This window comes from Myxine glutinosa, chromosome 2 (genome assembly GCF_964187855.1).
Source record: "Myxine glutinosa chromosome 2, kmMyxGlut1.1, whole genome shotgun sequence".
In the NCBI taxonomy this organism is placed as follows: Eukaryota; Metazoa; Chordata; class Myxini; order Myxiniformes; family Myxinidae; genus Myxine; species Myxine glutinosa.
In genome coordinates this window covers 186,993,015-187,065,103 of record NC_136262.1, presented here as the reverse complement: position 1 = coordinate 187,065,103, position 72,089 = coordinate 186,993,015, and positions in this window count along the sequence as shown.

Below are 72,089 nucleotides of genomic sequence, written 5' to 3'. Positions count from 1 at the left end.
TGGAAGGCTGATGGAGATTTTTTTTTTCTGAGAAGATGAATCGAAGGTCCCAGAGATGCTGCAGGTCAGGAACTAGAACATAAAGTACCATTACCAACACTAGTCAATGTGATTTCAACCCAAACTAACCAACACGAGTCAATGTGATATAAACCCAACTTAACCAACACTCGGCAATGTGATTTCAACACAAACTAACCAATACTTGTTAAAGTGATTTCAACCCAAACTGACCAATACTCGTCAAAGTGATTTCAACCCAAACTAACTAATACTCTTCAAAATGATTTCATACCAAACAAAACACTACTCATCAAAGTGATTTCAACACAAACTAACCAATACTCGTCAAAGTGATTTCAACCCAAACCAACCAATACTTGTTAAAGTGATTTCAACCCAAACTGACCAATACTCGTCAAAGTGATTTCAACCCAAACTAACTAATACTCTTCAAAATGATTTCAGACCAAACAAAACACTACTCATCAAAGTGATTTCAACACAAACTAACCAATACTCATCAAAGTGATTTCTACCTAAACCAACCAACACTCATCAAAGTGATTTCAACCCAAACTAATCAATACTTGTGAAAGTGATTTCAACCCAAACTGACCAATACTCGTCAAAGTGATTTTAACACAAACTAGCCAATACTCGTCAAAGTGTTTTTTTTTTTGTTCGTTTGTATTTATTGTGTACTGAATCGAAGCTCGTGAAAGAGCTAACATTTATTTCACAAACAAATCAACCAGACAAACAAAATATATAAAAAGAGGGAGCGGAAGACAAGATGGGGAGAGAAGGGGAAGCACACAAACATAACATTTGAGAGCAGGGAGATGTGTGGGAAGGAGAGGGCTTGAGGGGGGGGGCGTGGGAAGGGGGGGGGGGTGGGAGAAGTATAAAACACAAGGACACCAAGGACTTCCAGGACAGAAGTTGGTATTTCAAAAAAGTGGATTTGGGGTGAAATTCGTAGGGGTAGAAAAGATCAAGGTTTTGGATGGGGGAAGATAAGAGATGGTGGTGAACAGCTGTTTTAAAGACCTGGAGGGTGGAGTGGGATTGAAGAGAGTGAGGGAGTTTGTTCCAGAGGTGGGAGAAAAGAGGAATGAAGGAGTGAAGGTGAGCAGAGAGTCTTGATTTTGGCAGTTTAACCATAAGAGGGTTGCAGGCAGATCTTGTGCGACCTGCAGGAATATTTGCGGGACAGAGCCCAAACTAACCAATACTCGTCAAAGTGATTTCAACCCAAACGAACTAATACTCTTCAAAATGATTTCATACCAAACTAACCAATACTCGCAAAAGTGATTTCAACACAAACGAACCAAAACTTGTTGAAGTGATTTTAACACAAACTAACCAATACTTGTCAAGGTGATTTCAACCCAAACTAACCAATACTCATCAAAGTGATGGTTACACATGTGGTTGTCCTCATCTGATGAAAACTGTGGACACACTTAGTTGGAGGTCCATGTCTGTGCTCGTATCATTTATATCATCTGGGATTAAAGTGCGCGTGTTTCTGGAGTGATGTGTATGCGATCATACCTTCAGAATGGAGGTCGGAAGGAAGTTGGAAATTTCCTTCCAGAAAGACTTGAAAAAGCCAGGGTTCTTCTGAGGAACAGGTTCCTGTGTTATGGGCACATGAAAATAAGATTTGAGAATTAATCAAAGATATTGTACTGAAATAGTGATCAATGTTGAGGGTGAGGGGACACTCAGGCGAGCATTTTGTCCATATTCATTTGTTTTGAGATCAGTGGTGATCTGCGTAGGAATGTACAAGGGGAATTCCATTCTATAGGAATTAACCACACAGGAGGAGTCATGATGTTTCAACCACACCAGGAAAGGCAAACTCATAGTCCCTTCTTTGATGGTATGTACCGGATTTTACTGACAGGTGTGAGAGAGGAAAGGTTTGCTGACAATCCCACATCAGGGATTTGAATCTGGGATCGCAGCATCTTGACCACAGGTTCCCATAGGAACATCTAACATCCCAACCCAGAACAGATTTCTCCTCACTATCAGGAAAATATGTTTATGAAGGAATTAATGTTGCCATGCGGGAATAAAACCGAGAAGGTTTTTTTTTTTTTTTTGTATACAATATCGAGGCTCGTGAAAGAGCGAACATTAATCACATGAACACACAGAAAGACAAACCGACACATAAAACATATAACATAGGGAGCGGTAGACAAGATGGGGAGAGAGGGGGAAGGACACAAACACAACATTTGAGAGCAGGGACCGAGAGACATGGAGACATCGAGAGATCTGAGAGAGGGCGAGGGCTTTGGGGGGGGGGGGCGTGGGAAGGGGGCAGTGGGAGAGGTATAAAACATATGGACACTGCCAGGACTTCCAGGAAAGAAGTTGGAATTTCAAACAAGGTGGATCTGGGGTGAATTAGCGGGGGTAGAAAAGATCAAGGTTTTGGATGGGGGAAGATAAGAGATGGTGGTGAACAGCTGTTTTAAAGACCTGGAGGGAGGAGTGGGATTGAAGGGAGTGAGGGAGTTTTGATTGGAACTCCCTCAGGTTGGTTGGAAGGCTGATGGAGATTTTTTTTTCTGAGAAGATGAATAGAAGGTCCCATAGATGCTGCAGGCAAAGAACTAGAACATAAAGTACCATTACCAACACTAGTCAATGTGATTTCAACCCAAACTAACCAACACGAGTCAATGTGATATAAACCCAACTTAACCAACACTCGGCAATGTGATTTCAACACAAACTAACCAATACTTGTTAAAGTGATTTCAACCCAAACTGACCAATACTCGTCAAAGTGATTTCATACCAACCAAAACACTACTCATCAAAGTGATTTCAACACAAACTAACCAATACTCATCAAAGTGATTTCTACCTAAACTAACCAATACTCGTCAAAGTGATTTCAACCCAAACTAACCAATACTTGTTAAAGTGATTTCAACCCAAACTAACCAATACTCGTCAAAGTGATTTCAACCCAAACTAACCAATACTTGTTGAAGTGATTTCAACACAAACTGACCAATACTCATCAAAGTGATTTCAACCCAAACTAACTAATACTCTTCAAAATGATTTCATACCAAACAAAACACTACTCATCAAAGTGATTTCAACACAAACTAACCAATACTCATCAAAGTGATTTCTACCTAAACCAACCAACACTCGTCAAAGTGATTTCAACCCAATCTAACCAATACTTGTTAAAGTGATTTCAACCCAAACTGACCAATACTCGTCAAAGTGATTTTAACACAAACTAGCCAATACTTGTTGAAGTGATTTCAACCCAAACTAACCAATACTCGCCAAAGTGGTTTTTTTTTTTGTTCGTTTGTTTTTTTTGTCTACTGAATCGAGGCTCGTGAAAGAGCTAACATTTATTTCACAAACAAATCAACCAGACAAACAAAATATATAAAAAGAGGGAGCGGAAGACAAGATGGGGAGAGAAGGGGAAGCACACAAACATAACATTTGAGAGCAGGGAGATGTGTGGGAGGGAGAGGGCTTGGGGGGGGGGGGGGAGGCATGGGAAAGGGGGGGGGGTGGGAGAAGTATAAAACACAAGGACACCAAGGACTTCCAGGACAGAAGTTAGTATTTCAAAAAAGTGGAATTGGGGTGAAATTAGCGGGGGTAGAAAAGATCAAGGTTTTGGATGTGGGAAGATAAGAGATGGTGGTGAACAGCTGTTTTAAAGACCTGGAGGGTGGAGTGGGATTGAAGAGAGTGAGGGAGTTTGTTCCAGAGGCGGGAGAAAAGAGGAATGAAGGAGTGAAGGTGAGCAGAGAGTTTTGATTTTGGCAGTTTAACCATAAGAGGGTTGCAGGCAGATCTTGTGCGACCTGTAGGAATATTTGCGGGACAGAGCCCAGAGAGAGCTGGGGGGGCATGGCCAGAGAGGAGTCGGTAGAAGACGGTAGATTTAATCTTCAACATTGGACGGAGAACTCGGTGGATAAATATCGGGGGAATTACATAAATACACTGTCCGTTTAAAACTCACCTCTTTGAAGATGTCACCCCGTACATGGTGGTAAATGGGGTGAAAGATGGTAATTGATAAAAGTACAAGCAAAAAGAGCGTGATGAGACGAGATACAACCTCCATGTTTCACTTCTCACGAACAATGGAAGGAACAGCGATTGTGGGTTCAATTAAATAACACTGAGAACAATTGTAACCATAGAGAAAGAGAGGACAACGGATAACTCGATCGAACAGTTTAATTACAAATAACTATAAACGTTAAAACAAGATAACTCGCAATTAAAACATTTAAAATTTACTTGATGAACACTTTGATTTATAAACAGTAATTTTAATTTCAATATTTTAATTTTCAGACATATCCTTCAATTGAACGAATGAGGCAAAAAATTTCATTCCTATTTATGTTTCATTCTGTCATCCCTTCATCCCCATGGCAACAGATGTTAATTGATCAGGTTTGCTTTACTGATGTTTTTTCAACATGAAACTCCCTGGGCCTGGCATGTCTTCAAATAGTGCAGCGGCATAGCAAACCAATTGTGCATTTTGTGATGGAAGCACCAAATTTGGCAGAATGATAGAATATTATATGGAGAACATTTTCAGATATGGAACCACTTTGGAATTCACCCCAATGTGGCCGCCATATTGGATTTCAAAATGGCGGCTTAAAAATCTTTAATTACAAATATTTCTGGTTCTATACCAGCTACAGCCTTGATTTTAGTGTCTGGATGTACAAACTTGAGGTCAAGGAATTGAATGGTTCTACTTAGAAGTTGATTTACTGACGCCATATTGGATTCCAAGATGGCGGCTTCCGAAAATCTGCTGACCGATATCTCTGGTTCTATGCCAGCTAGATACTTGATTCTAGTGTCTAGATGTACATTTCTGAGGTCAATGAATTGAATGGTTGTATTGAAATATGTTTTAATGCACATAAGCAACTGATAATCCCATATTACGTACATTGTATACACACGTTCAGCAAGAGAACTAGCGAGCGTATTGCATCAAGCCATGCCAAGTGTCACAGTTCCAACTCAATGTGAGCAGTCACCATCACAGGCACACAGTGCTGTGCATTTCAGAGCCGCTTTCTTGCACTTGCATCTCCCACTGCAACCGTTTTCGCACCCACAACAGATGAGTTCATAGCAGGATTTGGCAGCTTCTGGTAGTGTTGTCCACAGAGGATCGAACTGTCCGTCATTGTCCACCCACCCCCAGTCGCATGGTGATGGGAGATAGCAGTGTGGGACAAGAGACTGTCCCCAACAATGTCCACCCTGGTAAGTTGCTCTCTTCACGTGTTGTACTAGGGCGGCCTGTGTTGGAGGTATTGCTTCAATGGATCGAGATTTCTTTGCAAAGAGTTTCTTTCTTGCCAGATTCACCTCAGAACATGTGCATGTGCGGTCGTACAGAAGCACTACGTATCTCTCCAGGGTTGCCAGTGTATCCTCAGAGATCTCACTTGGTGCAGATGCCAGGTCCAGGAATGCATTGGTCACTTCTGGAAAAGTTTCCCATACTGCCCATGCTGTTTTCTTGCCACGACCTGCAAAGCTCGAGACGGTATCACACCCTGTGATTGCATGGAAGATTGGCAGTGCCTTGGCTTTGTCTGGTCCCAGGGTAGCAGACAGCTCGTGTGCTGCTATGTAGCGGAAGTTCTTTCCGGTTCCAAGCGCTAACCAGAGTTCGTCCACTACCTCATTAAGCTCCTGGGCCATCCACACAGCGAGAACCACCACATCTGTGTCCACGGTGCGGATGAGTACTCTGCGGTGTCCAGATTTCATAGCAGCTGCTGCGTGGAGCATCATGCGCGTGTCTGCTTCCTCGTGATTGCACGGGGCCAAAGCGGCTGTGTCTGCACATGGTGGTACAGCAATGACCTGTTGGTGTAAGCATGAACAATACCGTGATGTAAATTAAATGTGAATTCCTTTGGTGTAGGTGGTCACGAATAAAACCTGACATGAATCTGCATAACATTTATTAATTTATTTCAGTACATTATTTCAAGTACATAAATACAGGGCAATTATTATTATTATTATTATTATTATTATTGTTATTTACTTGGCATCAAACACATGAAATCATACAATATGACATTGCACATATAACAGTAGCCTGTTCATGTACACTCCCCCAAGATGCCAGGAAAGAAAAAAGCAATTCAAGAACACTATGGCCAATAGGCCTTTCTTAACAATTTGAGGGAGTGTACCGTGGACAGCTAAAGATTATATATACAATACAAAATATTATTCCGAATAGATAATACAAATCGGGATTATATAATCAAAATTAAATTATATGAAAAGAATACACATATGTGGGTAAGAATTTACTCTACAACAGCATAAATCAATAATACATTGTATAATATGTACTGAAACCACAGAAGATTGTACACACACTCTATTGAGTTTGAGCTATTGTCACAGACGCCGATGCCGATGACTGACATGCCTGATCTTTGATGCCTGCGCCCTCTAAAATCATGGAGACCATTGTCAGCAGCAGTTGTGGCACAGACTCTTCTTGACATTTGTTTGAGAAGGACCCATTGAAAGGCTGAGATGACTGGAACATATCCTTCCTTATAATCCCTGCAGCTCGTGCCAGGTGCACAACATCACTGTCAATATCATGTTGACATGCCTTGGCTAATGCACTGCCAATGTCTTCCTGAAACACCAGCAGGACATCTCTTCCCTGCCTGTGCTCCTGCAGATCAGGGAAGTGTGCCAGGATACGCTCCTTGAGTCTGGTTGTATGGACTCGTGTTTCCAGCACAACTCCGAACTGTTCCATTCTCATTGGGTAGAGCTTGGTGAGGTCTGCCATCTTGAATACAGGAGCAGTAGTCTTCTTCTTTAGCAGTTTCCTCTATGTACGTTACCAGTTCAGCAAGGACTATTGCTGAAATGACATCTACCGTGCTCTGGCTTTGCTCAGCAAGCTTTTTTGCTGCCCTCACGCGGTTGTATAGGGATGTCAAACATTTCTTATGGTACTTGTCCTCTCTTGCGACCATGTCCCCAGCACTCAGTTGGGCTAACAAAGTGGTATCCTGAAGAAACTCTGCAGCCTTGCGAACGTGTTTATCTAGTTCCAATGTCGCTGCTTGATGAAACTCCAAACCAAGCTCTTGCTGGCAGAAGAAGCACAAATTGTCGCATATGCTATCAACACAAGCTGCCTGAGACCTAGTAAGCTTGTACTTATCTGTGATTGTACTGGGGATAGGGCTTCCCTCTGGATGACTTCTCTTCTGTACCCGCTGTAGCTTGGTAGTGTTATATTTCACCCTGCATGACTTGTGCCACTTGGCTTGGTGGGCAGCTAGAGTGGCAGCTATCCCATGGCCTTCATCCAGTCGTTGCAAGTCCACGTCTTGTGGCAGCTTGCCTAGTTTATTGAATGCTGATAGATTGTCTTCAAGTGTCTTGTATCCAGCACCTGCATCAGTTCTTTTCGTGACAGCAGGACACTGTAGGGACTCTCCTATATCAACTTGACACAGAACACAGAGTTCCCAGTCCAGTGGCGTCTTTGGCGTTGAAGTTACATGCTTGGTAACATGAACTAACTTGAACTGCTTCGACATGATTGAAACCTGGATGGAGCAAACAAACAAAAAAGTCGTTTAATTAGGGGTTAATCAACGGACCAGCATGTTTTATCTACAGGACAATACACGACCCCCCCTGAAATTTGACACCAAATGACCTCTTTTAGGGGTATTTTTGGCCGAAATTTTCAAATTTTTCACTCCCCAGACCCCTAGATGTTCCCTTGAGCTCAGAATCGCCGCTGTAATGTGTCTACTGATGTTAGAAAAGATATAGGGTGAATGGGGCAATAATTGTGCCTGTAGGATTTGTTTCCGCCACCCCCCCTAAGGGTTACAGATTTTTAAAGCCGCCATTTTGAAATCCAATATGGCGGCGACCTTGGGTGAATTTCAAAGTGGTTCCATATCTGAAAATGTTCTAAATATAACATTCTATCATTGTGCCAAATTTGGTGCTTCCATCACAAAATGCACAATTCTTCTTAAATTTTTGCTATGCCGCTGTACTAAAATCAACATGTAACTCCCTGGGCCTGGCTTGGCTTCAAATCAACGTCACTCTCTGGGCCTGGCTTGGCTTCAAATCAACATGAAACTCCATGGGCCTGGCTTGGCTTCAAATCAACATGTAACTCCCTGGGCCTGGCTTGGCTGCAAATCAACATGTAACTCTCTGGGCCTGGCTTCGCTTCAAATCAACATGAAACTCCATGGGCCTGGCTTGGCTTCAAATCAACATGAAACTCCCTGGGCCTGGCTTGGCTTCAAAGCAACATGTCACTCTCTGGGCCTGGCTTGGTTTCAAATCAACATGTCACTCCCTGGGCCTGGCTTGGCTTCAAATCAATATATCACTCTCTGGGCCTGGCTTGGCTTCAAATCAACATCTCACTCTCTGGGCCTGGCGTGGCTTCAAATCAACACGCAACTCTGGGCCTGGCTTGGGCGTGGCTTCAAGTTAAACCGGCCTCGCCTGGTCAGTGCTAATTTGGTGCCTGACGAGACTCGTGCGTCCAACATCCTCGGGAGAGAGAGAAAAAAACATCCAAGTTCTTACCAACCAAATTGTGCAATATCTCTACCTGCTCCGATGTTGGGCCCTCTTCAGAGCGTGTCATCATGTCCCACACTCCCTCTGGCCAATCACATTTCCCCAAAATTTCCCCTCTTTCTGGCTGTACTGGCAAACATGTGAATCCACTTCCTCCGGTGACCTCTACTACACGACTGCATTTGGCTACGATGGCTCCGCCCCTTACAGTGCGAGGGCTGTCGGACAAGTTGAGCAGCCTAACTGCCAACATAGGCCCACGGGTGTCTACGAGGGTGCAACCCACCATCAATCCCTCGGTCCCCTGCGAGGACCACGACTCCACAAGCCCCAGCTGGCCAATGGGTTGAGTACCTGCTGCTAACTCTGCCATCACCACTGTCTCGGACCTGGGAGGCACGGTCACAGTGCGTGGCACCTCTAGCCACGTCCCCTGCACCTCCTCGTCATCCCCCATTCCCACCAACTGCAGTCTCTCAGTGCCCAACTACATATGACCATGCCCAAAGTCTAGTTGGCAGTCGTGTTCCACCAGGAAACTCAATCCCAGCCGAGCATGGCCCCGTATGCTCAGCTCATTCTAGTTTCCCGCACACTCTATTGCGACAGGCCCAGGCATAGGTGATGGTCCTCTTTCTGGCACCTGTGGACCCACTGGGGGCCCCCTCCTTTCTGGACTGTGAAGCCTGTTAGGAGGAGGTGGCCCAGGTGGTTGCCGACAATCCCTCTGCCGGTGCCCCCTTCTCCCACATCTAAAACAAGTCCCCATGAACGGACCGCTCTGGTACCCAGGCGGAGCACCCCTTACTCCCGGACCATCCTGATGAAAATCAGGCCGCCCTGATGGCAAACCTGGACCAAACTGCCGTGACTCACCCCCTGCAAATTTACCCCCTGTCAAACCTGACAGCTGGCGGCTGATCCCCCTTAACATTCGGCCTATGACCATATCCTCCGGCTTCTCTTCCTGGTCCCGCACCTCCGCCTGCCGTACCGTCACAGGTGCCCTCTCTGATGCGCGGTTCAACCTCCTCAAAAAGTCAGTCTCGCCGCGCATTCCACTGCTCGGTGCACCGTGGCCGGGTCCTGCAACTCCACCAGAATCCGGACCTCGGGGTCAGGAAGAGCCGCCATAAATTTCTCTATCGCCAGCTTATCCCACGCTTGTGCGGGTAGGTCCCGGTATGCAATCCTCACAGATTGGTAAATATCCTGGGCCATCTCCTGCAACGTCTCGTTTGGTTTCTGCCTACGATGCAGCAGCTGTGCCCTGACCAGGTCGCACCTCGCACTTGTCCCATACCTGTGGTTCAAGGCATCACAGTTGCCCTTACTGGTCAATATTCCCTCTGGGACTACGATTAGCACGTCTGCGGCTGACCCCCTCAGTGTTGCCACCAGATTCCCCATGCGCTCCCGCTCTCCCCAACCATTGAGCTGAGACACACATTCAAACTGTGTCAGGAAAGCCTCCAAACTCCCCGACCCATCAAAATGCACAAGGGGGATTGCCTTTCCAGAGACTCTACTCCCCGATTCCCCTCTGTCCAAATCCAGCCCGAGGCCAAAACACCCCCCAACTGGGTAATCGGTTTCGGAGTCTCTGGTGCCCAAATGTGGTTTGTGGGGAGGGTCCCTTGGGTCACCTTAATCTCGTCCTGGAGATCCTTAACGGACCGACTCACCTCTTCCCCTCAGACTGTTTGACCCGAGCAACCTCTCCTTTGATGGTATTGTCCCAGGCCTCCAGTCGCTCCTTCATCAAATCACTCAGCCTGTCATCAGTCAATTGCGGCCCCCACGGGCCTTTATCAACAAACACCCACTCCTGCTCCGTTACACGGGCTTCCAACCCTTTTACCTCCTCGGCCAATTCGACCCCTTGTTGTTTGAGGAGTCCCCATTCCTCTACCTGTTGCCGCATTCTGGCATCCACCCGGCCCCGATGGCCTTCCAGATCTCCATTTACTTTATCAATTCTGGTATTTGTGGCCCCAATTCTATCCTCCAATTTCCCCCCCATTCGGACAGCCTGGGTCATGCCCTCTTCTATTTTCGATGTTAATTCTTCCCTCTTTAGCTCGAACTCTATCCCCATGGACTTTTCCATTTCACCGAATTTAGTTTCTACTTTGCCCTCAAATTCACCCAGCCTGTCTGTAATTTGATTTTGCATTTTCCCCTCAATGTTATCAATTCGTTCCCCCAGTTGTTGTTATTTCCTCTATTTTATCAAATTTGTTTTCCATCCTATCCATCTGTTCCTTTAATTCCCCCCTCAATCCATCAATTGTATCACTCTGGGCATTCAATTCCCCCTTCAACCCATCAATTTTATTTCCCATTCCTTCACTGTGTCCTTCCAATCGATCACTCATTCCCTTCATTCCTTCCCTATATTCATTCCCCTGGGACTCCATTTTATTGGTCATCTCTCACATAAAATCCTTATTTCATTCCATCCATTTTGTTATTTAATCGCTCATTCTGAGCATTCATTCCCTCAAATTTATCGTTCATTTCCCTCATTTCATTCCTTTGGGAATACATTTTTTCACTCATTCCCTTAATCTCCCTAAATAATCGATCCCAAATCTGGTCGGGTATCGCGGCCGCTCCAATTGTTCCCGGCTCCCCGGGAGGGGAGGAGGATGGGTTGGTGCTCAGGATGGGGGAGGTTCCAAGACTAACCTCCAATTCCCCTACCTCCAGTTCACCTTCTGAGCTGACAGAAGCCTCGCTACGCACCTCCATTTCACCGACCTCCGACATCCGCTTTGAGGAAGGTCGTTTCCCGCGCGCGTATTTATTTTTACCTCACAAATAAAATTTACATTTTCCGAAGACGCGATTATCGCGCTTCGTGTGCCTAATCGACGATGCAAATTTCTCCGCCTCGACACGATGAACAAATTTCGGTTCCAAATGCTGGGCGGGATTTTTCACCTAGCCGGCGTCGACTCGCTACCTCCGGACAAAAAAATTGTCCGCGAGGTTCGAATCCCAACTGCCTGACAAACATTTGTCCTGCGGCCGCCTCTGATGAAAATCAGGCGGTCACGGAATCCGATCGCGAAGGCCTTAGCTCTCGAGGCGAAAACTCAATGGCGGACTCGAAGATAGAAAGCTATACACAATTGTGCAGGGTGGAGGGGCGGCGCAAGACCCCTGCAGTCCAACCTGTTCTCAGGGCGTCTCCAATGCAGCTGCATATTAAATAAATCATACGGAAAACTGCGTTCAAGTATAATTATACAGAAAATACAATGATTTATTAACGGTTCCGAGAACAAAGAAATGCCGCGCTATGCTTTGATGCTCTAAACCCCCTATATGGCGTACTCCCACTCGACAGACTTATTAAACAAACAAAACGAAATGAACAAAGAGGGTGCGTGTGTTTGTGGTGCGTTCTTAGCTTTGCTCGCTCGGGAGCATGGCGTGGAGATGGTGCAGGCGTAGAACAGCTAGGCCCCGACATGTGGACGGGAAGGGGGTCTCCCCGACGCGCCTCGCTCGCCGGCCCCGGTCCTCTCGCACCGCGACTCTCAAACGCTCGCCCCGTCCGAAGGACCACGGTTCCAGCCGCTGTCGTCTCTGCTCGACGCTTTGGAGATCGTGGGTGGTCGGCGATGGTACGCGCGAGGCCACGAACGCGGCAACCAACGGGCGAACGTCGGCACAACAGCCGTCCACGCAAGCACACGATCTCATAGTGGCATGACGCCATGACGTCGACACGTCCCAAATGCGGACACCGAAGACCTCCCGGAAACGCGCAACGACCATCGCACAAAGTGGACATTTTTGTGAGAGTTTGGTTTTAATGGAAAAGGAAAAAGAACGAGTCGAACGACGGAACCCTCTCGGTACTTGAACACATGAAGGACAAGAGAGGAACTTTTACACAGGAGAAGGTCATTTGTCCCATCAAGTCTATGTCATGTCAACACCACATCAATTTAATATTCAACATTGGACGGAGAACTCGGTGGATAAATATCGGGAAAATTACATGAAGAAACTGTCCCTTTAAAACTCACCTCTTTGAAGATGTCACCCCGTACATGGTGGTAAATGGGGTGAAAGATGGTAATTGATAAGAGGACGAGCAAAAACAGCGCGATGAGACGAGACACAACCTTCATGTTTCACTTCTCACGAACAATGGAAGGAACAGCGATTGTGGGTTCAATTATGACACTGAGAACAATTGTAACCATAGAGACAGAGAGGACAACGGATAACTCGATCGGAACAGTTTAATTACAAATAACTAGAAACATTAAAATAAGATAACTCGCAATTAAAACAATTAACATTTATGAGATGAACACTTTTATTTTTAAACAGTAATTTTAATTTCAGTGTTTTAATTTTCAGAAATATCCTTCAATTGAACGAATGAGGCAAAATTTTCATTCCGATTTGTTTCATTCTGTCATCCCTTCATCCCCATGGCAACAGATGTCAATTGATCAGGTTTGCATTGCTGATGTTTTTTCAACATGTAACTCATGTATCAACATGTAACTCCCTGGGCCTGGCTTGGCTTCAGATCAACATGTAACTCCCTGGGTCTGGCTTGGCTTCAAATCAACATGTACCTCCCTGGGTCTGGCCTGGCTGGACCAGACGGCATCAGCCCACAGGTCCTAAAATTCTGCTCTTACGCTCTGTCTCACCCTCTCTCTGTTCTTTTCACCCCCTCTTTTGCTCAAGGTCATCTGCCAGCATCTTGGAAATCAGCAAACATTACCGCTTTCCACAAAAAAGTTGCAAAATCAGATCCTTGCATCTCCAGACCAATCAGCCTGCTCCCAATTATCAGCAAAGTCATGGAATCCATCATTGCTTCAGACTAGGGCATGCCCGTACTATATCTATATCTAAAATTATATCCCCCCCTCTATTTACATGAAATGGTTTGGTGCATGAAATGTTTTGGTCCATTCGCAACGCCAAAGCGAACGGCGAACGCTTTACATGAAATGGTTTGGTGCATGAAATGTTTTGGTACATTCGCAACGCCAAAGCGAACGGCGAACGGCTTGCGAGTACAGTGACAATCCCCCCGGGGTTTTTTTTAGTTTTAAAACATAGTTTAACGCCAACATAGCGCCAACATAGTTTGCAAACGTGAAATAAATGAATACGCTCTCAAATGTGCCATCCGAGGCAGAGTGTGTCCGCCACGTTCGGCACACGCGATAGCTCGCTGCTCTCTGATTGGTTGAATCGTTTTTTGGACATAGCTCGGTAAGTAATTGTCCGATTAATATGAAACCTTGAAAAGGCACATCCTCGGGTCCCCAGCAATATACCTGGCAAGTTTAAAGTATATCGGACCCGTGGTTGTCGAGAAACAGCGGTCACAGACAAACAAACGTACAAACGTACAAATGTACAAACAAACACACAGAGATTACTGGAATTATAGATAGATATCAAATCCTTCCTCTTCTACAATGGCTTGATCTCCGATCATCAATTTGGATTCAGACCAGGTCATTCTACTCTGGACATGTTGCATCTGCTGTCTCAACAATGGATGGAGGTCCTCAATGCCAAACAGGAAATCAGAGCTGTCTCCCTTGACATATCACGTGCCTTCGATACGGTCTGGCACCCAGCTCTGCTCACCAAACTCCCCTCCTATGGTATCCATGGAAATCTCCTCGCATGGCTTGTGGACTTCCTCTCTGGTCGTAGTCAACGTGTGGCCCTGAATGGATTTCTTTCATCTCCCCTTCCTGTTCTGGCTGGAGTTCCCCAAGGTAGTGTTCTGGGCCCTGTGCTATTTCTGTTCTTCATCAATGATCTCTCCGACTCTCTGGAAAATCCTCTCTATCTCTTTGCTGATGACTCCACTCTCTGCCACTCCATACCTCATCCCTCAGATCGGCAGTCTGCAGCCTCCTCACTCTCTGCAGACCTGGACAAAATCACAGTCTGGTCAAACAAGTGGAACATGTCTTTCAATCCTGACAAATCTCACAGTCTTACTATGTCTCTCCGAAAAGTCCGACTGGAAAACCCTCCCATCCACTTCCTCAACAATCCTCTCCAAGAGGTTCTGTCGCTCAAGCTTTTGGGTCTCACTTTCTGCCATGATCTTTCTTGGGAAAACCACATTTCCAAGCTGGCCTCCAAAGCCAGTCGCCGACTGGGCATCCTCCGTCGTGCGAAGTCTTTCCTTGGCACACCCGAGCTCCTCACCACAAACAAGGCTTTCATCCGCAGCTCAATGGAATACTGTTCCCCCCTCTGGGCCGGTGCTCCTGCCTCACACCTGGCTCGGCTTCACGCTGTTGAAACCAAAGCTTTCAGAATCATTGGAATCTCCCGAATACCAGGCGAACTATCTCCGGAATCATGGCCAAATTGCAAATTCGTGCCTCGAGTTTGGATTCCTGCACGAAGCAGGAATTGAAAATCAAATCGGAGAAGTGAAAATCCACCTGATGAGCAAGCAGATAAGCCGCGAAAATCCACCTGAAGATAAGCCGCGGTTGAAGCCGGATGATTGATACCTGGTAATCAGGGAGCCATTGTTAAGTACGTGAAGCGATTGTGCATGGACGTGCAATGGCGACGGTGAATGAATGCGATGAGCAGGGATATTGGGCTTGAGATAACGACTTTGCTAAATTACCGCACAATTACAACTTTCCATTCGAGTCTGCGGAGGTTTAAAGTTGGAGAGGATATTTAAGAGCAGGGCGTAACGAATACGCAATTAACGTGACCAATGGGGTAAATTAACGATCTCACTTAAAGAAGTAACAAGCAAAGTGCAATTGACTGATGTGCAAGATCGGGCTTGGGGGATTAGGTCGTCAAGTTTGAATACGTTCTGGCATGACGCCATGACGTCGACACGTCCCAAATGCGGACACCGAACACCTCCCGGAAACGCGCAACGACCATCGCACAAAGTGGACATTTTGGTGAGAGTTTGGTTTTAATGGAAAAGGAAAAAGAACGAGTCGAACGACGGAACCCTCTCGGTACTTGAACACATGAAGGACAAGAGAGGAACTTTTACACAGGAGAAGGTCATTTGTCCCATCAAGTCTATGTCATGTCAACACCACATCAATTTAATATTCAACATTGGACGGAGAACTCGGTGGATAAATATCTGGAAAATTACATGAAGAAACTGTCCCTTTAAAACTCACCTCTTTGAAGATGTCACCCCGTACATGGTGGTAAATGGGGTGAAAGATGGTAATTGATAAGAGGACGAGCAAAAACAGCGCGATGAGACGAGACACAACCTTCATGTTTCACTTCTCACGAACAATGGAAGGAACAGCGATTGTGGGTTCAATTATGACACTGAGAACAATTGTAACCATAGAGACAGAGAGGACAACGGATAACTCGATCGGAAGTTTAATTACAAATAACTAGAAACATTAAAATAAGATAACTCGCAATTAAAACAATTAACATTTATGAGATGAACACTTTTATTTTTAAACAGTAATTTTAATTTCAGTGTTTTAATTTTCAGAAATATCCTTCAATTGAACGAATGAGGCAAAATTTTCATTCCGATTTGTTTCATTCTGTCATCCCTTCATCCCCATGGCAACAGATGTCAATTGATCAGGTTTGCATTGCTGATGTTTTTTCAACATGTAACTCATGTATCAACATGTAACTCCCTGGGCCTGGCTTGGCTTCAAATCAACATGTAACTCCCTGGGTCTGGCTTGGCTTCAAATCAACATGTACCTCCCTGGGTCTGGCCTGGCTGGACCAGACGGCATCAGCCCACAGGTCCTAAAATTCTGCTCTTACGCTCTGTCTCACCCTCTCTCTGTTCTTTTCACCCCCTCTTTTGCTCAAGGTCATCTGCCAGCATCTTGGAAATCAGCAAACATTACCGCTTTCCACAAAAAAGGTGCAAAATCAGATCCTTGCATCTCCAGACCAATCAGCCTGCTCCCAATTATCAGCAAAGTCATGGAATCCATCATTGCTTCAGACTAGGGCATGCCCGTACTATATCTATATCTAAAATTATATTCCCCCCTCTATTTACATGAAATGGTTTGGTGCATGAAATGTTTTGGTCCATTCGCAACGCCAAAGCGAACGGCGAACGCTTTACATGAAATGGTTTGGTGCATGAAATGTTTTGGTACATTCGCAACGCCAAAGCGAACGGCGAACGGCTTGCGAGTACAGTGACAATCCCCCCGGGGTTTTTATTAGTTTTAAAACATAGTTTAACGCCAACATAGCGCCAACATAGTTTGCAAACGTGAAATAAATGAATACGCTCTCAAATGTGCCATCCGAGGCAGAGTGTGTCCGCCACGTTCGGCACACGCGATAGCTCGCTGCTCTCTGATTGGTTGAATCGTTTTTTGGACATAGCTCGGTAAGTAATTGTCCGATTAATATGAAACCTTGAAAAGGCACATCCTCGGGTCCCCAGCAATATACCTGGCAAGTTTAAAGTATATCGGACCCGTGGTTGTCGAGAAACAGCGGTCACAGACAAACAAACGTACAAACGTACAAACGTACAAACAAACACACAGAGATTACTGGAATTATAGATAGATATCAAATCCTTCCTCTTCTACAATGGCTTGATCTCCGATCATCAATTTGGATTCAGACCAGGTCATTCTACTCTGGACATGTTGCATCTGCTGTCTCAACAATGGATGGAGGTCCTCAATGCCAAACAGGAAATCAGAGCTGTCTCCCTTGACATATCACGTGCCTTCGATACGGTCTGGCACCCAGCTCTGCTCACCAAACTCCCCTCCTATGGTATCCATGGAAATCTCCTCGCATGGCTTGTGGACTTCCTCTCTGGTCGTAGTCAACGTGTGGCCCTGAATGGATTTCTTTCATCTCCCCTTCCTGTTCTGGCTGGAGTTCCCCAAGGTAGTGTTCTGGGCCCTGTGCTATTTCTGTTCTTCATCAATGATCTCTCCGACTCTCTGGAAAATCCTCTCTATCTCTTTGCTGATGACTCCACTCTCTGCCACTCCATACCTCATCCCTCAGATCGGCAGTCTGCAGCCTCCTCACTCTCTGCAGACCTGGACAAAATCACAGTCTGGTCAAACAAGTGGAACATGTCTTTCAATCCTGACAAATCTCACAGTCTTACTATGTCTCTCCGAAAAGTCCGACTGGAAAACCCTCCCATCCACTTCCTCAACAATCCTCTCCAAGAGGTTCTGTCGCTCAAGCTTTTGGGTCTCACTTTCTGCCATGATCTTTCTTGGGAAAACCACATTTCCAAGCTGGCCTCCAAAGCCAGTCGCCGACTGGGCATCCTCCGTCGTGCGAAGTCTTTCCTTGGCACACCCGAGCTCCTCACCACAAACAAGGCTTTCATCCGCAGCTCAATGGAATACTGTTCCCCCCTCTGGGCCGGTGCTCCTGCCTCACACCTGGCTCGGCTTCACGCTGTTGAAACCAAAGCTTTCAGAATCATTGGAATCTCCCGAATACCAGGCGAACTATCTCCGGAATCATGGCCAAATTGCAAATTCGTGCCTCGAGTTTGGATTCCTGCACGAAGCAGGAATTGAAAATCAAATCGGAGAAGTGAAAATCCACCTGATGAGCAAGCAGATAAGCCGCGAAAATCCACCTGAAGATAAGCCGCGGTTGAAGCCGGATGATTGATACCTGGTAATCAGGGAGCCATTGTTAAGTACGTGAAGCGATTGTGCATGGACGTGCAATGGCGACGGTGAATGAATGCGATGAGCAGGGATATTGGGCTTGAGATAACGACTTTGCTAAATTACCGCACAATTACAACTTTCCATTCGAGTCTGCGGAGGTTTAAAGTTGGAGAGGATATTTAAGAGCAGGGCGTAACGAATACGCAATTAACGTGACCAATGGGGTAAATTAACGATCTCACTTAAAGAAGTAACAAGCAAAGTGCAATTGACTGATGTGCAAGATCGGGCTTGGGGGATTAGGTCGTCAAGTTTGAATACGTTCTGGCATGACGCCATGACGTCGACACGTCCCAAATGCGGACACCGAACACCTCCCGGAAACGCGCAACGACCATCGCACAAAGTGGACATTTTGGTGAGAGTTTAGTTTTAATGGAAAAGGAAAAAGAACGAGTCGAACGACGGAACCTTCTCGGTACTTGAACACATGAAGGACAAGAGAGGAACTTTTACACAGGAGAAGGTCATTTGTCCCATCAAGTCTGTGTCATGTCAACACCACATCAATTTAATATTCAACATTGGACGGAGAACTCGGTGGATAAATATCGGGAAAATTACATGAAGAAACTGTCCCTTTAAAACTCACCTCTTTGAAGATGTCACCCCGTACATGGTGGTAAATGGGGTGAAAGATGGTAATTGATAAGAGGACGAGCAAAAACAGCGCGATGAGACGAGACACAACCTTCATGTTTCACTTCTCACGAACAATGGAAGGAACAGCAATTGTGGGTTCAATTATGACACTGAGAACAATTGTAACCATAGAGACAGAGAGGACAACGGATAACTCGATCGGAACAGTTTAATTACAAATAACTAGAAACATTAAAATAAGATAACTCGCAATTAAAACAAATAACATTTACGAGATGAACACTTTTATTTTTAAACAGTAATTTTAATTTCAGTGTTTTAATTTTCAGAAATATCCTTCAATTGTACGAATGCGGCAAAAAATTTCATTCCGATTTATGTTTCATTCTGTCATCCCTTCATCCCCATGGCAACAGATGTTAATTGATCAGGTTTGCATTGCTGATGTTTTTTGAACATGTAACTCATGTATCAACATGTAACTCCCTGGGCCTGGCTTGGCTTCAAATCAACATGTAACTCACTGGGCCTGGCTCGGCTTCAAATCAACATGTAACTCCCTGGGCCTGGCTTGGCCTCAAATCAACATGTAACTCACTGGATCTGGCTTGGCTTCAAATCAACATGTCACTCACTGGGCCTGGCCTGGCTTCAAATCAACATGTAACTCCCTGGGCCTGGCTTGGCTTCAAATCAACATGTAACTCCCTGGGCCTGGCTTGGCTTCAAATCAACATGTCACTCACTGGGCCTGGCCTGGCTTCAAATAAACATGTAACTGCCTGGGCCTGGCTTGGTTTCAAATCAACATGTAACTCCCTGGGTCTGGCTTGGCTTCAAATCAACATGTCACTCACTGGGCCTGGCTTGGTTTCAAATCAACATGTAACTCCCTGGGCCTGGCTTGGTTTCAAATCAACATGTAACTCCGTGGGTCTGGCTTGGCTTCAAATCAACATGTAACTCCCTGGGTCTGGCTTGGCTTCAAATCAACATGTCACTCACTGGGCCTGGCTTCGCTTCAAATCAACATGTAACTCCCTGGGCCTGGCTTGGTTTAAAATCAACATGTAACTCCCTGGGTCTGGCTTGGCTTCAAATCAACATGTCACTCACTGTGCCTGGCCTGGCTTCAAATCAACATGGAACTCCCTGGGTCTGGCTTGGCTTCAAATCAACATGTCACTCTCTGGGCGTGGCTTGGCTTTAAATCAACATGTAACTCCCTGGGCCTGGCTTGGCTTCAAATCAACATGTAATTATCTGGGCCTGGCTTGGCTTCAAATCAACATGTCACTCTCTGGGCGTGGCTTGGGCTTGGCTGAAAATCAACACGTAACTCTGGGCCTGGCTTGGCTTCAAATCAACACGTAACTCTGCGCCTGGCTTGGCTTCAAATCACCACATAACTCTGGGCCGGGTTTGGCTTCAAATCAACATGTAACTGAACATGTAACATGTAACTGCAATGTCATGTAATGTAATGTAATTACATGTGACATGTAACTCAACATGTAACTTTCTGTGTCTACCCTCAGGAGTGCCAGGAAGCACTATCTCTCCACACTCAAGAATGAACTCTCAAACCTGTCTCCTTCCTCCAAATCCTGGTGGCGCCTGGTCAAATCCGTTTCTGGTGTTTGTTGCCCTTCCATCCCCTCCCATACCTCAAATGGCTACACAGTTGACACCACACGTGACATAGCCGAATGCCTCAACTCTGTGTTTGCTTCAAAATCTTGTGTCCCAAACCCATCTCTGTTCCCACCTTACCCAGTCGAACCCAACTGCCCCTGGACTCTGTGTCCTTCTCTCCTGACAAGGTGGAGAAGTTTTTGTCAAACCTCGACTGTGATTTTGCAGCTGGACCAGACGGCATCAGCCCACAGGTCCTAAAATTCTGCTCTTCCGCTCTGTCTCACCCTCTCTCTGTTCTTTTCACCCCCTCTTTTGCTCAAGGTCATCTGCCAGCATCTTGGAAATCAGTAAACATTCCTGCTTTCCACAAAAAAGGTGCAAAAACAGATCCTTGCAACTCCAGACCAATCAGCCTGCTCCCAATTATCAGCAAAGTCATGGAATCCATCATTGCTTCAGATATCAAATCCTTCCTCTTCTCCAATGGCTTGATCTCCGATCATCAATTTGGATTCAGACCAGGTCATTCTACTCTGGACATGTTGCATCTGCTTTCTCAACAATGGATGGAGGTCCTCAATGCCAAACAGGAAATCAGAGCTGTCTCCCTTGACATATCACGTGCCTTCGATACGGTCTGGCACCCAGCTCTGCTCACCAAACTCCGCTCCTATGGTATCCATGGAAATCTCCTCGCATGGCTTGTGGACTTCCTCTCTGGTCGTAGTCAACGTGTGGCCCTGAATGGATTTCTCTCATCTCCCCTTCCTGTTCTGGCTGGAGTTCCCCAAGGTAGTGTTCTGGGCCCTGTGCTATTTCTGGTCTTCATCAATGATCTATCCGACTCTCTGGAAAATCCTCTATCTCTTTGCTGATGACTCCACTCTCTGCCGCTCCATACCTCAAATCGGCAGTCTGCAGCCTCCTCACTCTCTGCAGACCTGGACAAAATCACAGTCTGGTCAAACAAGTGGAACATGTCTTTCAATCCTGACAAATCTCACACTCTTACTATGTCTCTCCGAAAAGTCCGACTGGAAAACCCTCCCATCCACTTCCTCAACAATCCTCTCCAAGAAGTTCTGTCGCTCAAGCTTTTGGGTCTCACTATCTGCCATGATCTTTCTTGGGAAAACCACATTTCCAAGCTGGCCTGCAAAGCCAGTCGCCGACTGGGCATCCTCCGTCGTGCGAAGTCCTTCCTTGGCACACCTGAGCTCCTCACCACAAACAAGGCTTTCATCCGCAGCTCAATGGAATACTGTTCCCCCCTCTGGGCCGGTGCTTTTGCCTCACACCTGCCTCGGCTTCACGCTGTTGAAACCAAAGCTTTCAGAATCATTGGAATCTCCCGAATAACAGGCGAACTATCTCCGGAATCATGGCCAAATTGCAAATTCGTGCCTCGAGTTTGGATTCCTGCACGAAGCAGGAATTGAAAATCAAATCGGAGAAGTGAAAATCCACCTGATGAGCAAGCAGATAAGCCGCGAAAATCCACCTGAAGATAAGCCGCGGTTGAAGCCGGATGATTGATACCTGGTAATCAGGGAGCCATTGTTAAGTACGTGAAGCGATTGTGCATGGACGTGCAATGGCGACGGTGAATGAATGCGATGAGCAGGGATATTGGGCTTGAGATAACGACTTTGCTAAATTACCACACAATTACAACTTTCCATTCGAGTCTGCGGAGGTTTAAAGTTGGAGAGGATATTTAAGAGCAGGGCGTAACGAATACGCAATTAACGTGACCAATGGGGTAAATTAACGATCTCACTTAAAGAAGTAACAAGCAAAGTGCAATTGACTGATGTGCAAGATCGGGCTTGGGGGATTAGGTCGTCAAGTTTGAATACGTTCTGGCATGACGCCATGACGTCGACACGTCCCAAATGCGGACACCGAACACCTCCCGGAAACGCGCAACGACCATCGCACAAAGTGGACATTTTGGTGAGAGTTTAGTTTTAATGGAAAAGGAAAAAGAACGAGTCGAACGACGGAACCTTCTCGGTACTTGAACACATGAAGGACAAGAGAGGAACTTTTACACAGGAGAAGGTCATTTGTCCCATCAAGTCTGTGTCATGTCAACACCACATCAATTTAATATTCAACATTGGACGGAGAACTCGGTGGATAAATATCGGGAAAATTACATGAAGAAACTGTCCCTTTAAAACTCACCTCTTTGAAGATGTCACCCCGTACATGGTGGTAAATGGGGTGAAAGATGGTAATTGATAAGAGGACGAGCAAAAACAGCGCGATGAGACGAGACACAACCTTCATGTTTCACTTCTCACGAACAATGGAAGGAACAGCAATTGTGGGTTCAATTATGACACTGAGAACAATTGTAACCATAGAGACAGAGAGGACAACGGATAACTCGATCGGAACAGTTTAATTACAAATAACTAGAAACATTAAAATAAGATAACTCGCAATTAAAACAAATAACATTTACGAGATGAACACTTTTATTTTTAAACAGTAATTTTAATTTCAGTGTTTTAATTTTCAGAAATATCCTTCAATTGTACGAATGCGGCAAAAAATTTCATTCCGATTTATGTTTCATTCTGTCATCCCTTCATCCCCATGGCAACAGATGTTAATTGATCAGGTTTGCATTGCTGATGTTTTTTGAACATGTAACTCATGTATCAACATGTAACTCCCTGGGCCTGGCTTGGCTTCAAATCAACATGTAACTCACTGGGCCTGGCTCGGCTTCTTGGCTTCAAATCAACATGTAACTCCCTGGGCCTGGCTTGGCTTCAAATCAACATGTAACTCCCTGGGCCTGGCTTGGCTTCAAATCAACATGTAACTCCCTGGGCCTGGCCTGGCTTCAAATCAACATGTAACTCCCTGGGCCTGGCTTGGCTTCAAATCAACATGTAACTCCCTGGGCCTGGCTTGGCTTCAAATCAACATGTAACTCCCTGGGCCTGGCTTGGCTTCAAATCAACATGTAACTCCCTGGGCCTGGCTTGGCTTCAAATCAACATGTAACTCCCTGGGCCTGGCCTGGCTTCAAATCAACATGTAACTCCCTGGGCCTGGCTTGGCTTCAAATCAACATGGCACTCACTGGGCCTGGCTTGGCTTCAAATCAACATGCAACTCACTGGGCCTGGCTCGGCTTCAAATCAACATGTAACTCCCTGGGCCCGGATTGGCCTCAAATCAACATGTAACTCACTGGATCTGGCTTGGCTTCAAATCAACATGTCACTCACTGGGCCTGGCTTGGTTTCAAATCAACATGTAACTCCCTGGGCCTGGCTTCGCTTCAAATCAACATGTAACTCCCTGGGCCTGGCTTGGTTTAAAATCAACATGTAACTCCCTGGGTCTGGCTTGGCTTCAAATCAACATGTCACTCTCTGGGCCTGGCTTGGCTTCAAATCAACATGTAATTATCTGGGCCTGGCTTGGCTTCAAATCAACATGTCACTCTCTGGGCGTGGCTTGGGCTTGGCTGAAAATCAACACATAACTCTGGGCCTGGCTTGGCTGAAAATCAACACGTAACTCTGGGCCTGGCTTGGCTGAAAATCAACACGTAACTCTGCGCCTGGCTTGGCTTCAAATCACCACATAACTCTGGGCCGGGTTTGGCTTCAAATCAACATGTAACTGAACATGTAACATGTAACTGCAATGTAATGTAATGTAATGTAATTACATGTGACATGTAACTCAACATGTAACTTTCTGTGTCTACCCTCAGGAGTGCCAGGAAGCACTATCTCTCCACACTCAAGAATGAACTCTCAAACCTGTCTCCTTCCTCCAAATCCTGGTGGTGCCTGGTCAAATCCGTTTCTGGTGTTTGTTGCCCTTCCATTCCCTCCCATAACTCAAATGGCTACACAGTTGACACCACACGTGACAAAGCCGAATGCCTCAACTCTGTGTTTGCTTCAAAATCTTGTGTCCCAAACCCATCTCTGTTCCCACCTTACCCAGTCGAACCCAACTGCTCCTGGACTCTGTGTCCTTCTCTCCTGACAAGGTGGAGAAGTTTTTGTCAAACCTCGACTATGATTCTGCAACTGGACCAGACGGCATCAGCCCACAGGTCCTAAAATTCTGCTCTTCCGCTCTGTCTCACCCTCTCTCTGTTCTTTTCACCCCCTCTTTTGCTCAAGGTCATCTGCCAGCATCTTGGAAATCAGTAAACATTCCTGCTTTCCACAAAAAAGGTGCAAAAACAGATCCTTGCAATTCCAGACGAATCAGCCTGCTCCCAATTATCAGCAAAGTCATGGAATCCATCATTGCTTCAGATATCAAATCCTTCCTCTTCTCCAATGGCTTGATCTCCGATCATCAATTTGGATTCAGACCAGGTCATTCTACTCTGGACATGTTGCATCTGCTTTCTCAACAATGGATGGAGGTCCTCAATGCCAAACAGGAAATCAGAGCTGTCTCCCTTGACATATCACGTGCCTTCGATACGGTCTGGCACCCAGCTCTGCTCACCAAACTCCCCTCCTATGGTATCTGTGGAAATCTCCTCGCATGGCTTGTGGACTTCCTCTCTGGTCGTAGTCAACGTGTGGCCCTGAATGGATTTCTCTCATCTCCCCTGCCTGTTCTGGCTGGAGTTCCCCAAGGTAGTGTTCTGGGCCCTGTGCTATTTCTGGTCTTCATCAATGATCTCTCCGACTCTCTGGAAAATCCTCTCTATCTCTTTGCTGATGACTCCACTCTCTGCCGCTCCATACCTCATCCCACAGATCGGCAGTCTGCAGCCTCCTCACTCTCTGCAGACCTGGACAAAATCACAGTCTGGTCAAACAAGTGGAACATGTCTTTCAATCCTGACAAATCTCACACTCTTACTATGTCTCTCCGAAAAGTCAGACTGGAAAACCCTCCCATCCACTTCCTCAACAATCCTCTCCAAGAAGTTCTGTCGCTCAAGCTTTTGGGTCTCACTATCTGCCATGATCTTTCTTGGGAAAACCACATTTCCAAGCTGGCCTCCAAAGCCAGTCGCCGACTGGGCATCCTCCGTCGTGCGAAGTCCTTCCTTGGCACACCTGAGCTCCTCACCACAAACAAGGCTTTCATCCGCAGCTCAATGGAATACTGTTCCCCCCTCTGGGCCGGTGCTCCTGCCTCACACCTTGCTCGGCTTCACGCTGTTGAAACCACAGCTTTCAGAATCATTGGAATCTCCCGAATAACAGGCGAACTATCTCCGGAATCATGGCCAAATTGCAAATTCGTGCCTCGAGTTTGGATTCCTGCACGAAGCAGGAATTGAAAATCAAATCGGAGAAGTGAAAATCCACCTGATGAGCAAGCAGATAAGCCGCGAAAATCCACCTGAAGATAAGCCGCGGTTGAAGCCGGATGATTGATACCTGGTAATCAGGGAGCCATTGTTAAGTACGTGAAGCGATTGTGCATGGACGTGCAATGGCGACGGTGAATGAATGCGATGAGCAGGGATATTGGGCTTGAGATAACGACTTTGCTAAATTACCGCACAATTACAACTTTCCATTCGAGTCTGCGGAGGTTTAAAGTTGGAGAGGATATTTAAGAGCAGGGCGTAACGAATACGCAATTAACGTGACCAATGGGGTAAATTAACGATCTCACTTAAAGAAGTAACAAGCAAAGTGCAATTGACTGATGTGCAAGATCGGGCTTGGGGGATTAGGTCGTCAAGTTTGAATACGTTCTGGCATGACGCCATGACGTCGACACGTCCCAAATGCGGACACCGAAGACCTCCCGGAAACGCGCAACGACCATCGCACAAAGTGGACATTTTGGTGAGAGTTTAGTTTTAATGGTAAAGGAAAAAGAACGAGTCGAACGACGGAACCTTCTCGGTACTTGAACACATGAAGGACAAGAGAGGAACTTTTACACAGGAGAAGGTCATTTGTCCCATCAAGTCTATGTCATGTCAACACCACATCAATTTAATATTCAACATTGGACGGAGAACTCGGTGGATAAATATCGGGAAAATTACATGAAGAAACGGTCCCTTTAAAACTCACCTCTTTGAAGATGTCACCCCGTACATGGTGGTAAATGGGGTGAAAGATGGTAATTGATAAGAGGACGAGCAAAAACAGCGCGATGAGACGAGACACAACCTTCATGTTTCACTTCTCACGAACAATGGAAGGAACAGCGATTGTGGGTTCAATTATGACACTGAGAACAATTGTAACCATAGAGACAGAGAGGACAACGGATAACTCGATCGGAACAGTTTAATTACAAATAACGAGAAACATTAAAATAAGATAACTCGCGATTAAAACAATTAACATTTGCGAGATGAACACTTTTATTTATAAACAGTAATTTTAATTTCAATGTTTTAATTTTCAGAAATATCCTTCAATTGAACGAATGTGGCAAAAAATTTCATTCCGATTTATGTTTCATTCTGTCATCCCTTCATCCCCATGGCAACATATGTTAATTGATCAGGTTTGGCATTGCTGATGTTTTTTCAACATGTAACTCATGTATCAACATGTAACTCCCTGGGCCTGGCTTGGCTTCAAATCAACATGTAACTCTCTGGGCCTGGCTTGGCTTCAAATCAACATGTAACTCCCTGGGTCTGGCTTGGCTTCAAATCAACATATCACTCTCTGGGCGTGGCTTAAAATCTACACGTAACTCTGGGCCTGGCTTGGCTTCAAATCAACACGTAACTCTGGGCCAGGCTTGGCTTCAAATCAACATGTAACTCAACATGTAACATGTAACTGCAATGTAATGCAATGTAACTGCGATGTAATGTAATGTAATTACATGTGACATGTAACATGTAACTCAACATGTAACTTTGTGTGTCTACCTTCAGGAGTGCCATGAAGCACTATCTCTCCACACTCAAGAATGAACTCTCAAACCTGTCTCCTTCCTCCAAATCCTGGTGGCGTCTGGTCAAATCCGTTTCTGGTGTTTGTTCCCCTTCCATCCCCTCCCATCCCTCAAATGGCCACACAATTGACACCACACGTGACAAAGCCGAATGCCTCAACTCTGTGTTTGCTTCAAGATCTTGTGTCCCAAACCCATCTCTGTTCCCACATTACCCAGTCGAACCCAACTGCTCCTGGACTCTGTGGTCTGTGTCCTTCTCTCCTGACAATGTGGAGAAGTTTTTGTCAAACCTCGACTATGATTCTGCAACTGGACCAAACGGCATCAGCCCACGGGTCCTAAAATTCTGCTCTGCCGCTCTATCTCACCGTCGCTCTGTGCTTTTCACCCTCTCTTTTGCTCAAGGTCATCTGCCAGTATCTTGGAAATCAGCAAACATTCCCACTTTACACAAAAATGGTGCAAAAACAGATCCTTGCAACTCCAGACCAATCAGCCTGCTCCCAATTATCAGCAAATTCATGGATTCCATCACTGCTTCTTATATCAAATCCTTCCTCTTCTCCAATGGCTTGATCTCTGATCATCAATTTGGATTCAGACCAGGTCATTCTACTCTGGACATGTTGCATCTGCTGTCTCAACAATGGATGGAGGTCCTTAATGCCAAACAGGAAATCAGAGCTGTCTCCCTTGACATATCACGTGCCTTCGATACGGTCTGGCACACAGCTCTGCTCACCAAACTCCCCTCCTATGGTATCCATGGAAATCTCCTTGCATGGCTTGCGGACTTCCTCTCTGGTCGTAGTCAACGTGTGGCCCTGAATGGATTTCTCTCATCTCCCCTTCCTGTTCTGGCTGGAGTTCTCCAAGGTAGTGTTCTGGGCCCTGTGCTATTTCTGGTCTTCATCAATGATCTCTCCCCCCCGGTGTGTACCCCTGGTTAGAATAGGTACACCATATCCCTGCGTGTCGGAAGAGGCGACTAAAAGGGTTGGCGTCAGGAAGGGCATCCGGCCATAAAAACATTGCCTCAAAAAGAGAACCATGACAATTACAACTACATATGGGCAGGGTACAGCCCGAAGTACCCCGTGGGGGACCCCACTCCCGCTCGTCAAAACTCAAGGTGGGGAACCCGATTGATGCAAGGGTGGAAATCACTCCATTTATGACGACGAAAAGTCTGATGCCCGACGTGGAGATCGGTTTCTGAGGTTTGGGACTTGGAATGTAGGGACAATGCCAGGGAGATCAGAAGTGGTAGAAGTATTGCTCAGAAGAAGAGTGGACATATGTTGTGTGCAGGAGACGAGATGGAAGGGAAGTGGTGTGAGAATGGTGAAGGGTAGGCAGGGACAGAAATACAAGTTTGTGTGGCAAGGGTGCCCAGAGGGCGTGAATGGTGTTGGTGTCCTGTTTTCTGAGGAGTTTGTAGACAGTGTGGTGAGTGTGACGAGAGTGAGTGAAAGGGTGATGATGGTGAAAATGATGATTGGAAAGCTCTTGGTGAACGTCATCTCGGGATATGCTCTGCAGGTTGGTCAGAGCGATGAAGAGAAGGACAAGTTCTGGTGTGCAATCGAGAAGCTGATGGAAAACGTGAAAGATGAGGAAGTTGTTGTGGTAGGAGGAGACCTAAATGGACATGTGGGAAGGAGTATGGATGGTTTTGAGGGAGTTCATGGGGGTTACGGATATGGTGTGAGAAATGGAGAAGGTGAAAGGATTTTGGAGTTTGCTGATGGAGCTGATTTGTAATACTCAGTTCCAGAAAGAGGATAATAAGCTTGTTACATACACGTCAGGTGGGTCGACGACAACCATTGACTACCTGATGGTGCGTAGGCGAGATAGGGGGCACCTCCAGGACACAAAGGTGATCCCGGGGGAGGAGGCTGTTTGACAGCACCATTTGGTTGTCTGCGACATAAGGTTGAAAGGTGCGAGGAGAGCTCGGCGGGTGAAGTACCAACCGAGAATGAAGGTGTGGAGGTTGAAAGAGGTGACAGTGAGGGAGGCATTAAAAGAGAGGCTGAGTATGGTAGAGGATGATGTGGTTGAGCTTGAAAGTGGTTGGATGTCAATGAAAGATAGTCTGTTGGGAGCCGTTGGTGAGGTATGTGGATGGACAAAAGGACCACCGAGGCACTCGGAAACATGGTGGTGGGATGATGAAGTTGGAAAGAGGATTGACGAGAAGAGGAAGAAGTTCAAGGAGTGGCAGAAGGCGAAGGGTACGGGGGAAGAAAAGGAAGAGCTTGAAAGTTATAAGGCAGCCAAGAAGGCTGCAAAGAAAGAGGTAGCAAAGGCACAGGAGGCATGTAGGAAAATGTTCGGAGAACGCTTGGATTTGGAAGAGGGTCAGAGAGCGGTATTCAGGATTGCAAAGCAGATAGCGAAAGAGAGGTGTGATGTGATGGGGGTGAGTTGCTTGAAGGACGAAGTGGGACAAATCGTTGTGGACCCAGATGGAATTAAAGGAAGATGGAAGAGAAAAAAGAAATACTGTTGAATGCAGAGAATGAATGGGATGGCAACATGGAGTAACCCAGTTTTAGGACTGGCAGAGAAGATAACCGAGGAGGAAGTTGAGGAAGCGATTGAAGCAATGAAGAGTAGAAAGCGGGAGGGCCGATGGGAGTTGTGGGAGATATGTTGAAGGCAGCGGAAAATTGGGGTGAGAAGAGAATGACAGAGATCTGCAATCTGGCGGTGAAGGAAGGCTGCATTCCAGTGGATTGGGAACTGAGTACCCTCGTCCCTCTATACAAGGGGACAGGTGACCCTCTGGTCTCTGGCTCGTATCGAGCAATAAAGTTATTGGAGCATGGAATGAAGGTATTGGAAAGGGTGTTGGAGAGGAGGATCAGGAAGAAAGTGAAGATTGACGAAATGCAGTTTGGATTTATGCCAGGAAGAGGAACGACAGACGTGCTTTTTATTGTGAGGCAGTTGCAGGAGAAGTACATGGAGAAGAGGAAGAAGTTGTTTATTGGGTTTGTTGATCTGGAGAAAGCATTCGATAGGGTTCCACGTGAAGTAGTGACATGGGCATTGAGGAAGATAGGAGTGGAGGAATGGTTGATCCGAGTAGTGATGGCAATGTACAAAAGAGCGCGCACAGCTGTAAGGACGAAGGACGGGAACAGTGGTGAGTTTGAGGTGAAGATGGGAGTGCATCAGGGGTCGGTACTAAGTCCACTACTATTTGTAGCTGTGATGGAGGTGCTGGCTCGGAACGTAAAGGAGGGTTTACCGTGGGAGTTGTTGTATGCAGATGATCTGATGTTGATTGCAGAAAGTATGGATGGACTGAAGGAGAAGATGAACAAGTGGTAGGAATGTATGGAGACGAAAGGTCTGAAGGTGAATATCGGAAAGACGAAGGTGATGGCAAGTGGTAAAGCATGTGGTGAGGTGGAAAGAACTGGGAAGTGGCCATGTGCTATGTGCAGGAAGGGTGTCGGAGTGAACTCAATTCAATGTACAATGTGCGCTGAGTGGGTTCATCAAAAATGTAGTAGTTTGAGAGGGTCATTAACCAGTGTGGCAGCTACATTCAAGTGTAAGGTGTGCACAGAGGGAGCTGCAGATGGAGGAAATGTTGAGTTGGATCCTGGAGATGGTGTGAAGCTTGAAGGTGTGAAACCATTTTGTTACCGAGGAGACATGCTGAATGGAGAAGGTGGATCAGACTCGGCAACGGTTGCTGGAGTGAGATGTGCATGGAAGAAGTTTCGGGAACTGAGTGGCGTGCTGACGAGGAGGGGAGTGTCGTTGAAGCTGAAGGGAAAGGTGTTTGCTGCATGTGTGAGAAGTGTTATGATTTATGGGAGTGAGACATGGGTAATGAACGTAGAGCAGCAACGAAGGCTGGAAAGGGTGGAAATGCGAATGGTTCGGTGGATGTGTGGAGTATCGTTGAGAGAGAGGAAGACAAATGATGATTTGCGAAAAATGATGGAAATAGAGCCTGTGATTGATGCTGTGAAGAGGAACAGGTTGAGATGGTTTGGTCATGTGTTGAGGAAGGATGAAATTGACTGGTTGAGAAGAGTGATGGAAATGAATGTGGAAGGAAGAAGAGGACGGGGAAGACCGAGAAAGACTTGGCTAAAGATGGTCGAAGAAGAAATGCGGGCAAGGGGGTTAACAAGGGGAGATGCAGAAAATAGGGCAAAATGGAGAAGATTGTCATGGGGACCGCAAGGCTAACCCCCGCTCTAGTAGGGAAAATGGCCTTTAAAATGCCTGTTGTTGTTGTTGTATCAATGATCTCTCCGACTCTCTGGAAAATCCTCTCTATCTCTTTGCTGATGACTCCACTCTCTGCCACTCCATACCTCATCCATCAGATCGGCAGTCTGCAGCCTCCTCACTCTCTGCGCACCTGGACAAAATCACAGTCCGGTCAAACAAGTGGAATATGTCTTTCAATCCTGACAAATCTCACACTCTTACTATGTCTCTCCGAAAAGACCGACTGGAAAACCCTCCCATCCACATTCTCAAGAATCCTCTCCAAGAAGTTCTGTCGCTCAAGCTGTTGGGTCTCACTATCTGCCATGATCTTTCTTGGGAAAACCACATTTCCAAGCTGGCCTCCAAAGCCAGTCGCCGACTGGGCATCCTCCATCATGCGAAGTCCTTCCTTGGCACACCTGAGCTCCTCACCATATACAAGGCTTTCATTTGCAGCTCAATGGAATACTGTTCCCCCCTCTGGGCCGGTGCTCCTGCCTCACACCTAGCTCGGCTTCACGCTGTTGAAACCAAAGCTTTCAGAATCATTGGAATCTCCCGAATAACAGGCGAACTATCTCCGGAATCATGGCCAAGTTGCAAATTCGTGCCTCGAGTTTGGATTCCTGCACGAAGCAGGAATTGAAAATCAAATCGGAGAAGTGAAAATCCACCTGATGAGCAAGCAGATAAGCCGCGAAAATCCACCTGAAGATAAGCCGCGGTTGAAGCCGGATGATTGATACCTGGTAATCAGGGGAGCCATTGTTAAGTACGTGAAGCGATTGTGCATGGACGTGCAATGGCGACGGTGAATGAATGCGATGAGCAGGGATATTGGGCTTGAGATAACGACTTTGCTAAATTACCGCACAATTACAACCTTCCATTCGAGTCTGCGGAGGTTTAAAGTTGGAGAGGATATTTAAGGCTGGTTAAATTTTTTTTCCTGTTTATCATCGCCGCCCGCCCCATAAAAGTCGTCCGGCCCTAATTTTTTTTTTTCTCGCTAAGTCAGTAAAATCCGTTCCCGCTCAGTGGAACAGGTTCGAATTTTGTATGTGCTCACGTAGGCCTATATATAGATAACTAGCTGAAAGCACCCGGCGTTGCCCGGGTTATTTTTGAATGAATTTACTACTATAATTCAGCTTTTACCCGCGGCCGTAGACGATTGACTACCATAATCCCGACATTTTTTGAATTAGAAGTTTCCTCCTATCTTTCACCGTTCAGGAGATTCGCTTGCGCAGACAAACAAACAAAAACTTTCTTTTATAATATAGAGAGATGAAGGCGGGGCTAGGCATGCGCATAACGGTAAACAGTGGGGAATAGCAGGAGGCGGGGTCAGATAAGCGTAACGGGGGGGAGGGGGGGAGGGGGGGGGGAGATAAATTCAGTATAACGAGATAATGAGGAGGTGATGAAGAAGATTTGTAGTGGAGAAGTTGTAGTGCCAAACAATGGATTATAAATGATTGTAAATTGCGGTGATTTTGATTGGTGCGGTTTTAACAAAATAATATTGTTCATTTGGGGAAAGGGGGTCAACAAAACAATGAAGGTTAAAGTGATGGCTACAACTGATAGTAAAGGTATATGAGATCCTCGGGCAGGAAAAGAGTGATTTTAAATAATGAAGGGTTAAAGTGATTTATGAAATGGCACTAATTGCTAGTGTATTTGGTATTATAAGAATTATTGTTTTTAGTGGTGCACATGATATTACATGTGGGTGACCGTTTGTAGCGTATGTACTAATGGGGAGATTATTAAAAAGGGGACGGGAGGGAGAGTAAGAAGATGTGAGATTATGAAGGAGGGGATTCTGGGAGAGGAGGAAGTAGATTGACAGACAATGAAGGAGATGAAAGAAGCGGTGGAGAGGGTGGTGGTGGTGGTGGAGGAGGGGATTCTGGGAGAGGAGGAAGTAGCTGGATAGACAATGAAGGAGATGAAAGAAGCGGTGGAGAGGGTGGTGGTGGTGGTGGAGGAGGGGATTTTGGGTGAGGAGGAAGTAGATGGATAGGCAATGGAGGAGGTGGAAGAGAGGGTGGTGGAGGAGGATGGGAGAAGGAGTTGGGAGAAACTGGAAGAAGATGCAAGTCACAGTTTGATAATAAACAGAGACCTGTTGGTGGTTGTTGTGCAAATGAATGGTGTGGCTGTAGGCAGTAGTCGTGGGATGAGGAGAGATTCCGTTGTGAGGTTGGAACAGGGTAACCAACGAGTGATGGAGGAGGGGAATCTGGAAGTGGGGGGTAGGGGTAGAGAGGAGATGCCATGCTGGAAGATGCACAATGTCTCGAGTTGACTGGCATGTTGGGGGTCCGAGTCCAGGTTCCTGGCATGTTTCTGGGACAGGGAATGGGATTTGTTGTGGATTTGGACCCAGCTATGGGATTGTGAGAAGCTGATGTTGTCGTGACTACATTGTCAGATTTGCTTCAGTTTGAATATTCAACAGAAGCGGAGGCTCTGGATGACACCAGTTCCAAGTCCTGCGGATGAGAGCAGAATACTGTCGCCATTGCTCGCTAATTAAACAAACATATTGATTTGGAGGGAATAAGAACAGAGAGTAGATGGTTAACATTATTTACAAATCGTACAAAATCGATTGAAACGAAGTTTATTGGTATCAGGAAAGACTTTTCGGGTGAACATATTTCGAGATGAGGGACATGCTGGATGATCCTATCATTGTTGGTGAGGTTAGTGTGATGGGCGTCCTTTAAACAATGGCTTTTCGTTCATCTTGATTACAATAATAATAAAAATAGGGGAAATACCCATCCGCGCTCACCTGGTAGAATTAATAGTATACTACACTGAATAAAGGTATTGTTACGGCCTGGAGTTTGGGGTCTACTACGAGGGGGTGAGCCTCCGTTCCCGCCTGAACTTACTGGACCTGAGGCTGCTGCGCACGAATAACTTCGTACTTCAGCAGGTTGCGAACCAGCAACTACGAACACCAATTGGTCCATTGCGTGATAGCAGGGTCCATCCGCTTACCTGTACCACTTGACGGTTTAAATCGGGTAAACTAACCCTCCGGCGGTGTACCACTTTTGTTCCTGGATGGAAATTTAGACAGCCGAGCAACCGTTGGTACCCGCGGTGCTGATAGTAATTTTGTTACGGCCAATCGTTACTCTGGGTGCGAGCAATGGCGGACCAATGGAAGAAAGGACATTCGCGGACAGTTTGAAAGGAAACGTTTAACGATTCGATTTAATTACAAATATTGACAGTGAAACTTATCGATAGGAAAGAAAAAAGGACAAGAGGCAGAAACTTAGCTTATTCTACGCCTTATGACGATTACAACAAATAAACGCAACATGGGCGCCCAGCACACACTCACGAGGTGGGGAGAGGGGAAACGAACGTTGGGATCCTGCTACCAAATGGTTGCAATGTTACCAGGACCTTGTTGTGTCCACTGCAACGACCTCGTCTTGTCGTCACCAACAAGCACCACGCCGACAAAATGGCCACCCCCAGCACGAGCAGGAAGAGGCAAAGGTGATCCCCAGCATGAACACGAAGAGGCAAAGAGTGATCCCCAGCACGAACATGAAGAGGCAACGGCGATCCCCAGCATGAACACGAAGAGGCAACAGCGATCCCCAGCATGAACACGAAGAGGCCAAGAACGTCGGGAACTCGGCAGAGTGAGTGCGCCAGGAACTGTGCAGGTAATAGCCAGTACACGTGGAGAGAGAGCACGTCGTGATCTCGTGCAGAGTAAGAGTACTGTTACGTGCTCCTCCCCAAACCCCGGTCACGGTGTACCTCCGAGCCCCGAGAGGAGTCACGGCAGAAAGATGTGTTATTCTGTATGCCAAGGATCAATGTTGAAACCACACCAATTGTTACCAACAAACAAGTATTGTATTAAGGTCACACAAGAATAACGGTACAGTAACAATATTAATCAAAAGTACAATCAATATACAGACTTGGCATTTAATATGGAATATTTTTTTTTGTGGGGGTGAACTTACTTTTCAAGATGTCTTAGAACCAAAAGTTCATTGGAATTATGTTGAAATTATTCTAGATTTTGTTAATGTGACCTTTAAAAGAAACAAAAACCACATTTGACATTTCGAAACAAATAAATTGATCCTTGAAAGTGATGTAAACTGATATCGAACTCGATTCACGGACAGTACTGTGTTAAACTTCTGTACGTTTTCCAGAAGTATCTCTTTATTTTGCACATTAGCCAAAATTTTTTTTAACAAAAACAAAAGTTAAATTACGACTGGGATTACGGACAGTAAAATTACAGTTCAGTACTTCGTGTAACCCCCACGAGCATTCAGGAGAGCATGTACACGTTGAGGCATGCTGTTCACGAGATTTGCCAAGGTTTGGACAGGAATCACTTGCCATGCAGTGACAATAGCCTGCTGCAATTCACGCACAGAGGTCGGCTGCTGGTGCAAGTTGTCGATTTGACGCGTTAATTCCGCCCACAAGTTCTCTATCGGATTCATATCCGGGGACATGGCAGGCCACTCCATATGCTCTACACCACGGTCAGCAAGAAAGTGTTGGATCATGCGGGCACGATGAGGCCGTGCATTGTCATCTTGGAAGACAAAGTTTCCTCGAAAGGCTGCACGAGCAAATGGAAGTAATGTTTCTTCCAGAATGCCCCTGTACTTGAACTGGTTCAGGTTTCCATTCAGAACAAGCAGGTCAGTTTTGCCCCCTGCATGAAAAGCAGCCCAAACGGTCACCCCACCACCTCCAGCTTGGACTCTTGGCACTATACAATCTTTGTTGTAGGCTTCATGCACTTGACTGCGCACTCGGACGCGGCCATCCTGACGATAGACCAGAAATCTAGACTCGTCACTGAAGATCACGTGATTCCAGTGTCCTGGCTGCCATTGACGGTGCTCTCTGGCCCACTGCAATCGGCGCTGGCGGTGTTGTCTGGTCAGGCGTGGCTTTCTCAGGGGATGCCTGGCTTGATAGCCTGCTTAAACCAGTCGTTGGTTGACTAGCCTTCTGGATACAGGCACATTTGTCAGTTGCTGCCACTCAGCCCTAAGCCGATTAGCTGACTTGGTACGGCCATTGCGGATTAACCGGTGCAGCTGGCGATCATCCCTCCTTGTGGTTCTGCGGGGACGTCCTGGCCTCGGTATTGGAGTAAGGACATCCCTCTGAGCATTTCGTTTCAGGATCTGTGACACCTGACCTTGAGTGATGCCATACTGCCGAGCAATAGCACGCTGTTTAATGCCGTAATTTCGTAAAGCCACCACTCCATGACAAACAGCATTGTTGAGTTGACGGACCATCTCCAGAGGAAGCGGCAATAACTTTTGGAGACGTGCAGCAGTTGTTTTCCACTAATACAGAACGCAACAACCCTTGTATACCCGACTGTGATGCCAATCATCAAATGCATCTGTCCGTACATTTTCCCACGCCACCTGTGATGTAATCCTGTTGTTGACTTCTTGCTGCGACAGACAATCAGTGACATGGTTCTTTTAACAAATAAATCACCAAAGTGTAAAAGAAACTCACCAGATTGATATACTAAGTTAAGAAAGTAAACCAAAGTCAAGAAAAAAATATATATTCCATATTAAATGCCAAGTCTGTATATCATTCCTAGGATGGTACCATCAGTTTCGTAATATAAAACACACTGTGCTCCAAGTGAGCGAAAAGAACATCCCCAATGTCTCTTTCCCAGCTTCAAGGCAAAGTTGCTTCCGGCTTCAAGCCAAAGTCGATCCACTCCAGTGATCGTCCGTACGATGTCGTATCGAGACCAGAATCCCGTTGGGTTGACAGTTACACTGCCAAAGATGGGCGAAGGTGTCCTCGAGAAGCGACGGGGAAATCACATCTTCAGGTATGGATGTTTGACGGCTCTCAATCGGCGAACCGCAGATTTCCCACTCAAAAGCCACGTTACACACACACCAAATTAACGTCTGGATGCGGTGAGAATGGTTGAAGCGAAGTGAAAAACCTTGAGCGATGCGCAAAGCGTGCTAGTCAAAATGGCCGACGGCCCGTTCTCGAGGCGTAACGGCACTACGTTGATTCGCCTCGGAATAAACGGCAAAACCTGGCATGCAGGTTTATCTGTCACAGCGATGACAACTCTGTCGCAGGAATCCCTTTCCCGGGAAACCCAAAGTTCACTCGTGACCCTCGTTCGCCAATCGTTCGCTCCAGACCTCGAAGCAGCTCGGCTTCTTGTCCGACTCACTCGCTCCGCCTTCTTTTCCTCCTCTTCCTCTTCGTCCGGTTCCGGTTTCATTTAAAACATTAACTTTTTTACCTTTTGAAAATAGTAATCTCTATTTCCCTCAAACGACAACAATAATAGTACATGGAATAAAATGTTTACAGTGGATGAAAACCACAACAACGGAAGTGACGAATCTGTAACAGTACGTCATGGCCTCGTGCAGAAAGTCCAATGGCCACGTGCAGAGTGGAACCGGCAGGCAGAGAGCAGGCACGTGCAGTGAGAACACAAGTCCAAGGCCTTTCTATCCAGCAGACAGCGTCATGCAGGCACGTGAAGAGAGAACCAAGCCCAAGGCCTTTCTGTCTAGCAGAGAGTGTCATGCAGACACGTGCAGAGAGAACAAAGTCCAAGGCCTTTCTGTCTAGCAGAGTGTGTCATGCAGACACGTGCAGAGAGAACAAAGCCCAAGGCCTTTTTATCCAGCAGAGAGCATCATGAAGGTACGTGAAGAGAGAACAATGTCCAAGGCCTTTCTGTCTAGCAGAGAGCGTCATGCAGACACGTGCAGAGAGAACAATGTCCAAGGCCTTTCTGTCTAGCAGAGAGTGTCATGCAGACACATGCAGAGAGAACAAAGTCCAAGGCCTTTCTGTCTAGCAGAGAGTGTCATGCAGACACATGCAGAGAAAACAAAGTCCAAGGCCTTTCTATCCAGCAGAGAGCGTCATGCAGGTACGTGAAGAGATAACAAAGTCCAAGGTTTACGCTGTCCAAGGAAACCGGGGAAGGATTACGCTGTCCGAGGTTTTCTGGGTTCCTGATTGGTGGAGTTTGTCACCCTGCCCCCACAATCCCTCTCAAAGAGATTTTTACCATGACACTCTTTGGCGAAGGGACTTTTATTGTGACGCTCTTTGGCCTCTATGGGGCATAAGGCTGCCTCATCTCGTGGACTCCAGCGCAACAGGTTAATTTGAGGACGCACTTGCCTGGTGTGCTTTTGAGCCTGCTTGCACTGCCTGGCAAATTATCCCCTTATGAGTGGAGGGCCTCGCTTCCCATCTCCAATGCATAACGACATACTAACCCATATAAGGGGAAGAATGAATGAATATGAATGATCGTTTTAAGGCCATTTTCCCTGCTAGAGCGGGGGTTAGCCTTGCGGGCACCATGACAATCATGGTTCCCTGTTTGAGGCAATGTTTTTTATGGCCGGATGCCCTTCCTGACGCCAACCCTTAGTCGCCTCTTACGATGTGCAGGGATACAGTGTACCTATTCTAAACCGGGGTACACACCGGAAGGGACTAAGATAATGTTCTGCTAGGAAACAACTATTCTAAGGGACCTGTATGGTGGTTGACATCACTTATTATCGGTTTTCCAAAACCATAACAGTATTTTAAACCAATTTCAATGGTTTCTATAAGACAGGGCAGCATGTAGAATCATACTAACATAATCATAAGACTTCAAACAAACAAACAAAAAAATACCTATTTTGGGGGGCAATCCCTCTCCCCCACCCCCTCCACCCAGTATACCTCCTCAGACCCCAATTTTTGTAATGCCTTGAACAAACTTTGGCACATCATAGGTGATTAAGGTTGTGGTGAAGTTTCATCAAGTCGTGTATGTAGTTTCAGAGAAAAGAGCAAATAACTACTTTGGGGTGGGGTGGGTTAGGGGGAGGGACGGTAGGGGGGGCAACAGCAACAACAGAGTGAGTGCAACATACCCTCCCCCCCCCCCCCATAAACAAACTTTAGTCAAAACATAAATATAATTTGGGCCAAATTTGGTTACCATCCAATCAGCGGTTTTTCGGAGAAGAAGTTGGAAGTGTTTATGGACTGACTGACGACGCGCCATCGCATAAGCTCCCCGGAACTTCGTTCCAGGTGAACTAATCTGTATATATAGAACTGAAAAAACACGGTCCGGGAAGCCATCCATCCGCCCGTCCAAAACAATAGTCAAGGCTCATGGAAGAGCGAGAACAGTGAGCGGATTTGAACAAACAGAACAGCAGAAAGAGGGGGAAACACCAGCAGCAGGGTTGAAGGACGAAATAGAGGGAGATTTGGACAAGCAATAAGTGTGGGGCGGAATGGGGGCGCATGGGGTTGATAAGATGGATACAGAATCAAACTCTCAGGAAGGAAAAACTGGAAATTTGGAAGGAGTTGTGCTTGGGAGTGGGGGATTTACGGGGGTAGAAATGATCATGGTTTGCGATGGGGAATGATGACCTGAGATGATTTTGGATGGGAATGACCTGACATTATTTTTGATGTGAAATGTCCTGAGATGATTTTGGATGGTGATGAGTGATGACATGAGATGATTTTGGATGGGGAGGACCTGAGATGATTTTGGATGGGGATGACAAGAGATGATTTTGGATGGGGATGACTTGAGATGATTTTGGATGGGGTTGACCTGAGATGATTTTGGATGGGGATGACAAGAGATGATTTTGGATGGGGATGACAAGAGATGATTTTGGATGGGGCTGACAAGAGATGATTTTGGATGGGGCTGACAAGAGATGATTTTGGATGGGGCTGACAAGAGATGATTTTGGATGGGGATGACAAGAGATGATTTTGGATGGGGCTGACAAGAGATGATTTTGGATGGGGATGACAAGAGATGATCTTGGATGGTGATGACATGAGATGATTTTGGATGGGGATGACCTGAGATGATTTTGGATGGGGATGACAAGAGATGATTTTGGATGGGGATGACCTGAGATGATTTTGGATGGGGATGACTTGAGATGATTTTGGATGGGGATGACCTGAGATGATTTTGGATGGTGATGACATGAGATGATTTTGGATGGGGATGACCTGAGATGTTTTGGATGGGGATGACAAGAGATGATTTTGGATGGGGATGACATGAGATGATTTTGGATGGTGATGACATGAGATGATTTTGGATGGGGATGACCTGAGATGATTTTGGATGTGGATGACCTGAGATGATTTTGGATGGGGATGACCTGAGATGATTTTGGATGGGGATGACCTGAGATGATTTTGGATGGGGATGACCTGAGATGATTTTGGATGGGGATGACCTGAGATGATTTTGGATGGGGATGACATGAGATGATTTTGGATGGTGATGACATGAGATGATTTTGGATGGGGATGACATGAGATGATTTTGGATGGGGATGACCTGAGATGATTTTGGATGGGGATGACCTGAGATGATTTTGGATGGGGATGACAACAGATGATTTTGGATGGTGATGACATGAGATGATCTTGGATGGGGATGACCTGAGATGATTTTGGATGGGGATGACCTGAGATGATTTTGGATGGGGATGACAAGAGATGATTTTGGATGGAGATGACCTGAGATGATTTTGGATGGGGATGACTTGAGATGATTTTGGATGGGGATGACTTGAGATGATTTTGGATGGGGATGACCTGAGATGATTTTGGATGGGGATGACCTGAGATGATTTTGGATGGTGATGACATGAGATGATTTTGGATGGGGATGACAAGCGATGATTTTGGATGGGGTTGACCTGAGATGATTTTGGATGGGGATGACCTGAGATGATTTTGGATGGGGATGACTTGAGATGATTTTGGATGGAGATGACCTGAGATGATTTTGGATGGGGATGACCTGAGATGATTTTGGATGGTGATGACATGAGATGATTTTGGATGGTGATGACTTGAGATGATTTTGGATGGGGATGACATGAGATGATTTTGGATGGGGATGACCTGAGATGATCTTGGATGGTGATGACTTGAGATGATTTTGGATGGGGATGACATGAGATGATTTTGGATGGGGATGACCTGAGATGATCTTGGATGGTGATGACTTGAGATGATTTTGGATGGGGATGACATGAGATGATTTTGGATGGGGATGACCTGAGATGATTTTGGATGGTGATGACATGAGATGATTTTGGATGGGGATGACCTGAGATGATTTTGGATGGTGATGACATGAGATGATTTTGGATGGGGATGACCTGAGATGATTTTGGATGGTGATGACATGAGATGATTTTGGATGGTGATGACATGAGATGATTTTGGATGGTGATGACATGAGATGATTTTGGATGGGGATGACCTGAGATGATTTTGGATGGTGATGACATGAGATGATTTTGGATGGTGATGACATGAGATGATTTTGGATGGGGATGACCTGAGATGATCTTGGATGGGGATTACAAGAGATGATCTTGGATGGGGATGACCTGAGATGATTTTGGATGGGGATGACCTGAGATGATTTTGGATGGGGATGACAAGAGATGATTTTGGATGGGGATGACTTGAGATGATTTTGGATGGGGATGACTTGAGATGATTTTGGATGGGGATGACCTGAGATGATTTTGGATGGGGATGACCTGAGATGATTTTGGATGGTGATGACATGAGATGATTTTGGATGGGGTTGACCTGAGATGATTTTGGATGGGGATGACCTGAGATGATTTTGGATGGGGATGACTTGAGATGATTTTGGATGGGGATGACTTGAGATGATTTTGGATGGGGATGACCTGAGATGATTTTGCATGGGGATGACAAGAGATGATTTTGGATGGGGATGACATGAGATGATTTTGGATGGGGGTGACCTGTGATTATTTTGGGTGGGGAATGATGTGAGATGATTTTGGATGGGGAATGACCTGAGATGATCTTAGATGGTGGTGAAGAGCTGTTTTGAAGACCTGAGGCTTTTTTTTTCTCTCTACTTTTTTTTACTTCTCTCATATTAATGTCATATCCCTGACCCCTCCACCCCCTTTTTTGCCTCATGGTGTTCCTTAATCATCGAATCCCATATTAGCCAGGTAGAAATAAAGATGACGACGCAAAATTATTCAATAATACCTGAAGGAGATTGTGCAGAGGCAGAACTTCCTTCCTTTTGCCTTGGAATGCGTTTAATACTGTTGTCCTTTGTGAAGTTTTCGATGACACCACAAAGGACATAGAATTGGGCATCACAAAGGTGGTGGGATGTTAATAGGTCGTCATGTGCAGGTGACCCAAAGAGGAAAGTTTGGAGTTTAAATTGTTGACACTCAAATGAGGCCAGCAGAGCAGATATTGGGAGAAATACATAAACTTTTTATTAGCAGACATAGGTATTAGTACAAATGTATAAGAAATTGCATTCTAAACACATTTTAAGGTGTATCTATGAAACATTGCACTTTGACAATGTACATGACGTAAAAGTACCACGTAGAGAAAAACCTAAGGCCAGGAAAACTGATGCAAGAAATATTTTAAAACAGTTGGTCCGTTTGATGTTCCCATCTGATCACGTGGTTGATTATGCTGGGATCCCAGGTTAAAATCCAAGAAACTTAGGCTTGTCTATTCTGTCTCTCTATCTCTCTCTCTCTCTGCCTCCTCCCCCTTTCTTCATCGCCCCTCCCTCTTTTTCCTCTGCCCCGCCCCTTTTTTCCTTCACCCTCTCTGGGTATGTCCACACTCTGCTGACAGATCGAAGTCGCCTCTTGGCAAGGATTACACTGGTTAGTTTGCCATTTGCCTTCCAGCAGTCAATGAGGATCGGAATTTGTCATTTGTTCAGGATGCCGAAGATAGCTCGCCTACCCTTATCTACAATATACACTATGGTGTCGTTAGACGTGCACCAACTAATGCCAGCACATGGGACACCTAGCTTGTCGTCCAATCGGAGGGACCACACCCTACACCATAAAAACCAATCCTTCAGCTTATAATCTTGTAATTGGGTTGGGAAACCAGAATTGATAGAATCGATTTGTCCTTGTCGAACACCCAACCTCTCCACCACATTTCCTACGAATCTGTCCCCTTTTTGAGATATCCTGTTCACAGACAGCTAAACAAACAAGAAGGCGTCAGGAGGGAGCTTGACATGTATGACAAAAATCGATATCAATGAAACATTATTATCAATGAATTTTTTTTTATAGCAATGAATTTTTTTTAAATCCAAATAGCTTCCGAGCTCAAAAGGTGTCTGAAATATTGCCCTGAGGAGAAAGAAAATAAGTAAGAAATTAATAATTAAAATAAATAAATAATAATTGTAAAATCATTCGTTTCTGAATCAATTGGCTAATGGCATACCTAAATCACCTCTGTTTAATCAGAATCGGCAACTTTTTGAAAATCAATTAATAAAGTAATTAATCGAAAAATTAAATAATTAATTGATTAATTGATTAATAAATGAAAAATACTCTTTATAGCCAAATCCCTTGGTCACTGTTGTGTCCAAAAATCAGCTTCATAGCTCAAAAGGTGCCTGAGATATTGCCCAGATGAGAAAGAAAATCTATGGCGCGTCGTCAGTCAGTCCATAAACACCTCCAACTTCTTCTCCGAAACCGCAGATTGGATGGTAACCAAATTTGGCCCAAATTATATTTATGTTTTGACTAAAGTTTGTTTATGGGGGGGGGGAGGGTATGTTGCACTCACTCTGTTGTTGCTGTTGCCCCCCCTACCGTCCCTCCCCCTAACCCACCCCACCCCAAAGTAGTTATTTGCTCTTTTCTCTGAAACTACATACACGACTTGATGAAACTTCACCACAACCTGAGGACACTACTATGATCCCATGAATGTGAGATACTATCAAAAGCTTTTTTTGTAGTCCATCCAGGCTGTGGACAATTTTGTTCTTCTTGTGTTGCAATTTCCGAGTGTGGCGTATTTTACTCGGAGGGTGGTTTATTATTCCATAGCATCCTCCCTTACATCCAGAGGTGGATTAAGATATTTTGAGGCCCTGGGCACAAAAACTATTTTGGCCCAAAACATCCCCCAAAAACACAAATGGATGAAAATGCATTAATACATAGACTCCATTCAATGTTACACTGAGTTAATAAAGCACACACTATAGGTAACATTTAGTGGTCAGTTTCGCCAAACGTGTTTGTCTCAGCCTCGTGTGGCGCCACTCCCGGTGTTGGTGGGCGAGGGTATTTATTACAAATGATGCTTCAGACCCTTCATTGTATCACACCTATGAGGTCTCACTCCCTCTATGCTTTACATTTGACTTCAAAAAATCCGGAAGAATTCCCATGTTTTATTGCCTTCCACCCCCCCCCCCCTCCCCCTTTGGAAAACAAAATGCCATGTTAAGGTGTTCCATTACCTATCGGTGAGTCTCTACAGAAAAATTTGGTAACTGAACACACCCTTGCAAATGTTGGGGTGTGTGTTTCATTGCCAATCAACTAGCTAGCGCTTGCCAAGCTGGCCGTTCCTTATCTATGGTTTTGGATGGAGTGCTTGCTTGAGTGCGTAAGCCACTTGGCGAGTGCCCTACAAGAAACGTAATGTACAATAATAGTTTTGTTTCATCCCTGGGACACTGGGACAGGTACCTTGACATACTTCTGATTTAAAAAAAAAACGTAACGTATGCACGGGTTCGTCCATTTACTAATGCGGGGTTGTTTTGTGATTGTACAATAAAATGTCGTGTGGATTCGCTAAACAATACCTGAATATTACAATATTTGAATGAAATAACAAAAAAATTGCTAAACAATATCGATATGTATTGGCATTCGGAATTATACAATTTTTCCAGTGTAGCTCGTAGGGCAATGGCGTCTAGACCAGTGTTTGTCTGTTAGTCCGGTGTATGTTTGTATGTGTGTATGTATGTCCCTTCTGCCAGCATTTTGCAGGTTTATTCGCTTTAAAATTCGATTTCTCTGCAACCGTTGGTCCGATTGAGATGAAATTTTCACCACAGGAACGCCTCCTCCTGTTGAAAGTGATTCTTCACCATTGAGAGATGGGACAAAACCCGATATATAGCTAGATATCTCAAAAAGTTGTGGACGGATTCCGCCGAAACTTGGTGGACAGCTTGGGTGTGTGACAAGGACAAATCGAATCAGGATCCGGATGCGAGAATTTATTTAAATTTCTTAAATGATTCTTTACCATTGAGTGATAGGGCCAAAAAGGATATATAGCATGGTATTTGAAAAAGTTGTGGACGACTTGTGACAAAACAAGGTGGATGAGTTGGTTAGGTGACAAGAATAAGTCGATTGGATTTTGGTTCACGTCCGATCAGTGAGATAGAAAACGTAAACGGTTCAGCCTGGCGGAGGTACGCCTTTAAAATGGAGTGCCGTTCTTGTTTTAGCTGTTTTCGTCATATTTAGCATGCAGAAGAAAAACTTGTCTGAAAACAAAGCATGGACGGGATTTGCATTTTCAGATGCTTTCTTGTTTGTTACCCTCGCCAGAGGAGAGGGTATTGCATTTGAGTCCGTTTGTTACTTGCAAAATCGAAGATTTTTCAAGTATATTGGTCGGTTGTGTTTGTGGTTCTGTTTGTCTGTTTGTTTGTCTGTCTGTCTGTTTGTCTGTTTGTCTGTTTGTTTGTTTGTCTGTCTGTCTGTTTGTCTGTTTGTCTGTTTGTTTGTCACCGGTCTGCAGGTCACAATTTTCAACCGATCTTCACGAAACTTCACCAAATGGTAGAGTTGGTCAAAAGCAAGAAGCCTATTGTTTTTGGGGCCAATAGGTCAAAAGGTCAACATAGGCCAAAGGTCACCAACTTTGCAAAATTTCTAATATCTTCAATTTTCATCCGATTGACTTGAAATTTGAAGAGGACTTGCATATCTGGTCACTGAATTCAACCACCAAGTATTCTTGAGGTCAACAAAGGCCAAAAAGGTCAACATAGGCCAAATTTCTAAAATCCTCAATTTTCATCCAATTGACTTGAAATTTGAAGAGGACTTGCATATCTGGTCACTGAATTCAACCACAAATTATATTTTAGGTGAACATAGGCCAAAAGGTCAACATAGGCCAAAAGGTCAACATAGGCCAAATTTCTAAAATCCTAAATTTTCATCCAATTGACTTGAAATTTGAAGAGGAGTTGCATATCTCGTCACTGAATTCAACCACAAATTATATTTTAGGTGAACGTAGGCCAAAAGGTCAACATAGGCCAAAAGGTCAACATGGGCCACATTTATAAAATCCTCAATTTTCATCTGATTGACTTGAAATTTGAAGAGGACTTGCATATCTGGTCACTGAATTCGACCACCAAGTATACTTGAGGTCAACATAGGCCAAAAGGTCAACATAGGCCAAATTTCTAAAATCCTCAATTTTCATCGAATTGACTTGAAAATTGAACAGCATTTGCACATTGAGTCACTAAATAGGGAAACAAACTATGTTTGAGGTCAAAAGGTCAAAGGTCAACTCAAGGTCAACCTTCCAAAATCATCATTTTTCATCTGAAAAATCGTCACTTTTCTTCCTGTTGACCCAAGCTTTGATCAAGATTGTCAATTTTAATCTTGATGAAATGGACAATTTGCTGTATCAATGGAATTTTTTTTCTTGGGGGTGGGGGCGGATTTTGCAAGTATCATGCTCTGCATGACGTCTTCTTGTTTGTCTGTTTGTCCGCACAGAATAAATATGATTTTCTCTGCAACCGTTGGTCTGATCGACAGGAAATTTTCACCATAGGTGCAACTCCACCTGTAGAATGTTGTAATGCTAATTATGACGTCATAGGTCACGTGGTTCGGCCGCCATCTTGGAAAAATCGAAAAACTTTGCACCTCTATATCTCCGAAAGCGCTGAATAGAAAAAATTGAGACATGGCTCATTGTAAAGAACTCTCCATGGGGAATAAAATATGTCAATGATGATGTCATAGGTTCCTCCATTATGACGCCATAATTCGACAAGTACAAAACTTAAGTGTTGGTAATTTTTAAAAATAATGTTCTCGGTGTCAACATCCATTTTTTTCTGCTGCATGATGAACACAATTGTTCAAAATGTGTGCGGTGCAACCCACACCATATTGTTACTTGTGTGGGAGTATTGTTACGCGTGTGGTTCGTGCGCTCCTGGAAAGGGTTCGGGACAGTCGGAGCTCGGTGCAGCCGAACGAGAGAAGGACCAAGGGAGGAGCTATTGCCTGTTTGCTTTGCGCCGGCTGCTGGCGGTGGACTCGACTTTGCGCCAACGCGTGTTTTCCCGCGCAGGGACGTGGGACCTGTGATGCCACCAAACCCTCGTTGAGACCGGAGCTAAGTCAGACATTTATTTTCACTTTTATTTCTCCCTGTGTCTAGTGTGTCTGTATACGAGTCTGATTGGAGGGTCCCTCATTTAGGAATTATAGTTTTACTGCACATTCCTTTTGCTTGCACTATTTTCATTAAATCATTATTTGTTGACTTTCAATGTATTGTCCTGTGCGTTTATTTGTTCGTGGGTTCGGTTAAACCCCGGCCGCGTCCGTCCGTCCAGGAAAGGCCACGGGACCTCCATTTCCCTCGCGCGCCATACAGAGGAATCGCCATCGATTTGGCTCATACACCTCAGAGTTAAGGCTCATTTGGTCATCCGTCGCTCTGATGTCTTCACTACAGGGTCGACGCGACAATATTGTTGTAGTTTTGTGTTTTTACGAATAAAGGTTAATTTTCCCTCATAGTTTAGTCACACTACAACATGTAGCCTCGTTTAAGCTCAGTTATTTTTTAGTAAGTCTAAGTGTAGACCTTTCCTATGTTTAGTTTTGCGTTGAGTAGAATAATGAGAGTTAGGTCTCCTTCCGATGCTTATGCTGCCTCGATGCTTTGTGTTTTGGCGCAAAATACCACGAGGCCGGCCTGAACAAGTCGATCCAGGCCGAAGGAAGGAGGGGCAGAAGGAGTGGGAGTGACCAGTAAGCACGAGCCGCCAATCAGGGCTCGAGGGGAGTGGCTTACCACTGCGGAAAAAGGCGTGGTTTGGAACATTCGATACGGGCTGGGGCGGGGCCAATATAACCCTGTGCCCGAAGCCCCCACCTCAGTTATGAGAGTCGGTTCGGAGCGCCAAGTTATGAGGAGAGACGCGCTGCACCAAGTTATGAGAAGGGAGGCAGACGAGTTACAAGTTGAGTTCTCGGTTGAGATTGAGTCAGATCCTCCGTTCAGTTACGAGAGTGAAAGCGTGCAGTTGTATTAATCGCGCTGTGAAGGACAGCCGTGCCGGGCTACAGAGACGCGCATATATTTTCCCACCTGCCTGCCTTTGTCAAGACACGTGCTGCAAGGATTCCTCCCGCCTGCCTGCCTGCCTTCATCAGGGGACGTGCTGTGACCGCTAGAGGGCCAAGCCGGGTGAGCTGTTCCTGAACGACCAAAGCCGGCGCGTTCAGCGCATGAAAATTTTCTTCCTTCATCCCCCTGTGAGTGTGATTGGGCCCATTGTCTGACTTAAGACTGACTAAGATCTGCCCTGTGTCTCTGCTTCTTCTACCAATCCCTGTGTAAATAATAATAATTAAACGTGTTCTTTCTTTGATTCGATCGCTTTTGTCTCTCCATCATTGACTAAGCATGGTACGAACTATATCGCTCTGATCGGGTTCCAATAAAAGGTAACTGCACAGACCACGTGGTACTACGCAATCCGCTCGGGTGTACTCAAATTACGCGTGGTTCGTGCGAGACTTGATCCCCGCTTCCGTGGCGGCGTGGGTACTTAGGTACGTGTGAAAAGTGTCCCGAAACCCTGTCCCGCATCTGACTGGAAGTGGCGACTCAAGTCTCGCGGTTGCGAAGACCCAAGGAGAACAAGGGGCTTAATCTCCCCTTGGTAAGGGAACGGGGTCGCACAAAACCGCAACAATATTCTTCCCTTATTCGTTATGCCAGAGTCTTCTGAACAGTGGATTTCAGTTCTTAAGCAAACCGTTATTTTCAAGATTCCTTTACGTATTGGGCAATCATATCAGAAGTCTCATTTGGTTTGTTTCCGAACCTCGATTAATTTTGCTGCAAAACGTCGTACATCCAGTCGAAATACTGAATTATTACTGGAAATATTTTCACTGAACCGTGATTGCTTCCATCTGCAGCAACTCCAAACAAAGTTGACTAGAACGACACTCGGTAGAGCACATACCTCTTCCAGGCTGAACAGTTTGTTTTGTATCCTCCTGATAGGTCGGATCTCAATTAGGACCTGAACCAAAATCGAATCGCTTGTTCTTGTCACCAAACCAATTCATCCACCAAGTTTCGTCATAAGTCGTCAATGACTTTTTTAAATATCATGCTGTGCTGTATATCGTTTTTGGCCCTATATGTCAATGGTGAAGAATCGCTTCAAAAATAGAAAATCTCTCGTATCCGGATCCGTATTTGGATCTTAACCAAAATCTAATCATTTCGTCTTTGTCACACACCCGCCTGCCTGTACACCCTGCACACCCACACACACGCCTTTGTGTGTATGTTGGGTCTCCACCAAATTTTGGCCGAATCCGTCCTCAACCTTTTGAGATATTCTGTTCACAAACAGACAAACAGATAGGGGTGAAAATATAACTTCTGCCCACCTTCGGTGGTGGAGGTAACAATCGCTTCTTTCTTGGTACGAGCACATGAAAAATTGCGGGCTACCACAGAATCAGGGAATGTCTTCTTCAACAAGACATATATGCAGTCCATTGACTTGAAACTATTGTGATACTTAACAGTATGAAACGCAAAAGCATCTTCTGCTGTAGTAATAGCATCCTCTGATTTACTATCTGGTTTTACAAAATAATCTCTCAATTTTGTGAATGAGGATGACGAGCTCTCTCCTCGAACGGCTTTCTTCTGCTTGTGTGAGTGTAAGGTAGATGGCGATGGAATTGCCACCACCATGACCAATGGAAATCCATCGCAGCTGCCGAGTCGCAAGGCTTCACCATTTGTGCTTTATTAGCAGTGGTTGCCTGGAAACAAGTCCTCCAACTTCTCTCGTGGCTTCGCCCAAAATCTATATATAATGGAGCAAGTGTTTGTATGTATGTCCGCTCTTCACCCATTGGTTGGACAGCTGATTTTACACCACACACAATTGTAACCTGAAATACTTAACCGAAAGTACCCAGAGGACCCAAAATAACCCCCGCCCCCCCCCATCCGCCACAGGACCCAACAGACTGAGAAGACCCCGAGGACCCAAAAGACACGGAGGACCCAAAAATACCCCAAAAGTTCCCGAGAACCCAGAGGAACCAAAATACCCTAAAGACCAAAAAGACTGAAAATACACCAAAGACCCAAAATACCCCGAAGCAAAATAGCCCCCAAAAAACCCGAAAAGACCCCGAAGACTCAAAATACCCCAAAGACCCAAAATATTGAAAAGACCCCAAAGACTCAAAATACCCCAAAGACCCAAAATATTGAAAAGACACTGAAGACTCAAAATATCCTGAAGACCCTTAATACCCAAAATGTTCCGAAGATGGAAAAGACCCAAATATCTAAAATACCCCCAAAGTCTACAAAGACCCCAAAGACCAAAAAGACCCGAAGACCAAAAAGACCCGAAGACCAAAAAGACCGAGAGGAACCAAAAGACCCAAAAGACCCTTAAAGACCCCGAATATTGAAAACACCCAAAGACCCCAAAAACACGAAGACCCATAAACACCCACAATACTGAAAAGACCCAGAAGACTGAAAGACCCAGAGGAACCAAATGACCCAAATGACCTCGTAGTTTTCTCATAAAAATAATAATCATAATAATAATGACTGGCCAGTGCAATACTGGCTTTGGAGGCCAGCTTGGAAATGTGGTTTTCCCAAGAAAGATTATGGCAGATAGTGAGACCCAAAAGCTTGAGTGACAGAACTTCTTGGAGAGGATTGTTGAGAAAGTAGATGGGAGGGTTGTCCAGTCGGTCCTTTCGGAGAGACATTGTAAGAGTGTGAGATTTGTCAGGATTGAAAGACATGTTCCACTTGTTTGACCAGTCTGTGATTTTGTCCAGGTCTGCAGAGAGTGAGGAGGCTGCAGACTGCCGATCTGAGGGATGAGGAATGGAGCGGCAGATAGTGGAGTCATCAGCAAAGAGATAGAGAGGATTTTCCAGAGAGTCGGAGATATCATTGATGAAGACCAGAAATAGCACAGGGCCCAGAACACTACCTTGGGGAACTCCAGCCAGAACAGGCAGGGAAGATGAGAGAAATCCATTCAGGGCCACACGTTGCCTACGACCAGAGAGGAAATCCGCAAGCCATGAGTGGAGATTTCCCTGAATACCATACGAGGTGAGTTTGGTGAGCAGAGCTGGGTGCCAGATCGTATCGAAGGCACGTGATATGTCAAGGGAGACAGCTCTGATTTCCTGTTTGGCATTGAGGACCTCCATCCATTGTTGAGACAGCAGAAGCAACATGTCCAGAGTAGAATGACCTGGTCTGAATCCAAATTGATGATCAGAGATCAAGCCATTGGAGAAGAGGAAGGATTTGATATCTGAAGCAATAATGGATTCCATGACTTTGCTGATAATTGGGAGCAGGCTGATTGGTCTGTAGTTGCAAGGATCTGTTTTTGCACCTTTTTTGTGTAAAGCGGTAATGTTTGCTGATTTCCAAGATGCTGGCAGATGACCTTGAGCAAAAGAGAGGGTGAAAAGAACAGAGAGAGGGTGAGATAGAGCGGCAGAGCAGGATTTTAGGACCCGAGGGCTGATGCCATCTGGTCCAGTTGCAGAATCAGAGTCGAGGTTTGATAAAAAAAACTTCTCCACCTTGTCAGGAGAGAAGGACACAGAGTCCAGGAGCAGTTGGGTTCGACTGGGAAAGGTGGGAACAGAGAGAGATGGGTTTGGGACACAAGATTTTGAGGCAAACACAGAGTTGAGGCATTCGGCTTTGTCACGTGCGGTGTCAACTGTGTAGCCATTTGAGGTAAGGGAGGGGATGGAGGGGGAACAAACACCAGAAACGGATTTTACCAGACGCCACCAGGATTTGGAGGAAGGAGACAGGTTTGAGAGTTCAATCTTGAGTGTGGAGAGATAGTGCTTCCTGGCACTCCTGAGGGTAGAAACACACTTGTTTCGAGCTTGGTGGAAGGAACTGAGATTGCCTTCAGTTGGATTTGCCTTCCAAGACGCAAAGGCAAGTTGTTTCAGGGCAACTGCCTCACCACAAGATTCAGTGTACCATGGACGGGAGGAAGGGTAAGACAACTGAAGACGAGATGGGATAAATCTGTGCATGAGAGAGAGCAGTTTGCTTTGGAAGAATTCCCAGGAAGAATTGATGTCAGAGGCATTAGAGATGGGAGACCAGTCCAGTTGATTGATGGCTGCTTGCAGACCGTGCCAGTCGGCCTGAGTAAAATGCCAGACTCGTCGGCGCTGAGGAGGCTCTCTGAGAATGGCCAGTGACGTCTTGTTGTTGACGTCTTGCTGCGACAGACAATCAGTGACATGGTTCTTTTAACAAATAAATCACCAAAGTGTAAAAGAAACTCACCAGATTGATATACTGAGTTAAGAAAGTAAACCCAAGTCAAGAAAAAAAATATATTCCATATTAAATGCCAAGTCTGTATGTATATATATATATATATATATATATATATATATATATATATATATATATATATATATATATATATATATATTGTTACGGTTTGTGACCTCTTTCTTCTTCCTTCCCCCACACCCCTGGTGAGTTTGACCAAGTGGTTTGGTCCATGTGTATAAAGCCTATGATTGGCTGTGGGGCGGAGGAGTTGCTCGGAAGGTGATTCAGAGGGGTGAGTGGCCATTTTGGAGGAGGGCTTATGGCAGAGTGCTTTTCCGGGGGTTGAAGGGTGTCCAGCTGTTTTCTCTCCACCTGAAGGGTGACGTTGATCGAACTCTAACTGCCTACCACTGGGGCCTGCCTTGGGGCCTACTCGTGGACTTGCCTTCTCCTACCCTCTCGTGCTGTGCCTGCCTTGGGGCCTACTGTTGGGCCTGCTCTGGAGGCTACTGTTGGGCCTGCCTTGGGGCCTACTCGTGGACTTGCCTACTCCTACCCTCTCGTGCTGGGCCTGACCTGGGGCCTACTGTTGGGCCTGCCCTGGGGCCTACTGTTGGGCCTGCCTTGAGGCCTACTCATGGACTTGCCTACTCCTACCGTCTCGTGCTGGGCCTGCCTTGGGGCCTACTGTTGGGCCTGCCGTGGGGCCTACTACTGGGCCTACTGTTGGGCCTACTCTTGGACCGGCCTGCTCTTGGACCGGCCTGCTCTTGGACCGGCCTACTCTTGGACCTGCCTACTCTTGGACTGGCCTATTCGGGTTTTTCCCTCTTTTCTCCCTTCTTGGTTTTATGTGTAGGAAGAGATTTTCGTGTGATAATCCATAAATAAAGACAGTGTGATTGAAGGCTTGGCTTGGTGTGCTTCAGGCCGTAACAATATATATATTATACATATATATATACACATATATATATATATATATATATATATATATATATATATATATATATGTATATATATATGTATATATATATATATATATATATATATATATATATATATATATATATATATATATATGCAATTGTGGCCAAAAATATTGACACCCATGCACTTTTTTCAAAAAAGCACCATTTTTCCCAGAAAATTGTTGGAATTAAAAATATTTTGGTATCCACATGTGTTATTTCTTTGGTTTGCAGTGGAACAAAACATAAAAAGCTGAAAAAACACCAAATCTTAGCTTATTCCACACAGAAATCCTAAAATCGCCCAGACAATATTATTGGTACCTTTTAGAAGTTAGATATAATTAGATTTCAAGCAGGTGATTCTCCTTTACTTTGGAATTGAATTCACCGATGGTGAGCCTGTAATTAAAAAAAAAATCATTCATTCAACCAGTTTGAATAGAGAAAAGGAGTCATTCTGCTGTTTTATGTCACTGTGTGTACCGCAATGAGCATGGAGAAAAGAAAGAAAACCAGAGAATTGTTTGAGGAGGTCAGACACAAGATTGTAGCCAAGTATGGACAATTTCAAAGCTACAAGTCCATCTCCAGATACCTGGATCTTCCTGTGTACACCAAACGCAATGTTATCAGGAAGTGTAAGGTCCATGGCACTGTAACCAACTTCCCTGGACGTGGCCGCAAGAGAAAACGTGATCGAAAATTGCAGCTAAGGATTGTTCGAATGGTCGAGAAAGCACCTTGATCAACTGCCAAACAGATTCAAGCTGACCTTCAGACACAATGTACAACAGTTTCAACTCGCACCATCCATCAACAAGTCGATGAAAGAGGGTTCTTTGATAGGACTCCACTGCTGCGAGAGAGACAAAAGAAAGCCCCACTGGAGTTTTCCAAAAACACACCTGAACAAGCCAAATTACTTCTGGGAGAATGACCTGTGGACCGATGAGACCAAATTAGAGCTTTTGGGGAAAGCACATAATCTCGATGTTTGCAGAAAACAAAATGAAGCCTTCAAAGAAAAGAACACCTTCCCTACAGTCGAACAAGGGGAGGTTCAGTGATGTTTTTAGGTGCTGTGCTGCCTCTGGCACTGGGTGCCATGAATGTGTGCATGGCATCATTAAATCAGATTACCAAGACATTTTGAAGCACAATGTTCAACCCAGTGTCAGAAAGCTGAGTCTCCGTCGAAGGTCATTGGGCTTGCAGAAGGACAATGACCCCAAACACATTTCAAAAGCACCCAGGAATGGTTCAAGACAAAATGCTGGACTTGTTCTGAAGTGGCCAGCAATGAGTCCAGATCTAAATCCCATTGAACACCTGTGGGGAGATCTGAAACCAGCAGTTGGGAGAAGGCACCCTTCAAATCTGGGAGAACTGGAGCAGTTTGCCCAAGAAGAGTGGGCCAAACTTCCAGTAGAGAGGTGCAGGAAGCTCATTCATGGCTGGAGCAAGCGCTTGTCTGCAGTTATTTCTTTTTCTTTATTTCTTTTTATTTTCCATTTCATTTTCCAAAATGATATTTCTTTTTATTTTCTGACTTAAAAGGACTAGTGAGGTACCTGTGCTACGAATGGGTGAGAGGCCAGAAACAAACAGACAATACAGAAACGGTGAATGCCAAAGCATGAAACCAATAAATTCCACATTCCTGTAGCACCTTCAGTTGCACGTCAAACATGGACAACAAGTTCGTGAAGGACTTCCATGAAAAACGTTATCGTACGCAAACAAACGGGTACGTTCACGTATACAAACGTCGATCATGGGACCGTGGCGAATCTGCATATGGCGATCCGCGAATTTCACGTTTCGAAAATCGAAACCATCACGGCATTTCGTCATTCACTTGAACTCGATATCTCTTTTTTAATTCCAAGCAACATAACTCCAATCACAAAATAAACTTTTAACAACATTGTTAATGTTTCCTTCATTGTAAAAACTACCAAGTCAAAAGTTAAAAGGATTTTGAGCCGATAGGTGTTATGGCCTTGGCAAGATCGATGGAAACAGTGATCTATTATCTTATACACCACCCAAATAGCTGTGTGGAATTCTCTCATGTAGAGATTAAACCCACGTCGTTTGAACTTTGGCCGAGGTCATTATTTACTTTTAATGATATACTCAAAGGCAAAAGTTATTGTGACACACAAACAACAAACAGAATCAGTGTTAAACTTTTACTGCCGCGAATGAAATGTTATTACATGGAAAGACAAATGTTTCAAGGTATGGTAACGATCAACAGTCCATAAGAACAGCACACCTGGCATATGCAAATGAGCCACAACACAAGAGGGGGTTCACAAGCAAGTTCACACGGTCAGTAGCGAGTGTGTCCACCTTGTGCATTGATGCAGGCCTGGCACCTCCGCCTCATTGAGGCCACTAAACGTCGATGAAAGTCCTGGGGAAGATCATTCCATATCCGAGGAAGGATTTGGCGGAGTTCCTGCAGCGTTGTTGGAGGATACGGATGACGTCGTAAACGTCGCTCCATTTCATCCCAGACATGTTCAATGGGTGACAAATCAGGGGATCTTGCGGGCCAGGGTAACACATTAACATTGTTCTGATTAAGATACAGCTGTACAACTCGAGCAACGTGTGGTCTGCTCCACTGGAGACGTCAACGTCGATGTTCTGGCGTTAGAATTGGCCGTCGGGCTGGGCGCCTTGCACGGACGCCGTAGACGCGTGGACGTCGTCGAACTGTTCTCGCAGATACACCTCTGTTGCCAGGTATGGTACGGGCTGTAAGGGTTGCTGGCTGGAACCTGTGTCGGAGGTGCGTGGTTCGAATGCATCGGTCTTGACATGGGGTCGTTACTGGTGGGCGGCCACTACGGGGACGGTCTATAACTTGATTGTTTTGCTGAAAACGTCGCCATAAGTGCCAAATGGTGTTTCTATGGACGTTGAATCGACGAGCAACGTCACGCTGCGAGGTACCAGACTGAAGCATACCTATAGCTCTCCATCAGTCATTTTCCCCGAGGCGTGGCATGTCGAACTTGTTCCAGAATGATGAATAGAGGTGTTTTTCTGACTTCTGCACTTCTTAAGACTGCATTGAGTGGAAATGATAAGCGTCTGGTTGTCTGGCCTTTTGAAGTGAACATTGCTGGCCATTTTTCTCGAATATGTCATGCTTCTTGCAGATTTCGTGCAATTCGAACAACAATTGCTTGGTTGCGTTTCTTCGACCATTTTAACAAACTCTTTCTCTGGTTCAAATCCAAAAATTCATTCACAAGATTACCAATGAAAAAATTCCACGTCACAATAACTTTTGCCTCTGAGTATATTTATATATGAATCAAAAAGAAGATAATTGGTGTTGGGCCGTCCTTTCCGCATATCTCGTGGGATTGTAAGTTGGAGAGACGACCGTGATGGCGTGGAGGTGGTTGGCAATCTCTCAAGCAGGGATTCAACCCATGTCCTTATGAAAGGTCTTTGTCCGAGGTAATTATTTTTAACTGTGTGTTTTCATTTGTCAGGTTGCAGCCGTTTGTGCGGTACCCGTGAAAATAACGTTATGCGGGAGTCCAAACCTGAAAATGCTGTTGACCAAAGCTGAAATTGGAAAAACAATATCGCCTATTTTACCGCAGGGGGTCCCAGGATTACCCACCCAAAATATCGTTGCGATCGGTTCAGCTGTTTTTTTGCGGTACCTGCGAACGGACGGACGGACAGACGGACATTTGGTGAATTATAGTAAGACGCTTCAATTATGCAATGACAATCGATCGTGTTTCCAAGGCACATTTGAGGAGGCCAAAACAAAATGGCGGCTTAAGAACCCAGCAAGGTGCAGTGACCAGCAAGGTGCCAAGATGGCCCGCCGACATATTTGTAAACCACCACATCGGGTTTTTTTTCTTAAGAGCACCTCGTTAATCATCTTCAAAAAGGGTGTTATAACACATGCAAACACCCAGTTTTCATCATTGCAATCAGTTGGAGGTCCAGGTGGATGCATGCATGCAAAGTTTGGGGCCGCTAGGTTTCATCGTTTTGGAGTTATGGAGGAGACAGACGGACGAAAGGATGGACACTGCCTTTTATTATTATACACACACACACACACACACACACACACACACACACACCCTCCTTAAAACTGTCTGCAAAACCCCGTCACCTTAAACCACTTTCTGAAGGGTTCCGGGTAATTTTAATAGGTTCCAAAGGGTAATTTTAATGGGTTCTAAAGGACAATTTTCATGGTTTCTAAAGTATAACTCTAATGAGATATAAAGGATAATTCTGAAGGGTTCTAAAGGATAATTTTAATGGGTTCTAAAGGGTAATTATAAATGGCAATACATTTTCATGAGATACCGCTCACCACAAAGCCTTGAAGGCCACTGACGTTAGGGGGTTCCAACAAAGGATAGTGTGGATATTAACTACAAACGAGGAATCGATTGACATTCCTCTTGAATTGAGGTAGATTGGGATCGAGGGGACATCAGGATGCAGGTAAACTGCTCCAGTGATGGCGAGCGGGGGAAAAACAAACGAGAAGAATCCCTCATAGTCTTAGTCCTTGGGACAGACACGGTATATGGATAGGAAGAAACTGCCAAACGTGTCGGGCGACTGAAAGAATGACCAGTGGAACAACCTGTGATAGACCCTCAGAGCACATTCCGTGGTAATATCTGTTGAAAAGGCTGAAGGAAACAACAGAGCGGCGGACTGAGAGAGGTTCCAGAGATGTTGCCAACTCCTGTCCCACCAGAATGGCCGCATGTCGCTGGACATTGTCAAAAAGAGAAAGGTGACAAGCCGAAGTAGCAGGGGCCGGGGGGGGGGGGGGGGGGTAATACAAATGAGTGGAATTACCTGGGATTGTTTAGTGTATATATATATATTTTTTTATACTGAATCGAGGCTCGTGAAAGAGCTGACAACCGTGAGGGAAAGACAGTACAGGGGGACCACGAGGGAAAGACAGCACAGAGGTACCGCGAGGGAAAGACAGTACAGTGGGACCACGAGGGAAAGACAGTACAGTGGGACCACGAGGGAAAGACAGTACAGTGGGACCACGAGGGAAAGACAGCACAGGGAGACCGCGAGGGAAAGACAGCACAGGGGGACCGCGAGGGAAAGACAGCACAGGGGGACAGCGAGGGAAAGACAGCACAGGGGGATCGCGAGGGAAAGACAGCACAGAGGGACCGCGAGGGAAAGACAGCACAGAGGGACCGCGAGGGAAAGACAGCACAGAGGGACCGCGAGGGAAAGACAGCACAGAGGGACCGCGAGGGAAAGACAGCACAGAGGGACCACGAGGGAAAGACAGCACAGAGGGACCGCGAGGGAAAGACAGCACAGAGGGACCGCGAGGGAAAGACAGCACAGAGGGACCGCGAGGGAAAGACAGTACAGTGGGACCACGAGGGAAAGACAGCACAGAGGGACTGCGAGGGAAAGACAGCACAGAGGGACCGCGAGGGAAAGACAGCACAGAGGGACCGCGAGGGAAAGACAGCACAGAGGGACCACGAGGGAAAGACAGCGAAGTTTGGGTATAGGTATAGTATTGTCCAGTATAATTACGAATGAGTATTGTCCAGATCAGATCCGGCCTATAAGTGGAATACAAAATGAAAACTGTTCAGCCTGATGGAGGTTTGTGCTCTTCCTCGTGCCGTTCTAGTTTATATACAGTCGGGCCCCGACAATCGTGGGGGATACGTTCCTGGTAAATGGCGCGAATGTCGAAATCACAAATGTGGGAACATTGTTTCATTGGGAAAAGGGGAGATAGGTTTCCGGTGGATTGCGATTCACAGAAAATCCAGCGAATGTTGACATCGCGAATGTCGGGGCGTTGTATCAATGCGGAAAAGAGGGATAGGTTCCCTGTGGTTCCTGATTCACAGGGTAAACTTTTTCAACATAAAAATGTTTTCGACCGCGAATGCACATGATTACAGTTTCATAAAATATGCTTAAATAAAAAAACAAACACAACACCAGGTACCGTTTCCAATGTTTATTAAAGGATTTCGATTTCAGTTCATTAAATGTGCTTAACCACACGGTCTTAAAAAAACATCATGTGCCGTTTCAAATTTTCATTTCACAAACACACAATTTTTCAGAAGATGGAGATGTTGATGATGAGTTAACATGTAGCAAACTGCTCGAACTCTGAGCACGACCCAGGAGTGGATGTTGATGAGTTGTGCACTGAAATGAATGTTGTTTCAGACTCGGTTGCAAAAAAGAAAAAACAGGAAGAATATTGAATGAAAGTTCCCGTTTGTCTACGACAAATGGATGAGGTGTGTGTGTGTATATATATGTATATGTATATGTGTGTGTATGTATATATTTGTATGTGTGTGTATATATATATATATATATGTGTATATATTTGTGTGTGTGTGTGTGTGTATGTATATGTGTGTGTATGTGTATATGTGTGTGTATGTGTATATGTGTGTGTGTATGTATGTATATGTGTGTGTGTGTGTATATGTGTGTGTGTGTGTGTGTGTGTGTGTGTGTATATGTCAGATCATTGCACCCTGTAGGTCATCGCCCGCATATGCTGCGTCACCTCGCACATGGACTTGACGTTGAGGTTCGACTTTGGCTTTCAAGCTAGCTTGCACACACACACCCATGCTCCTCTTCTTCTTTTTGTGGAGTACTTTCTTGGTGTAAAGCTTTTGCAATTTCTTCATCCACTTACTTAAACAAAATATATCCCAGCGAAGAGCCAAAATGACTAATATAGCACGAAGGATGCCTTCGAAGGTCACTTCCACCATCTCTTCTTTCTCATCGTCCATGCTTTCTGAAGGATTTGGGTTTGCAATGAGAAAAACGTGGGTCAAAGGAAAGAGAAAATTTTACTTGGATAACTTTGAAATCAAATTAAGCAAAACAAATGCAGATCAGTCGTTTCTCTCTGCAAATTTCTCTGAGGTTTAACATGGCGAAAGCTGTTGCCACTTGTGAGAGTGGAAAATAATAATGATTCCAACATTTCAGTGTGAAACGAACGAGTCCGAATATCATTTAAAACAAGCATTGAGTATTGCGCTGCAATACATGTCCCCTACCGGCAGTCTGTCGTCTGGAAAACTGTTGGGGAAATTACCAAAGGTTATTTACCCACAGGTTCTGAATCGTTCCCAATCGCTAATTACCTCAGGACGGGCTCACCTGTGATTCGCACTCGGGACTTCGATTTATGCACCTTGCAGACAGGTCAGCAGAAGCACGAGAAAATAAGTTGTTGATAAAGAACCTTTCGAGTCGCTAAATATCAGTAATTTATTATATTTTCCGGTTCACGATCAATGATCGATGTGTATATATATGTTGCTCGGCTTGGCTCCGCCCCTCCCGAAAGCGCGTGCTGTGTTTGTTAAAGCGCGTCCTCCCGAAAGCGCTATTGACGTTCGCAGACGAGGATGAGGGCGCGCGGTGCGGCTTGAGGAGAACTCGAGAATAAACAAGAGATATCCATTTTAAAAATATTTTCGTTTAATCAACGATATCTGCCAAACCACGCGCCCTATCGCAAATTCCAAAAGGACATTTTAGTGCTGAACAGAACTGTGAAATTTCCCCTCCATTGGATCAAAAATGAGGGAGCAGCTCGGTTTTAAAAGTTCATGCTTAAAAACGTCATAACTCTGAAACCATGTGATGCATGACGTCATGCTCGCTGACTTTTTTGTTCGTCATGGGTGTGCGATTTTGCCTGCAAATTTGGCCTCGGTCTGTTCAGCCGTTGCAGAGAAAAAGGGGTTTTCGTGTTTTCACGAAAAACAATATGGCGGCCGAACCACGTGACCTGTCACGTCATAATTACCATTAAAATATTCTACAGACCGAGTCCCTCATATGGTGAAAATTTGATCTCAATCGGTCCTATTATTGCAGAGAAAATCTTTTTTAAAGGAAATTAAAACTTAAAATGACACTGAGTTAAGGATCATCAGAATTATCAGAATCCCAAAGTTCAAAGTGCCATAACTTTGTCAAAAATGATCGAAACGTCGTGAGGTTCTAATTCGATCTGTAACTTATCATGAGGAAACCATGTACCAAGTTTGAAATCATTGGCGTTAAGAGTTTCGAAAAAACGTCCGGAAAACTGTTCTTTGCGTGACGGACTGACGGACTGACAGACGGAGGGACGGAGGGACATGCTCCGGTGTACACCGGTAGGGGACTAATAACAAATCTCATAGTTATAGAAGTTCTTCTCAACCTGTGGTTATATCTGCAATGAAGAAACTATTCCAAAAGCTAATGCAACGAAACAGTCTGCCCAACGTACAAATCACTGCTATTTTCTTGTTCTCTCAACATATTGTTGCGGATATGAGATTGGCCTCCATCCATATCCGCTTGTAAATATTCCCCTATTTCCCCAATACTTCCCAACTATCCCCAATCCCCCATTCCCTAGTCCCATTTTCTGTAAACAACACTCTGTAGACCCGACCTTCCCCTATTTCCCCCATTAAATGTCGCATCCAGGTCCACCGCAGGTGGGTAGACCTGCTGGGAGAGCTACACGTCACAGCCCAGAAATTGTGCGAGGGCACCGAGTGTTGAATCGGGGGAGTGAGACCCCAAATTGAGAAGCACCACAGTTTGGTCAATGGGAATTGGTTTTTAGAACCCATAGTGTAAGTTGGCCAATGGATTGGCAGGGAAAGACCCCGGGTAATGTAAAGTTGTTAAAGTCATTTAGGAAATAGTTAGGATTGATGAACCTGTCGCACCATACGCAGCCACTTACCTGTGGTGATGATGACTCCACACCTGTGTTTCTTTGTTTTGTGTTGCAGGAAATGAGAATTGCTGTGTGGATTTGTGAGACGCATCACGACGTGGATGAGACATTGGGGTGATTCCATCTCTCCCTCCTTAGGAGGGACTGATGATGAATTGGTGATGGCAAATTTTGATGTTGAGTTGGAGATGGCAAATTTTGATGAGAGTTGGAAATGGCAAATTTGATTGGTTAGGAGGGAGAGAAGACGAATTTGGGTTATGGGAGGAACGGGGAAGACAGTAGGGACGTTTGTTGATGTGTAAAGTAGATGTTTATGGGTAGTGTTGTGTTTTGTGGATACAGTAAGGGGTAAGGGAGGGGCAATGTAGTTTACCTGGTGGGGGGGGGGGGGGGCATACGGTAGGAACGTACCTGTCTCACCTGGTTCCCATGTGCCCCCAGTGTGCATTACCTTGTATTGCGTGCACTTTTGCGCCCTTACCACCTTACTCACTTGTCTTCTTTTTGTCTCCCACCTCCGAGGATCTGGCTTTGGGGCAGAGAGAGAGGAGAGAGAGGTGCTGGCTCCGCAGTTGTGGGCCTGTACTTTCGCTGCTTGCTGCCTGGATCGATACACCATATGGACCGCAATTTTTGTGGCCGCCCACCATGGACCGCAGTTCTTTTGCGGGCAAGCACCACCCGTTGATGGACCTCTGGGTCAACGTGGCACCTATGCCATACAGGTGAACCACTTATAGTTGGCCCCCCTGATGGCCACAATTTAGAAATGGACGCGGTTGGCGCCTTTCTTTATTTTTAAAGAAGCCAGAAGGCCAAGTGCTCCATGAAGGCAAGACCAGCGGCAGAACATCGGCCGGCTGCGACACCACCGGTGACCATGGATACTTAATTGTGCATTATTGTTGAACACTTTATTGGTGCACCGGATGGTGCTGACTGTGTGTATGGGGTGGTGCTTTTGGTGCTTGGACGGGGTGCTCTGCACATTATTAAAGGCCGTAGGGCCACAGGGCACTCGTGGGTTGGTGTATCGATGCTGGCATGCGTGCTCTCTCTCTATGCATAACATCTGCATGTGTTCCTCAAAGAACAGGTCCTGGATCGTAGTGTAAATATCAGTCTTGTGTAAATAATGCTCCCTACCGGCTGTATGTTTAGTTTGAGGATTCTTTCCGCGATTCGGTTATCCTGTGGGTGTGTTTCTGTGAGGAGAAGGGTGCAACGTCGCAGGGGGACATATTTACTCATTTGTGAACATCTGTAAAACTGTCGCACTCAGGGTTGAGTTAATAGTAGAGGGAACTACATCTGAGTGCCACACTAAAGTAAGTAAAAATTTATCGGGTCGGGACGCCCTGAGGTAGAGAAGGGTGCAATGTTGCGGATATGAGATTGGCCTCCATCCATATCCGCTTGTAAATATTCCCCTATTTCCCCAATACTTCCCAACTATCCCCAATCCCCCATTCCCTAGTCCCATTTTCTGTAAACAACACTCTGTAGACCCGACCTTCCCCTATTTCCCCCATTAAATGTCGCATCCAGGTCCACCGCATCTCACGTAGACAACTATAGGACATCTTGCTAGTTATTCTTAGTCTATGTCAGTTAAGGACTCGTTTCCATTAATTCTGACTCTTCGTTGCACCAGAATGTGATTGTATGGCACCATTAGGAAGTTTAGGACCTCCCAATACCTCCCCGCAGCTCTTCCTCACGGTTCAGCAACAACAACAACAACAACAGCAACAACAACGGCGGCGGCGCGGGGAGTGCGCGTCCTCACTCCGGCTTGGTTAGCCGCCATCGAACATGTGCTCCGACGGGGTTACCACGTAGGGGCTCGCTGTCAGCTCCTCGTCAAGGGCGGAGCCCGGTAACCCCCCGCACCCAATAGAAGCGGGGGACCGATTCCATCTGGGGCGGAGCCAACGAGCCGAGGGCGTGTCACTCCCCGCTGAGCATGCGCAGGAAGAGGGAGGTGACGTCAGATGCGCGCTGGACTTGAAGGAAGAGAGACGCCACCAACCGAGCGCTGTGACACCTCCCTGCATCTACTGGACCGTGCTGTATCCTGTCCCTGAGCCAAGGTGCACCTTGTGCTATCGACTGCCTGTCCTTCCCTGCCATCAATCCCTGTGTAAGTCAGTCTTGTTCCGTTTGTCTGTGGTCTGTCTGGGCTAGATAAGATTGTGTCTAAGTGCCCATCTTTTCTGTGCTTTACCTTATACCTTGTAATCTACCCCTTTTCTCCACCACCAATTATATCCTCCTCCGGAGGTCTTGAGAACTGTACCCCTTGTGTCGTTTCATTTATCCCAGTCGTTGTGTCCTTTCCTTCATTGATTTAGCATAGCGCGATTTGGCCAACGTTCGAGTGTAATCGGGTAAACTGTGCGAACACGGCGGCCATTCCGCTCGGCCCATCATAACATCTAAGTCGTGTCCGTAACAATATTTTCCTTTCAGTATTAAAATCAACTTACCGTGAACATCCATGTCATCCAGAGATGTGGTTTCATTTCCAGCGATCTCAGTGGCTGGAGTAGCGATCTCAGTGGCTGGAGTCGTCCAATGTGTTGGTGCAGACTTTGGGGAGCTCCATATGGAGGGTTCGATCTACAAAATTTTTTTTTGAAGAAAACGTAATTCAGAAAAAATGTTTCTTCCTTCCACAACACATTTTGACAAAGCATAATAAAATCCTTCATACATTCCAGTTATGGATCCCATTCCCCCTAATACACAATACTTATGTACATAAATGTGCACATGGACACAAATACGAACATATTTATACATACATAGAAAAAGTAAGCAATTCTTACCTCCGCCACCAAAGGTGCATGGAAGTTATGTTTTCACCCCTTCCTGTCTGTCTGTGAACAAGATATCTCAAAAAGTGTGGACGGATTCGGACAAAATTTGGCAGAAAAGTAGTGTATGTGACACGGACGAAATGATTAAATTTTGGGGAAGATCCGGCTTCAGATCCGCCTAGAATAATTTTTTAAGTGATTCTTCACCATTGGGAAATAGGGCCAAAAACAATAAATAGCAGAATGTCTCAAAAAGTTAAGGACGGATTTGGATGAAACTTGGTGCATAAATTGGTTCGGTGACAAGAACAAACTGATTCTATTTTGGTTCAGGCCTGCATCCAGATACGACCTATCAGTGGGATACAAAGCGTAAACCGTTCACCTGGCGGAGGTATGGTCTCTACTGAGTGCCGTTCTAGTTTTGCAAATGTTATCCTGGGTGGTTTGCCATTGCTTTCCCATCAGTAGTTACATCAGAAATTTGTAATTTTTTCTCACTGGAATCTCACTGTCTCTCCGTTAAAAGACCATCTGGACAATCCTCCCAGCTATATTCTCAACAATCCCTCAAAGAAGTTCTGTCACTCAAGCTTTTGGGTCTCACTATTCGCCATGATCTTTCCTGAGAAAACCACATTTCCAAGCTGGCCTCCAAAGCCAGTCGCCGACTGGGCATCCTCCGTCATGCGAATTCCTTTCTGGGCACACCTGAGCTCCTCACCACATACAAGGCTTTCATCCACAGCTTAATGGAATACTGCTCTCCCCTCTGGGCTGGTGCTCCTTCCTCACACCTCGCTCAGCTTCCACGGTTGAAACCAAAGCATTCAGAATCATTGGAATCTCCCGTGATGAAGCTGATTCTGAAGGTTTTTGACTCGCTCACCGCAGGCAGGTTGATCGCCTGTCTTCTACCGACTCCTCTCCGGCCTAGCTCCCCTTGCTCTGTCTGTGCTCTGCTCCCCAAATATTCCTCCAGGACGCACAAGATCTGCCAGCAACCCTCTTATGGGAAAACTGCCAAAATCAAGACTCTCTGCTCACCTTGACTCTTTCATTCCTCTTTTCTCCCACCTCTGGAACAAACTTCCTCACTCTCTTCAATCCCACTCCTCCCTCCAGGTCTTTAAAACAGCTGTTCACCACCATCTCTTATCTTCCCCCATCCAAAACCTTGATCTTTTCTACCCCCGTTAAAACAGCACAAATTCGTCTCTTTCAATCTCCAAATTATTTCCTGAAATTCCTAGTAGTGTGCCTTTGCTTTTTTTTTTTTTTTTGTTGTTGTATACTGAATCGAGGCTCGTGAAAGAGCTAACATTTACTTCACAGACAAATCAACCAGACAAACAAAATATATAAAAAGAGGGAGCGGAAGACAAGATGGGGAGAGAAGGGGAAGCACACAAACACAACATTTGAGAGCAGGGAGATGTGTGGGAGGGAGAGGGGTTGGGGGGAGGAGGCGTGGGAAGGGGGGTGGGGGGTGGGAGAAGTATAAAACACAAGGACACCAACTTGTACTTTATACTAACTTGTACTTTATACTGTGTACCACTCCCCTACCCCCTCCCCCAGCTCTCTCCCTTCCACAGATCTACCAACGTCCCTGTTCTCTCCTGCTGTTGTGCTTGTGTGCGTCGTGGGTCACGTGTCTGATGAAAGTGGGACGTCTTGGTTACCCGGTCATCACTGCCAAAAAGTTATAAAGTGGCAGTTCCACTGATCACACACATCAAAGTGTTTATCTCCATAAATTTCAGGCAGATCGGATCATTAAATTTAACTTCTGGTGGAACATTTTATGATATATTTACTTCATAAATGAAAAAGTCATCCACTGAAACAAGTAAACCTGTTCGAGACCTCACAAAATCTCACAAAACACACACGTGGGATTTCGGCACGTGAGTTGCTTGAAGGATTTCAACCCAAGCGATCCAACACTCATCAAAGTAATTTCAACCCAAACTAACTTATACTCATCAAAGTAATTTCAACCCAAACTAACTTATACTCGTCAAAGTGACTTCAACCCAAACTAACTTATACTCGTCAAAGGGGTTTCAACCCAAACTAACTTATACTCGTCAAAGTGACTTCAACCCAAACTAACTTATACTCGTCAAAGTGACTTCAACCCAAACTAACTTATACTCGTCAAAGGGGTTTCAACCCAAACTAACTTATACTCGTCAAAGTGACTTCAACCCAAACTAACTTATACTCGTCAAAGGGGTTTCAACCCAAACTAACTTATACTCGTCAAAGTGACTTCAACCCAAACTAACTTATACGAATCAAATTGACTTCAACCCAAACTAACCTATACTCGTCAAAGTGACTTCAAACCAATCTAACTTATACTCGTCAAAGTGACTTCAACCCAAACTAACTTATACTAGTCAAAGTGTTTTCAACACAAACTAACCAATACTCATCAGTGACTTCAACCCAAACAAACTTATACTCGTCAAAGTGACTTCAACCCAAACTAACTTATACTCGTCAAAGTGACTTCAACCCAAACTAACTTATACTCGTCAAAGGGGTTTCAACCCAAACTAACTTATACTCGTCAAAGTGACTTCAACCCAAACTAACTTATACTCGTCAAAGTGACTTCAACCCAAACTAACTTATACTCGTCAAAGGGGTTTCAACCCAAACTAACTTATACTCGTCAAAGTGACTTCAACCCAAACTAACTTATACGAATCAAATTGACTTCAACCCAAACTAACCTATACTCGTCAAAGTGACTTCAAACCAATCTAACTTATACTCGTCAAAGTGACTTCAACCCAAACTAACTTATACTAGTCAAAGTGTTTTCAACACAAACTAACCAATACTCATCAGTGACTTCAACCCAAACAAACTTATACTCGTCAAAGTGACTTCAACCCAAACTAACTTATACTCGTCAAAGTGACTTCAACCCAAACTAACTTATACGAATCAAATTGACTTCAACCCAAACTAACCTATACTCGTCAAAGTGACTTCAAACCAATCTAACTTATACTCGTCAAAGTGACTTCAACCCAAACTAACTTATACTAGTCAAAGTGTTTTCAACACAAACTAACCAATACTCATCAGTGACTTCAACCCAAACAAACTTATACTCGTCAAAGTGACTTCAACCCAAACTAACTTATACTCGTCAAAGTGACTTCAACCCAAACTAACTTATACTAGTCAAAGTGTTTTCAACACAAACTAACCAATACTCGTCAGTGACTTCAACCCAAACAAACTTATACTCGTCAAAGTGACTTCAACCCAAACTAACTTATACTCGTCAAAGTGTTTTCAACACAAACTAACCAATACTCTAAAAGTGATTTCAACATAAACTAACCAGTACTCGTCAAAGTGATTTCAACACAAACTAACCAATACTCGTCAAAGTGATTTCAACATAAATTAACCAATAGTCGTCAAAGTGATTTAAAAACAAACTAACTAATAAGTGTTTGGTGTTTAGAGAGCCTGGAAAGTGTTTAGTTCCCTTGCAGTCAAACATTTGTTCGGGTGGGTGTCTGGTTACATATGTGGTTGTCCTCGTCTGTTGGAAAGTGTAGACACACATAGTTGGACATGCATGTCTGTCCTGTTATCATTTATATCCTCTGGGATTAAAGTGTGTATGTTCCTGGAGTGACGTGTATGCGATCATACCTTCAGAAAGGAGGTCTGAAGGATATCATAGATTTTGTTCCACGTCGACCTGAAAAGTTCTTGTGGGTTCAGAAAGACAATGTTCTGTGTGATAGACACAAGAAAACAATAAATGAGAATTAATGAAAGACATTTCAGCAAAGTGGCCACAGGTGATCAGTTGTCCCTCAACAGTCGGGGATATGTTCTGGACGGTGTGCGGTTACACATGTGGTTTTCCGAGTTGCTATGTTGTTGCGTATGTGGTTGTCCTGGACTGTTAATTAAGTTTGTACATGTTGAGGTGGAGGTGCGTGTCTATCCTTGCGGTAATTATATGCTCTGGGAATAAAGTGTGTGTGTGTTTCTGGAGTGGTGTGTGCGCGATGACACCTTCAGAGTGGAGGCCGGAAGGATGCTGGAAAATCCCTTCCAGAACAAGTTGGAAAATTCGGGTGTCCTCGTCTGTTGGAAAGTGTAGAAACACATAGTTGGACGTGCATGTCTGTCCTGGTATCATTTATATCCTCTGGAATTAAAGCTTGTATGTTTCTGGAGTGACGTGCATGCGATCATACCTTCAGAAAGGAGGTCGGAAGGATATTATAGATCTTGTTACACGTCGACCTGAAAAGTTCTTGTGGCTTCACAAGGACAACGTTCTGTGTGATGGACACAAGAAAACAATAAAATGAATTAATGAAAGACATTTCACCAAAGTGGCCACAAGTGATCAGTTATCCCTCAACAGTCAGGGATATGTTCTGGACGGTGTGCGGTTACACATGTGGTTTTCCGAGTTGCTATGTTGTTGCGTATGTGGTTGTCCTGGACTGTTAATTAAGTTTGTACATGTTGAGGTGGAAGTGCGTGTCTATCCTTGTGGTAATTCTATGCTCTGGGAATAAAGTATGTGTGTTTCTGGAGTGGTGTGTGCGATCATACCTTCCGAGTGGAGGTCGGAAGGATGCTGGAAAATCCCTTCCAGAAAGAGTTGAAAAAGCCAGGGTTCTTCTGAGGAACAGGTTCCTGTGTTATGGGCACATGAAAACAACGTTTGAGATGTCATCAAAGATATTGTCCTGAAATAGTGATCAATGTTGAGGGTGAGGGGACACTCAGGCGAGCATTTTGTCCATATTCATTTTTTTTGAGATTCGTGGTGTTCTGCGTAGTGTTACGTGCTCCTCCCCAAACCCCGGTCACGGTGTACCTCCGAGCCCCGAGAGGAGTCACGGCAGAAAGATGCGTTATTCTGTGTGTCAAAGATCAATGGTGAAACCACACCAATTGTTACCAACAAACAAGTATTGCATTAAGGTCACACAAGAATAACAGTACAATAACAATATTAATCAATTGTACAACCAATATATCATTCCTATGATGGTACCATCAGTTTCGTACAATATAACTGCTCAACACTCACTCCACCCCACCATGCATCTCTGCAATCAAATACCACGGACTCCTGCGATGACCCAGATACATTCATAGAGGCTCCGGTCGCAAGTTTGTTTACTTACAAACAGGTCACTCCAGTCTTGTACTCTGGTCAGCTCAGCGCACTCCCACTCATCGACTACGTCATCACAGCAACGCACACGATCGCGCCTCCTGTCTGCAAACCCTGGCAAAATCACCCGAGTTCATCCCCACCGTACAAAGCAACATGAAGCTCACTCTGTCCCTCAACAACAAAAGCCACATCCTGAACGACTACATTCTGGACAATAAACTGGACTTTCTCTGTCTCACTGAAACCTGGCAACAACCTCTGGACTACTTCTCACTCAACCTCACTACACCCAATGGATATTCATACATCAATAAACCACGCTCGGAGGGCCGAGGTGGTGGAATTGCCGTAATTCACCGACAGGACATCAAGACCAGCCTCATCTCCATCTCATCTGCTCCATCATTTGAACACCTGGCTTTTAAACTCTCTGGTCACACATTGTCAGTCATGGCAGTCGTCTACCGCCCTCCCAAACCACACCCATCATTCCTGTCTGACTTCTCTTACTTTCTGACCCAGCTCTGTTCCTTCTCCCCCTCAATCCTCCTCCTCGGTGATTTCAATATCCACATGGACTCCACTGACTCCACAATAACCACTGACTTCACTGATTTACTCACCTGCTTTAACCTCACTCAACATGTCAACTTTCCTACCCATAACCGTGGTCACATTCTGGACCTTGTCTGCTCTACTGGATTAATCTTGCACCATCTCTCTGGCTCCGATCTCACCCTCTCTGACCACTTAGCCATCACTATGACCATCAACATCCCCGACCCAACACCAAGGCATTATCGCACTATCAACTTCGGTAAGCTGAACGCTCTTTCACCTACCTCATTCTCATCCACCCTCTCTGAAAAAATGTCCACTTCTCCCTTCGTTGACCTCCACACCCCT